General features: G+C 42.8%; 1 protein-coding gene across 1 annotated transcript; it reads right to left on the bottom strand.

The window, feature by feature from the left end:
* Positions 1–38,950: 38,950 nt before the first annotated feature.
* On the bottom strand, positions 38,951–63,697 carry LOC134624340 (uncharacterized). Its single transcript, XM_063469324.1, has 4 exons — positions 63,493–63,697; positions 51,952–52,287; positions 39,518–39,844; positions 38,951–39,326 (listed from the first exon to the last, which is right to left on the bottom strand). Exons 1-4 carry the CDS (start codon positions 63,635–63,637, stop codon positions 39,235–39,237), a joined length of 900 nt encoding a protein of 299 aa, XP_063325394.1. The 5' UTR covers positions 63,638–63,697; the 3' UTR covers positions 38,951–39,234.
* Between the last annotated feature and the right edge of the window lie 4,360 nt (positions 63,698–68,057).

The raw sequence follows: 68,057 nt of genomic DNA, 5'->3' as shown, positions 1-68,057 counted from the left end.
AAAACAGTTCATTGGCTGATTGACCTTTTACACTTGTGCACATGGTTTAGATGAGGTTTATTCATAGATTGCAAGTTTCTGTTTTCTCTGTCTATTTGATTTAATTCTGTTTTATTTAAAAATCACAAAATCACAAAAACACTTGCCTAAAAATGTTAAAATTACAGTTTCTTCAGGTGATAATATTTCACATAAATTATTACAATGGCAGGTCGAGCAGGGTTATTCCAGCTCAGCTCATACAAAAATATCATCTTTTACTGGAAAATGATGTCATGTACAGTTTATAGTATCATCACTTTCATGTCAGTGGATAAAATGTGTTTCATGTCTTAAAAGAACAAAAGATTATCAGATTTGATGAACAGTTTGGGAAGTGTAAACTTATAAGTATTCACTCTTCTTTTCTTTGGTTTGGTCACAGAGCTCTGTTAGTGTCCATCTTTGGGTTTCTTCTTCTGGACTTTGGATCTCGGTGTTGTTGATTGAGTAGGTCTGGTTTTGAGCTTGTTAGAGGTGTTTCTGGGCTGTGTCTACGCACTGAATGTTATGTTGTTGTTTCTGGGCTGTGTTTACGCACTGAATGTTGTGTTGTTGTTTCTGGGCTGTGTCTACGCACTGAATGTTATGTTGTTGTTTCTGGGCTGTGTTTACGCACTGAATGTTGTGTTGTTGCTTCTGGGCTGTGTCTACGCACTGAATGTTATGTTGTTGTTTCTGGGCTGTGTCTACGCACTGAATGTTATTTTGTCGTTTCTGGGCTGTGTCTACGCACTGAATGTTATTTTGTCGTTTCTGGGCTGTGTCTACGCACTGAATGTTATTTTGTTGTTTCTGGGCTGTGTCTACGCGCTGGATTAAAGGGGTTTTTTTTTTGTTGCTTCGCTGAAGTCTTGTGTCTACTCGTTGCTACTCTGCTACAGTCTACGTCCACCGTTTTCAACATTTAATGTTCAATTTTTCTGTCATGGTACATACCAATAACAGGTCAAAGGTCAAGGTCATAGCAAATGTAAAAACTAGTAGAAACTTTGTATATTTATGGATCATCTTCAAACTTCACAACAATGCACCAGGGCTTTGTCAAATGCGAGCTTGGCTAAGTGTTTGACCTTATAAAATGTGTTAATAAACCGTATTATATCATGAAGGCCATGGACAGAACTGAATCACAGATTTAGGGGAATCACAGTCCATGAGCTCCAGACTGAGTCACTGACTGCATGTGATTTTCATTAGCATTAAAAATAATCCTCATATTTTAAATGATCTTAGTTTGTCCCGTGACCTTTGACCCTCTGCCTGTGTAAACCAAGTGTTTCTCCAACAAACAGGGAGCTGAGTGCACGCAGGCTAACGTGCTGATCCCAACAGACGTTTTTTCCATAAATCTGAAGCTTCAAATCAAAGAAAAACAGTGTGTAGTTGGAGCTGAACACACTGATGTGTAAATGTGTTTAGAAGCTTCAGAGCTTCGATGTTCAGTCGTGATGAACTCTGATGGATTTAGATGATCAGCATCTGCAGTTTTGCTCGTTTGATGATTATCTGATATTTATAGTATTTTATATCCCGAGGGAGTTTACTGTAGTGATTGTGATAGCTGTTTACATACCGCCGGATGCTAACGTTGGCACGGCTCTCAGCCTCTTGCTGAGAGCCTCTCACTTTGGACCCCCACCAATTTGCCTACAGGACAAATCGATCCACCGAGGACGCTATCACCATAGCGCTCCACACTGCGCTGAGTCACCTGGAGCACAGAGGAAGCTATGTAAGAATGCTCTTTCTGGACTTCAGCTCAGCATTCAATCATATCATCCCGGAGATCCTGGTCCAGAAACTGTCTCACCTGGGACTCTCCACCCCCATCTGCCTCTGGATCAAGGACTTCCTGACAAACAGACCTCAGTCTGTCAGACTCGGCCCCCACCTGTCCAGCACCATCACACTCAGCACCGGGTCTCCACAAGGATGTGTTCTGAGTCCCCTCCTGTTTACGCTCTACACATCCGACTGCTCCCCTACCCATTTCTCAAACACCATTATAAAGTTTGCGGATGACACCACTGTGGTTGGACTCATCTCAAGGGGGGATGAGTCAGACTACAGAGATGAGGTCAACAGACTGACTGAGTGGTGTTCAGTTAACAACCTCCAACTGAACACCACAAAAACTAAAGAACTCATCTTGGACTTTAGGAAGGGAAGTGCAGACCCGGCCCCACTTTACATCCACGGGAACTGTGTGGAGAGGGTAGACTCCATGAGGTTTCTGGGCGTGCAGATCTCTGATGATCTCTCCTGGACTGCAAATACCACGGCGGTGGTAAAAAAGGCCCAGCAGCGTCTCCACTTTCTAAGAGTGCTCAGGAGGAACAACCTGGAGGAGCGGCTGCTGGTGACATTCTACAGAGCCACCATAGAGAGCATCCTAACGTACGGCATAACAACATGGTATGCAGGGTGCTCAGCTGCAGACAGGAAAGCACTGCAGAGGGTCATCAACACAGCCCAGAAGATCACTGGCTGCTCTCTGCCCAGCCTGGAGGTCATTGCAAACTCTCGGTACCTCAGCAGAGCTGGCAATATCATCAAGGACTACTCTCACCCCAGCAATCAACTGTTTGAACTATTACCATCAGGCAGACGGTACAGGTCACATAAAACCAGAACAAACAGATTCAGGGATAGCTTCTTTCCCAGAGCTATCACCATTGCAAATAAGCACAAAAACAATTGAACCTGCTTAGCCATACCATACTGTCACTGCCATTATATTATGCTGCTATTCATACTGTCATACTGTCATTATATTAATGCTGCTATCCTGTAAATATCATACTTACATTTGTTTGAGTACTTATGTTTGTTTTATTGTACCTTTTATATCTTACTATTTTTTATTATATTTATTATTGCATTTTGCACCAAGGGAGTGGCACTCCAATTTCGTTGTACCCTGTACAATGACAATAAAGGCTATTCTATTCTATTCTATTCTATTCTATTCTATTTTAAAGCTGTATCTGTAAATTCAAACAGTCTTTGAATCCACTTAATAAGGAGATGATGATGATGATGTGTTCTGCTGTCAGTGCTGACATCAGCTAAATAATAAAACTGTGGACTCCTTCATGATCATCTGATTGACCCATGATCCTCACGTTCTCCTCCTGCAGGAGTTAACTTGGATTATTAACTCCTCACTGAGGTTGTGTGAGGCAGGAGTCCAGCATGCATCAGCACTGCCAAAATGATCATCATGATTATTATAATCAGAATTTAAATCAGGACTGATTTCAGTATTGATCATGATTATTGTGTGATTTTAGAGACTGAAAAGTTTTTATTGCAGTCTAATTATTATTTTATTCAGTCTGATGATAATTTGTAAAAACTCTCAGTGTGACTACACACAGAGATATTTGAACAGTTCAGAGAACACAGAGTCTCTCAGACCTCAGACTGGACTTTGGCTCAGGACCAGGAATTGTTCCCTCTGCAGGGCTGTGGCAGCTCAGCACACCAGCAGGTCGGACCCACATGTACACTGATGGAGCTCAGATCTGTAAATGTCTTACAATAAAGAGCTCAGAGGGAAAAGACAGACAGGGATGCTGATTCTTCCACTGACACAGGACAGATCTGATAATGATGACACAAAAGTTCCCAAAACAAAGAGTTTTATTCATTTTATCCGATCAAACGTTTAGAAAACATTGAAAAAAATTTCATTGAGAAACAAATAGAAAAAGATTACACACACACACACACACACACACACACACACACACACACACACACACACACACACACACACACACACAGGTTCTGTTCCAGGAAGCAGGTTTGATGAGTTTGTTAATCCTCAGATGAAGGAAACTCCAGCCTTTTGGTCTTGATGCCATGGTAACTTGAACAGGGTCAGTTACCATGGCAACAGATGACACACATCCAGAAAGCCATAACTCCTGATCTTTAGTACAAACATGTAAATAGTGTGAAGGAGAGCATGTAGGAGGAAAAAGGAATGAACAAATATGGTCTGTGGACAATCAGCAGCAGCTCAAACTGAGACCAGCAGAGGGCGCTGTCGGCTCATCTCAGTGCTTCTGTGCTTTGACCTCACCTGCTGCACCTGCTGCTGCCTAAGTGTGTCTGTGTGGACATCAGAGGGGACAGACAGTAGTTGTGTGTGTTGCTCTCAGTGCATGTTAATGCTGCTGAGCTCACAGTGAGCGTCGACTCAGGCTCACATCCACGCTCTGTCACACAGACTCAGCTCTCTGAGGAGGTCACAGACCCTCATTCACACCTGTGTCCTCAGCTCTCACTACTGCTTCTGTCTGTGGCTCAGGGGTACACCGGGTCCCCACCAATCAGAGACTGTGGATTGGCAGTCAGAGGACCTCTGTGCTAAACAGCCTGCAGCCTCCATCAGTGTGAGAGTGTGTTAGAGTGCAGCACAGCGTCTGTGTGCAAGTCTGAAACCTGCACAGGTGACAACAGGAAACTCAGAGTTACTGAACCTGCTTCCTGAGCAGATGTTACTGTGTGCACAGGTGAGAGCTAACAGCTGTATTTAAAACAGACTAAAGCACAGACAGCATGAAGAAGAGGAGCAGAGGGAAAGATGAAGGTCCATCAGGCCCAGGGTGTCCTCAGCTTCCTGTTCAGAGACAAACATGATGTCAGCTCCTCACAGTCAGCCCATCTGATCTTAATGACCTTATAGTAGAATAAGTAAAATGTGTTCACAGGAGATCACACACTCACAGATAAAAATCACAAACTGCTTCACAATAAAACCAGAAGTATAAATACAATAATAACATGAAACGATTAATTAATTAACAGCTTGTCTGTATAGAAATGCCTTCAGCTGCTTTTTAAAGACACTCAGTGGATTCAGCGTAAACACGGTGGAGGAGACGACCTTGGTGCTGCTGCCTGAAAAGCACAATCCACTCATGTTTTGAACCGAGTACGTGGGACCAACTATAACCTCTGACCTGAAGGCCTAAGTGCTCAGGATGAAGCGTGAGGTTGAAACAGGTCAGAGATGTACTGGGGAGCTTCACCATGAAGAGCTCTAAAATTTACTGGCAACCAATGAAGAGAAGCCAAAACTGGAGTAATGTTTGACCAGAATGCATCAGCATTGTGTATAATCTGAAGGCAATCCAAGGCTGACTGGTGGGAACAAGTAAAAAGACCGTTACAACAATCCAAGGGAAGGGCACATCCTCCACACTCCTCTTTGGTACACGCCACACTGCCAGAAACACACACAAAACTCCAAACTCACACTCAGGGATTCAGGGCAGAATCAGGGACAGGTCCAAGGAAATCTGCATACAAAGAAACAGGCGATTAGAATCAGTAACAACAAAGGCCAAGAGAATACGAGAGTAGAAAAGAGCCGACTGACGCAAGTAGCAATGATCCAACAAACAGAAACACTGAGCCGATGCTCTAAGTAGTGTCTGGAGGAGTCAGGTTAATGAGCAGCAGGTAGGTTATCAAACACAGGTGTCTCAGCGTAGAGAATGGACCTCAATCATTGTTACGCAAACAAAGAAAAGAAGTCAGTGTTCATCAGTCTGCTCCTGAATCTCTCCTGCTACAGCAGCAGCAAACCTCTCTGCGTTGATGATTGTTGGGTTTTCCTCTGTATGTATTATTCTAGGGTCCACCTTACAGCATGAAGCACCTTGAGGTGATTGTTGTGTTTTGGCGCTGTATAAATAAAATTGAATTGAACTGAAAACTTTACATTTGTGTGTAAATGTTACCTGCTCTCAGTGATGAATACACAACACCTGGATCAGCTGACTGCTCTGTAACACACACAGAAACACAACAGAAGAGTGTGAAGCATCATACGTGTCCTGCAGTCATGTGTAGGTTCAAACTGTCAGAGGCAGCTCACATACATGAAGCTCCAACTTCTCACTCACTGCATATAAATTCAAAGAGGAGTCCTTTCATCTCCTCCACCTGCTCTGAGCAGCCACCTGTCCCACCTGTCTGTGAAGTTTCCTCCAGTAAATGATCAGAAACAGATCAACCCTCCTTTCTGTTCTTCCACATCAGTTACTTAGGAAGTGATTGACTCATAGCTCTGTGGTCTTACCCCACAGCAACCCTGACACCAGAGCAGAAATCACCTTCCACTTCAGCCTCTCAGACTCTGGAACCCCTCCCACCCCAGATGTGAACTGTTTGTGACACCACCCTGACACGAGCTCCATCAGAACAGTTTCTTTCTCCCAGTCGTTGTAATCCTTAAGTCTCTCATCGGTCCTCATTCTGTGATATTAAACCTGTTAAACTGAGACTCGTCTCTTGCCAACAGTCCACTTTCTCATACCGACCCCCCTTCAGGTCTTGACTCAGCTGCTGGACTCCCATCCAGATGTTTGTGTTCTATGTACAGTGTCTTGACAAAGTATTTATATTCATCCTGTAAAGTGTGGTGTGAATCTGTATTCAGCCCCCATTAATCTGACTACATATTTTATTTCCTACCTTCTTCCTTAATCTGCTCTGTTTTTCTCTCTGGTGTGCTGCACATTTATTGTTATGAAAAAAAACCTGATCTAATAAAATTAACAAAATTCATTTTATACATTTGTACCTGCAGTGAGAATCCTCACGTCAGAGTAGACAACATCTGTATCAGCTTGATGTGTATCTGGAAAATACAAACACACACACTCAGGTCATGTTACAACTACAAGCAGAGGAAACACAAACAGATGATGTTTAAAGTCTGTAATCAGCTGCAGTCAGCACAGAACCTCAAACATACTGACTCATACTAAGTCACACTGACTGATACTGATTCACCTGTAATGAAGCAGACGTTTGGCAGTTTGGTGGTCTGGAGCATTCAGCTGTGTGTTAACACAACACCAACAATAAAGACAACAGTGATTTTACAGGTAAGTTTGTTAACATTGTGGGAAGGTTTTGAAGCCATTTCCAGACAAAGGTAACTGACCCCGAGGTCAAAGCAGACAGCCCTCAGAGGAAACAACAGAAACCCAAAACCTCAAGCCTCATCTCATCATTTCAGTCAGATGTTGCCAAACCTCAGTGTGATCACACTTCAGAAATAAGTCTGGTTGCTAAGCTAGCCTGCCTGTAGTCCACCTGTTTCACTCACTGAAACATCTGAAGCTTTATAAAACCAAAAGTTCTCTTAAAGGAGCAGCTGAGATCAACCAAAATGGAAACATCTGGCCTCAGACTGCAGCAGCTGGGCTCCTTGTTGTGATGAAAAATAAAAGATATCAGGTGAATGTGACAGAGGTCGTACCATTTGCTTCATTTTGCTTTTTGCAGTGGAAAAGAAGTCGAACTAGAACCAAGAGCAGAACCAGAAGAACCACAGGAACCAGGCCTGCTATGAGTGCAGTGAGAAAGGAGGTGAGACCCTGAGGAGGTGATGCAGCAGTGTCAACAGAAGAGTTCACAGGAGGAGTGGAGTCTGAGCTCCTGTGCTGAGGAGGACCTGCAGGAGAGATGATGAAGACGGTTCAGTCATTTTATCAGCAAGTCATGTCTGTAAACAGGAAGTGATGTCACTGTTCTGACCTCTGACCCTCAGAAAGCTCTGAGGAGATGGTCCAAATGCTTCAGTAGCACAAGAGTAGAGACCTTCATCAGACTGTTTAACCCATCTAATGACGAGCTCTGCTGCTGTTCCAGATCCAACAGGACGTCCATTAAAGGAGAAATAAGCACCGCTCCTCTCTCTGCAACGCATAGTGAGATCACTTCCTGTCATCACAGGAAGTGCAGGAATCTCTAGAATCGCACCTTTATCTGACAACAGAAACACAAACAGAGCAGAGTCAAGAGCTCCTCTCAGATGTGCTGCTTCCTGTCTGAATGAGCACCTCGCTGACTTCCTGTCACTGAGACGATCTGAGCAGGTCACACCTCAAAACATCCATCAGTCTGAACATATGCTGCCAAAATATTGGGACTGGGGTGGCTGTAGCTCAGGTGGTAGAGCAGGTCATCTACTGATCGAAAGGTTGGTAGTTCGATTCTTGGCTTCCCCTAGTCTGCATGCCAAATATCCTTGGGCAAGATACTAACCCTAAATTGCTCTCCGATGCCTCCATCGGAGTATGAGTGTGTGTGTGAATGTTACTTAGAAAGCACCCAGAAAAAATGTGCTTGGGTGAATGCACAAGTTGTGTACAGCGCTTTAAGTGCTCAGAAGAGTAGAAAAGCGCTCTATAAGAACCAGTCCATTTACCATTTACTATCTCACTTACAGACATGTAGCCAACATCTGGAAACACCTGCACAGAGACACTGGAACATCTCCCTGTCTGTACCTGAAACAATGATGGACACTTCATCGCTCTGCTGTCCAGATGGGTTCTCACAGAAGTAACTTCCATCAGAGGAGACGGAGCGATCCAGAACACAGGAGGAACCATGAACCCTCCCAAAGCCTGCAGCTGCTCCACAGTCCTCAGTGAGTCCTCCTCTGGTCCTCTTCACTGTCCATCCATCAGCTGTCTGTCCATCATCAACACAACTCAGAGACACAGAAGAAGATCCTCTGAAGACCTGCTGAAGGTTTGGACTGACAGACAGAGACACTGGAGGATACAGACAGACACACACACACACACACACAGAGTAAGTGTATTTGTGTTCTTGTTGGAATCTCACTGATTGTTTTCACTTCCATCAACTCACCTGCAGAAACAGTCGGTGCAGACAGCAGCAGCACACACACACCTGCAACAGGAGGACAGAGGTCACTAAAGGTCAGAGGTCATTAGTTACTAGGGACAAGTTACCCCTGGAAGGGTCATCAGAGGGAATTTGGTATTTGCATGAGCCATTCTTCTTCCAAGCTCAGGAGTGTTGGATGTTATCTTATTGTGTAGTTTGTATTTTTTATTTTAAGCTAGAAAGAGAATAATTTACCTTTCAAACTACAGCAGTTTGTCTCCTCATTAAAAAAAAAAACTTATGCTGATGAATTTTGCGGTGAACAGTGTTTGTGCTGATCTTGAGAGGACGTTTGGAGCTCCGCATTTTACGTGACTTTTACACACCAATTGCCTCGAGACTCGATGACTGTATTCTGTGACCGTATATGGTCTTATACTTCCGGGATGAGCTGCTGTGGTTACTAAATGTTTCCACTGTGAAATGATTTCACTTAGAGCCGATTATGGAAAATTTATAATCTGTCTGTGGAGGTTCTCAGTCATCCACTTTATTGACATCCAGCAACACACTCAGACAGAAACTGGTTCACCCGAAAGACAAAACTCCAAAACACTTCTGCATCTAAAGGTCAAAGGTCACTCTTTGAGGATGCCAATGTTCACATTTTGGACAGAGAGGACAGATGGTTTGAAAGAGGCAACATTTAGAATAAAATAGAATAAAAAAGATTTTTACAAACCGACGTGTTATGATCCTGTTACAGTTCTAGACTCGCGTTCACTGAGCTCTTAGAAAGATCCATTCTTTGACTAATGTTTCTAAAAGCAGTCTGCATGGCAGCTGCTGCATTTTATACACCTGTGGTCATGAGATTAAAAACACCAGATTTCACTGATTAATACTACTCAAACCCAGGCCAGCTGCTCTCAGCAATGCGATACACCGCCTATAAAGCTAAGCCTGCCCCGGGCTGCAATTAAGCACCAAAATTGGAGAAGGCATAGAGAGGGGATACACTAACATATGAAACTGGAAATGAGCGCCGTGTGTTCTATTTATTTCAACAAAGTAACTTCTGATTACCACCTTTGTAAACTGTAACTGTAAAGGAATGCAGTTACCCATATTTTGTATTTTAAATATGAAACACCGGTACATGTATTCCGTTACTCCCCAACACTGGGCAGATGATATCATGGATAAATGAGTAGATGAACGTTTGACTCACCGAGGAGCAGAGAGGCAGACGGGGACTTCATGGTGTCTGAATGGCGACTGAATGCTTTAAGTCTGAGCAGCGTAGACGTCTTCAGCTTCACCACTTCCCTGTTAACACTTTCACTGTCTGAGCAAACGCTCCACTGATGAGAAGCACACTCACACAGCGCCCGGTAAGTTCCAACAACATTTTTACTTAATAAATGAAATCCTCATTTAAAAACTGTAATGTGTAGAACTCAGGTTGTATTTGTCTAATATTACATTTGTTTCATGATTGGAAACAATAAGTGTGACAAATATGTACAAAACCAAGACATTGGTGAGGGGGCAGATTCATTTTCATGGTATAAACTGAAACATGATGCATCTAAAAAGGTAGGACCAGGAGATTTTAGTGCTGCACACAGGTTGGCAACCTTCTGACATTTATTTATTTCTATGCACATTAGGAGAAATGTGGCCCTGTGAGGGACTCTAATGTGTTCATAGTAAGAGTGTGTTATTGTAATTCATTAACTGTAAAGTGACCAGCAGACGGGCTGGAGGAATAAAGCTCGTGTCCAGTAGTTCAACTTCACATGGACAGAAACTGCTCTGGTGCTGAGAGGTTCTGACCCTGATGGACTGCAGCCTCCTGCCTGAGGGGAGCAACTCAGGAAGTTTCTTTTTGAGGGAGGTTGGGGAGGTCAGCACTAATATGTCCTACCTGCATCATGGTCCTTGAAGCCCACGTTGAGGAAGAGCAGACTGCAGGTGGTGAAGGTGGAGGTAAGGATAGTTTCTCTGATGAAGGAGTAGTTGTATCATTGACCACAGGAAGTTCATCGTTTGCTTTCGTGATGAGGGTGCTGATGATAGCGGTCACTCTGATCCTGGAGACGACTGTTCAGAAAGACTTCAGTGTCTGATGGACTCTGTGTCTCTGTAGAGCCTGAAACATACTCGTCCCTCTGGTTCTTCTACTTCTCTGTACAGTTGCATTCATTCCAACACTTTCACCAATCTGCCTCCAGGATTTCTCACATCTGTGAGTCTTTATATTCTTTATAGTCTTTATATTAAAACTCTGATTATTACTCTTCATCTTTGAAGTTCTCTCACTGATCCATTCGAAAAATGAGTCGACTGTATGGAACAGACCGATCACAATATTCAAAGACTGCAACAACCCAACGAGGTTCACCTCAAGTTACAGTGCAGGAAACAGGTCATATCTCAGCAAGCTGTGTGGTTAGCATATAGCTGTGCTATAGAGAAGAAGCAGAGGTAGAACTCCCATGAACCTTTGTAGACCGAAGGAGAGCCATTAGCTTTTATTATTTAACCTTTATTTCCACAGGTAGTCCTGCTGAGACTCAGTGTCTCATTTTTAAGATAGACCTGTATCTCTCATTAGCTCATGACCACAGGTGGAGGTGGAGACACAGACTGACAGATCGATAATGTTGCTTTCACACTCTCTCTTTACTTCACTTTAATATAATTTCCAAAAGTTTTCTACATTTTACACCTGAACACATGGTTTAGAAGATCTTTAAATTGATTGATTGATTGATTGATATACCTTTATTACTCCCACAAGGGGAAATTTCATAAGGCTGCCGACCTATTGCACGCAATGGCGGCGCCATCTTACCCTCCGACCATACATACATTACACAAAAACATCACATGGGGAAGACAGGTCAGAGAGGTATAACAATGGAAAATACACCACATGAGGAAAGATAAGGAGAAAAAATAACTCCCCCCAGACTGAGCTCCGACAGGGAGATCAGTTTGAGAACAGAAAAAAAACACCTCTGCACATAGCACATGAAAAAACTCTTAATACACCGAAGAAACACATGACAAGCAACAGGGGTCGGTAAAGGGTGAGAGACAGCCGATGTAGACAGTACATCCGGGCCTGCAACCTATGCGCTGGTCTCCTTGATCCACCGTCAGCATCGGAGGGGAATAAGCATTGAAGGCGTTTGGAGGGGGGAGGGGGGATGAGTGTAAATCTGCATGTGTATATATGTCTGTGTGTGTGTGTGTGTCTGTGTCCAGAGTTCAGCTGAGACAGTGTCCTTCGCCCTGCCAGGCTAAGTAAACAGTCTTCCAGCCAACCCAGGTGGCCTTGCATAGAATGGGAAGAACAGTCTAAACACAGTCGTTATCTCAGGGTGTTGTTGTTCAGCTCCAGCCTTGAGATTGCAGCTGGCGCCGAAGGGGTCTCCGCATGAAGTGATGGTGGTTTTAACTTTAATGCGAACAACTCAAATGAATTTCAAAGTTGTTCTAACAGTCCAACACTGGTCTCTCAATCTCCCGTTGGAGAGCCGTGAGCTTCCTAATTCTAATCTTATGTCTTCTCACTCACCTCTAGTCACTTCATATGATACCGCCAGAGCCCACATTTGACCTCTTTTATGGGCCCAGAACCATTTTTTAACCTTTATGAAATACTATTTCTCTGAAGCACCAGTGTCAGAAGTTTAATAGTTTTTCTTTGAAGGTCACAAAGACTACAAACTAATGAAGAAGCTCCACACACAGATGCAGAGACGACCCTCTCTCATCAGGCCGTGTAATGATGTGTATGCAGGTTGTGGTAGGTGGTTCAGTTCAGCTTAACGTGGGCGTTTCACAAAAGACAAAGACAGTAGCAGATGATCTAAAGAGCAAACAGAGAAGAACAAAGACAGCAATGCAGAGCTGAACTGATCTGAACACAACTGTCCTGTCCGTGTACCTGCTTTCATAACGTGTGTTTAAATGTGCATGTTAATGGTAAATGGTAAATGGCCTGTATTTATACAGCGCTTTTATGGTCCCTAAGGACCCCAAAGCGCTGTACATATCCAGTCATTCACCCATTCACACACACATTCACACACTGGTGATGGCAAGCTACGTTGTAGCCACAGCCACCCTGGGGCGCACTGACAGAGGCGAGGCTGCCGGACACTGGCGCCACCGGGCCCTCTGACCACCACCAGTAGGCAACGGGTGAAGTGTCTTGCCCAAGGACACAACGACCGAGACTGTCCGAGCCGGGGCTCGAACCGGTAACCTTCCGATTACAAGGCGAACTCCCAACTCTTGAGCCACGATCGCCCTTAATGATGCTTCAGCCTCAGCAGAAGAGACCGCAGAGACAGAGACTCAGATCTCTGACTGTGTAGTGGAAACATGAACCACAACTTTGACATCGTCAGACTGTCACAAACACTGACAGTCTGAGAGATTTAATAACATACATTATCACAGCACACTGAGGTAATCAACCACTCTTAGCTCTGTGTGTTAGCACAAGTGTTAGTCTGTGAAGAAATAATGTTATCAGGTCTGAACTTCAAACACTTGATTATCATCTATTCTTTAACCCTGCACATGCCTTTGAGGATGAGCTCCTTTATTTCCTTTGCTTTAAAGTCACAGGGCCCCCCATCCCCCAGCAGGGGCCAGACAGAGCCGGGGGGGGGGGGCACCGTCAAGCAACCTCCGTGAGTGAGCCAGTACACACCTGAGCACCCAGCCCCAAACACCAAGAACCACCAGTCTAAGTCACTCAATAATCAAACTGAAGGGGAGGCTGAAAATTTACATTTCAGACACTTTGATATGTCTTCACAGATCCAGGTCCAACACCTGTAATGGTCCCTGTGCCTGCTCAGCTGACTCGGTATGGCTCTGACATCATGACTCATGACATCAGCTCAGTGTAAAACATTTCAACAACTTCTTTAAGCTGTTTGGTAAAAAGGATCGGTCTCTTTTATCTAAAGGAGGCTTTTTTAAATCACACATGCTAATATCACCCTTAAATTTGACTGTCAATGGAAAATATTGTACTTAGTAGTCAGTATAATCTTTTAATAATATAAGTTTACTTATGGTAAAATACTGCATGTAATCATTTGTGTTTAGAAGTATGTAGTGGATTGTATATTGAAAGAATGTCTCATCCTAGGAGGTTTGTGTGCATTCCAGAGTGTTCTGGCATTCACCCCCACATCCTAGGATCATAGGAAAGGGAACACCTTCTTTTATTGTTTTACGGTAGGATAAACGTAGCTATGTCAGTTTTAGTCTAAGTGCCTTTTTTACATTACATTACCCTAACTGTTGGATTTTCCAGACCACCTAAACATCCACATTACAATTTAATGAACAAACGCACCCACTGGTGTATATAATAAAGAGCAGGACAATGGGAGAGCGGACTCTTGGAGCCCTGGCTTCGTGCGGGTGCTCTGGGAGCTCCCCTTGCTTGCAAGTGAGTTCTGCAGTGTGTGTGTCTCCACTCTCTGACTCTCAGCTGAAGAAGTGTTAATCAGAATAAATCTCTTGACATTGACCCAAAATGCACTTTGTGAAGGTGGATTCAAAAGATCAGGGTACCAACGTTCATATCTACATCACAGATATTAAATGTTTTCCCACTAGATCACAGATCTATGTCTGATGGTATTGGTGCAGTTTCTAACAGAGCTTAAACATGTTTTTCAGGTCATAATTTAATAAAAATGCTGGAACACAGTTAAAGCACCACATTTAGACCCACCTGTGTGCACTTCAAGGGCCTGACACTCTTTTCTACAGAGGCCACATCAGAGCAGTAATATACTGGTTTACAGGGTCAGAGCGAGAGGATACCATCCATTACTGTGCATGTGTGTGGTTGTTGTGGTACCTGTCCTCCTGCCAGCCTTCCTCTGAGGTTTGATGGCCACCTGACAATAAGTGACCTCAGGAGGACCTGAAGACATGAAGACATGAATGAAGTGATGCTGCTGGATCAGACACAGGAAACCTCTCAGCCCTGAGAGACCTGAATCAGCTGAACGTGTCTCTGAAACACGTCTGAAACGCTCTGGTATCCACTTGGGCTGCAACAAACGATTATTTTGATAGTCGACTAGTCACTGATTACTTTTGCGATTAGTCGACTAATCAGATTATACATCCACTGGACGTAAAACGTACAGCTTATTGCACCAGCAGCATCTGCTCTTATATAACTATCATTAGCTTACAGCTTGAAGTGTTTAAGGTATGTGCTAACTAAAAATAAAGACAAGATGATAGTTTATTAAATTTTAATGACATTTGCAGATTGTTTCGGTGGAGTTTAATAAACGCAGCCGTCTGCTCCTTGCTATCTAGAATATAACGGGACACCGGAGTATATTCTCGAGCATCTCACACTTCTGATAATCAGTTGTCTGCTTGATGTTTATTCAGCTGTGTAAAAACTATAACTTTAATCTCAGCCAAACCGATTTACTCAGGAACAAATAAAATACTGAAAAAAGCCAAACAATAACATTTTTAAGTTATCTAAGTGACTTATATATCATGGTTAACCTGAGTAGCGAAAGACGGCGGCGGGTTTGAAAACGATTTGCCGGGAGTCCGGTGTTCTCACAGGCTCTAGTGAGCCTTGAGCTCTCGGCTAGCTATCGAGCTGGTGGGTAACAGACGTCTCCGAAAACGTCGGAGCGCTATTGAAAATATGTGGTGTCTTGATAAACTGAGCAGATATTTGAGGTTTACACAGTTACATTCTCGCCTGAAAACATGTTAAACGTTTATTTTGTGACCCAGAAAGAATAATAAGAGTAATATTGAAACTAACTAGCTGCTGCCATTGTTGGAAACTGAGCAGGGCCGCGCTATGAATTCTGGGACGCAGCTTCTTCTTCTTCAGGGTTTAACGGCAGCTGGCATCCTTCTTCATGCAGTGCTGCCATCTTCTGTTTCAGTCCGTTATTACACTCTTAAATCCTACTACTTATTCCTGCGTCTTTTGGGATCTTACAAAGCTTCAAACAACGCGTCGACTATTAAATTAGTCGGCGACGATTTTGATAGTCGACGTAATCGTGACTAGTCGACTAATCGTGGCAGCCCTAGTGAGAACCATGAAACTGTTTTTGATAGAAACCCCACAAAGAACAGATCCAGACTGGGGGACAAAATGGTTTCAGGACATTTCTCAAATAAAAATGATTTTATCTTCATCTGCTGTTCTTAATAAGGCCAAAATAAAACGTGCTACATTAAAAACACATCAGTGAATGAACCTAAAGGAATCCTTCCCACCAGGTGCTCACACAGTCTGTCCCATCCTGAAGTTAATTTTAACACCCTGTTCCTGCTCCAGGAGCTGAGCTCTCAGACTCTCAGCCCATGCAGCAGGTCATGGTTACATGTCCTCTACCTTTGATCACCTCTGTGATCCTCAGAGCCACTATCTACTCTAACTAGACTCAGACATGATTATCATCTTGCATCACAGCAAGCGATTAACAGACACGCTGGCCCACAGTGTGGATTCTACGCTTTGCCTCTGCTCAGTGTGAAATGGACATGATTATTTATTCACAGCCAACCAGTCGCTACTGACAAAGGAATATAGGAAGTACAGTCCAGGTTACAGAAAATTTAAAAAAAATTACTTGAGATTTTGATGCAGCTTTTTGATTGATGTAACTAGATTGTTTATGCATACTTTCATATGTTATGTCACCTTACTGTACTTGTATGCTGCTTTATTCCTGACCTATACTGTTCTTTAGTTTGACTACTGCTTTGTTCTTATACTTGTATATGACTCTTTGTTGACATGTCAAAATAAGCGCTGTATTGTTATATTGTTTGAAAATTAAAAAAAAGTACAGTCCAGGCACCTTTTCTGTCAGGTGAGATCGAGCTGGGTGTCTGATATATACTTACATGTCCTAGAACTGTCTTTATGTTGGTCGGAAATCAAATGTCTTCTTACTGCTGATACTGCAGCTTACTGTAACTTGTGAATGCGTGTCCATTTCACACTCTGCTGTGACACTGGGTTGGTAAGGTAGCTACAACCCTCACAAAACTCATCTCAGAGACCAAAGATTAATTTAGGTGGTCTGTTTTTTAAACAAGTATCTCTTTAAGCGTAAACTGCCAGTAGCAACAGCACACATTCAGACAGAGTAGTGGATGGTGGTTTTAGTAGTGTATGTGTCACAGAGGGGCAAACACAAAAACATACAAAGGAGAGACAGAACTGAAAAAGGCGAAACAAAGTTGACACTAAACTAAAACCTAAATTGGAAAAAAGTAACACTAACTATGAAACTGCACAGGAACATGCAAAAACATAAATGTGAAAAAATCCAAACATGCAAACGAACAGTGGGAAGCAAAATCTATGTGAGCTGACATGAAGACAGACGACCCAACAGAGGACTTAAATACACAGAAGGGTACTGAGGGAAGTGGAAACACCTGGGGAGACACAGCTGACACAAATGATCATGATGCCGCTGGAAAAAGTAAGTAATCTGAGGCTGTATCCCAATCCAGCGACCGCACGCTTCAGAGTACGCGCAGTTCGCGTACTACGCACGGCACGTACTAGGAAGTACGACAAGTGCAGAAGTGAGGAGAAGGGTCTGGCTACAGCCAGGTGCTCTTGAAATTAGAGGAGATTTACGCACAGTCGTAAATTCCCACAGTCTGCTCTTTGTGCTTGTAGTGTGTGTAGTTTTGTTTTATACAGTTGTCAGTCAGGCATCTAACTAGGAAAAAAATTACACTCCAAAAGACAAAAACAACCCAGGCTTAAGCCCAGTAACCCAGGCAAGAAATTTATACTAGGGGAAAATTCCCCCCCAGCCCGTGGATATTTAGGGTGGAAGATACATGTTCATATACAGCAACATTGTTGATTATCAGCGAGTAGGAGACACACACGCTCCACTTGTTAGGTGTTTAAATGTCACAAACGAGGATAGACCTATCTCCATTCTAACTTTTTGAAAAGGTGTACTACACTTCAGCATCCAAATCCACCACTGATGATATTGAAATAGCATTGAAAGACGATCAAAACCAGTACATAATTGTAACCCAAAAGGACCTGACACGACTCAGAAGCTCACAGTTTGGTTTTTATTTTGCTACAGTGTCTGTGGCTTTTCCCTGCACCCTACAGCATTTTGCAGTGCTCACTGCTCCTGTCTGCACTGGCTCTCTGCTCCTGCAGCTCTCTCCTCCTCCTCTCCAGCCTAGCTGCTACTGAAATAGGGAAGGCATGACTAGATGATGCTCGTTGGCTGTGAAAACCAGCCTTCCCTAGCATCACTGTATATTTTGTAGCTTATTTAAATTTCCAGTACTGTTGCTTAACCCTGTAAGACCCAACCCATCAAAAAATGCCAGTTTACCTTTCGCAGCCTCGCTGTTCGTGGATTTTTTTGTCCGCAATTTTGCATGCTGCTTTTCTTTTTTTCTTTTTTTTTAACAGCGCAGTGTCCTGATTGGCTGTAGACCATTGTCAGTTTTGTGCCGTGTCTCCTGTACAGTACAGAATGCGTTCAGCTTGTTAAGTTTGACAACATCATGGAGAAGCTCACGGCTCTCCAACGGGAGATTGAGAGAACAGTGTTGGACTGTTAGAACAGCTTTGAAATTCATATGAGTTTGTTCGCACTAAAGTAAAAAACCACCATCACTTCTTGCGTATACCCCTTCGGCGCCAGCTGCAGTCTCAAGGCTGCAGCTGAACAAAAACACCCTGATAACGACTGTGTTTAGACTGTTCTTCCCATTCTATGCAAGGCCACCTGGTTTGGCTGGAAGACTGTTTACTTAACCTGGCAGGGCGAAGGACACTGTCTCAGCTGAACTCTGGACACACACACACACACGCACATGCACACAGACATACACATGCAGATGTACACTCATCCCCCCTCCCCCCTCCAAACGCCTTCGATGCTTATTCCCCTCCGATGCTGACGGTGGATCAAGGAGACCAGCGCTTATGCTGCAGGCCCGGATGCACTGTCTACATTGGCTGTCTCTCACCCCTTACCCATCCCTGTTGCTTGTCATGTGTTTCTTTGGTGTATTAAGAGTTTTTTCATGTGCTATGTGCAGAGGTGTTTTTTTTTCTGTTCTCAAACTGATCTCCCTGTTGGAGCTCAGTCTGGGGGGAGTTATCTTTCCTCATGTGGTGCATTTTCCATTGTTATACCCCTCTGACCTGTCTTCCCCATGTGATGTTTGTGTGATGTATGTATGGTCAGAAGGGTAAGTCGGTGCTGGCAAAGGTCGGCAGCCTTAACCCAAATTTCCCTCGGGGTCAACCTTCAGGATCAATAAAGTTTTATTGAATTGAATTTACATGAATCTTAAATCACTAGCAGTGTGACTCTGAAGTGCTGCACTGTGTGTTTGTAAGTTTTCTCCCCAACAAACACACTGTCAAGGGCACCTGCTGTAGCATCCAAAAGGCAGAGGAAGATGCTGACTGTAGCACAAGTTGGACTTCTGGACATGCTAAAGGAAGGCAGAAGTTACTGTGTTTTTCGGACCATAAGACAAGCCGAATTATAAGGCACATTAAGTGAAACAAAACTGTCAGATAAGTCACTTTTCTCAACTCATTCTTCTTGCTTCCTCTACTTCCGTACCATTGATTTATTAATATTGAATTCTCTCACAGCTGCTCTATTCCCATGTTGTAGACCTGAAAACAGGGTTTGATCTTTGGTTTCATTTTATAATTCTGGACTTATTTTTCTATGACATTTTGAAATCTGAGACTGTTTAAACAAGAGAGAAAAGTGTGAAAATGTTCATGCCTGTCTGAGAAAAGTGTATATAGAGCATCACAGAATGGAGGGCTATTGGCAATGGCATCTTCTGTGGATCTGTTTGCACGGTATGCAAACTGGTAGGGGTTGAACTCTGGGGGGAGGAAGTCCTTAATCTGCTGAAGGACTAGTCTCTCGAAGCATTTCATGATTACCAGTGTGAGGGCCACAGGGTGGAAATCATTCAGGCTGGTGATGGGAGACTTCTTCGGCACTGGGATGATGGTGGCTGATTTTAGACAGGATGGGATGGCTGCCTGATCCAGTGAGAGGTTGAAGATTATGGTTAAGATGAGGGTGATCTAGTGAGCACATGCTCTTAGCACCTTGCAAGGTACTCCATCTGGACTGGCAGCCTTCCTGGGGTTCACTGCTAGGAACACGTCTGACATCGTGGTCCGTTACAGTGAGTTGAGACATGCAGGAACCAGATGAGCAGATGAGTGCTGCTGTTGCAAAGTGGGCGAAGAAGCTGTTTATTTGAAGAGTGATTGGACCTGGCTGGTCATCCAGGGTTTTTGGTTTGGGAAAACCTGAATGCTTTTGTCCACAGTCAAATTCCCAATACAGAACTTGATATAGTCCATTATTGATCCTGTGAAAGTTTCTAGGTCCTGGTGTTCAAATATGTCCCAGTCTGTCTGTGTGAAGCAGTCCTGCAGTTTGGAGAGAGCATTTTCAGGCAGGGTTTTAACCGTCTTCGTGGTGGGCCTGGCACTGCATCTGAGGGGGGTGTAGGCTGGAGAGAGCAGGAGGGAGAGGTGGTCTTACTGGCCAAGGTGGGGGAGGGGTATGGCTCTAAATGCATGCTTGATGTTGGAGTAAACATGATCTCGAGTGTGCTCTCCCCTGGTGGGACATTTAACATGCTGATAGAACTTTGTTTATGTTGGCCTTATTAAAGTCACCTGCAGTTAAGTAAGTGAGTAAAATTTAATTTATATAACACCTTTCTTGATAAAAGAAGATAAAAGTGCTTCACACAGGGATGCCAAAGTATAAAACAAAACAGACAAAAGTTAACAAAGTGCAATTCTAAAAAGATTAGTTTTTGGTTGTTTCTTAAAAGAGACTACTGAGTCCACAGATTGTGGAACTCTTTCCCCTATTTTTTTTTTTATAAAGCTCTGACTTGTATTATGAGTATGAGTCTGTGGTCTGGGAGAGAGTCCTGTAACTCTCTGTCTGCAAAATACAGAATATAATGACCAATGTTGAGCAAATAATTATATAGTTACTTCTTCAAAAAAGTAACTGAGTTTTGCAAACAACAAAGTTTTTTGCAGCTGTTTACCGTTAGAACTGTGTCCAGTACAAGCATGAAACAGGAAGTGTTGAATGAACCCAGGTGACAGGTGCGTCACAGGTTAGTGTGGCTGGACTGTGACACTGACATCCAGTCTGAGTGCAGGTAACAGGAAGTGTGTGTGTAGATGTGCTGACCACCCTCACAGAGAGGTGTGTGTGAAGAAGAAGAACAGCAACAACATAACGAAATAACGAACACGGATCAGTGCAGACACCTGTCTCGTGCTTCAGTGCTGTAGAGTCACCTGATGAGGTCACGTGAGCTTTCTCAGTCTAAAATTAAGTGTTAAAAACGACACGCAGAGATCAGATTTAAAGATTAAACATCGACCGCGTTCATTTCCCTGGAAATCAAATCTGCCCAGATCTCAGTTACCCCGAGTGACCAGTTAATCTAAACTACCTGTCTGGAAACTGTAAAGAGTAGAAAGTACAGATATTTTTAGGGATTAACAGTAAAAAGTTAGAATACTCAGTACAGACAGTAGTAAACTATATTGAAGTACAGTATTTGTACGTTACTGCCCACCTGTGGAGTAGAGCCAGTTTACTAAAACATTTTGTTCTTTGATTTTATACAGAAGCTTCCTGTGTCTCTCTGAGACTACATAAAGTTTACTTAAAGTAACTGTGACATCAGTTAGCTCCGCTCACCTGTGTGGACCTGCTCCTTTCTGCAGAGCTCAGCCTAGAGCGCCTGGCTGCAGCCACTGTGGTCAGACCCTTCTCAGCTCAGTGACTCAGCATGTCCTTTGACTTCCTGCTGACGTGTTGGCCTCTACCGCCCCCTGTGGTTCAGTGTGGTAAGCCAGCCTGACTGAACACACCATGTTTGATGTTGTCTGATGATGTTTCTTGACTTTTGTGAACAGGATGAGATCTATTTTCTCCTGTTTCAGTCAGAGAGGCTGATGGCGTTTGCACATGTGCAGAGGACAGAGGGAGGATACAGTCATGAAAGAGGTTGGTGTCCTGCTTTTTAGGATTTCTGTTCAAACATTCAAGTTTCAAGTTTTATTGTAATGTACAGATAAACAGTGTAGCCACATTTACCCATCATGAAATTCTTTGGCTTGTGCTCCTCAGCTTTACATGAATATATAGAAAGGGTGCAGTTATATTTAAGAAGAAATAATAAATATAAAATGAAAAAGAAATAAAATACTAAAGTATTAAATATTAAGACAATTTAGGACAATCGTTGGTATATACGGTTTTTGCAAAAACTTGTGCAGTGAGGATTTAAAGTGGTTAAAATGATGGTGTGGAGTCTAGTACTTGTAGTGAGTTTGTAATGCTGTGTGCAGTTCAAAAGCCTTGTGGCTTGTAGGTAGAAACCATCCCTGTGTGCAGGTCTGGATGCTCCTGAACCGCCTGCCGGATGGCAGGAGTGTGAAAAGTCTGGCTGGGATCAGAGAGGATCCGCTACATCTTCCTCATCCAGTGCTGTCTATAGAGATTCTGCATGGCTGGCAGTTCAGTCCTGGTGATGTGCTGTGCTGATCTCACCACCCTCTGCTGTACCAGGTGGTGATGCAGCCGGTCAGAATACTTACAATAATGCATCGGTAGAAGTTTGTAAGTATTCTGGAGTTTGTGCTGAATCTTCTGAGGTGCCTCCGGAAGAAGTGCTGCTGTCTTGCTGATTTTGTGATCACACAAATTTGATGATAGTGTTGGAGCTGTGTGTTGCTGTACAGTCGTGAGTGAACAAGGTCTACAGCAGGGGGCTGAGCACACATCACTGGGGGGCACCGGTGTTGAGTTTGGATGAGGTGATGCTGCCGAGCCGAACCACCTGAGGTCTGTCTGTCAGGAAGTCCAGGATCCAGCTGCACAGGGAGGAGCTGATGTTCAGGTCATAGAGGTTCATGACGAGTCTCGATGGAATGATGGCAGTAATCTGCCCCATAATCAAAGCTGTCTTAAAATTCTTACATCACATCTGTTTTCACTTTTAATAGAAACACAGTTATTTAAAAAACACATTATTTTAAAATTTAAAAAGCAGATTTTTGTAAACAAACTTGTGTCTCTTGCATAAATCACCTGTACATAAAAAGTTCAATTATTAGTGATGAATAATATGAGAAACATTCATTTAAATTGTCTTGTTTTTATAATCTGGTGGTTTTGTTAACAATCTTGTGTCACTGATATTATTATCTTCTATATGTAATTCAATTTCAATTCAATTCAATTTTATTTATATAGCGCCAAATCACAACAAAAATCGCCTCAAGGCGTTTTATATTGTACAGTAGATACAGAGAAAAACCCAACAATCATATGACCCCCTTTGAGCAAGCACTTTGGTGACAGTGGGAAGGAAAAACTCCCTTTTAACAGGAAGAAACCTCCAGCAGAACCAGGCTCAGGGAGGGGCGGCCATCTGCTGGTTGGGGTGAGAGAAGGAAGACAGGATGAAGACATGCTGTGGAAGAGAGACAGAGATTAAAAGCAAGTGTAATTCAATACAGAGAGGTCTATTAACACATAGTGAGTGAGAAAGGTGACTGAAGAAGAAATAATGCATCCTTTTGTTGGTGTTAGCGAGTGTGCAGATCAGCCATCACTGATTCAGTCACCCTGGTAAACATTCGTTCCATAATGAACAAAAAGTCTTTCGGGTCGTGGTGGAGGACTTGATGCTGAGATTCAGAAGCAGACTGATGAACTCTGAAAGAGGAGTCCTTTCATCTCTTCTACCTGCTCAGAGCAGCCATCTGTGCCACATGTTTGTAAAATTTCCTCCAGTGATTGATGACAATCAGATCAACGCTCCTTTTTGTTCCTCCACACCAGTCAGCTAGGAAGTCATTGACTCAGACACCAGAGTGGAGCTCACCTTCCATTTCAGCCTCTCAGCCTCTGGAACCACCAGAACACAAACTGTTTGAGCTCCATCAGAAGAGTTTCTTTCACCCAGCACACTAAATCTTCATCAGTGCTCTTTCTGTGTTATTAAATCTGTTAAACTGTGTCTCAGATTCACCTCTTGCTAAAAGTCTGCTTTCCCATATCAACCCCTTCAGGTCTTGGCTTTGCTGGATGCCCATCCAGATGTGCATGTTTCATGTACAGTGTCTTGAAGAAGTATTTATACCTCTTGAACTTGTAAAGTGTGGTGTGAATCTGTATTCAGCTCTCATTGCATTTTATGTTTCCTACCTTCTCCCTTTATCTGCTGTTTTTCTCTCAGGTGTGCTGCACGTCTTGATTAAATTAACGAAAAAATACGACCATCAATGTTTTGGTTCATTTGTACCTGCAGTGTGAATCCTCTCATCTGAGTAGACAACATGTGGAGCAGCATGATGTGTATCTGGAAAACACACACACAGGTCATGCCAAACTGCAAAGAGATGAAACACAAGCTGATTATGATGTTTAAAGTCTGTAATCTGCTGCAGTCAGCACAGAACCTGAAATAACAGACCGACTCATACTAAGTCACACTGAGTGACACTGAATCGCCTGTAATGAAGCAGAGGTTTTGGTGGTCTGGAGCATTCAGGTGTGTGTTAACACAGTACCAACAACCAAGACAACAGTGATTTTAGAGACACACCATTTGCTTCATTTTTCTTTTTGCAGTGGAAAAGAAGTTGAACTAGAACCAAGAGCAGAACCAGAAGAACCACAGGAACCAGGCCTGCTATGAGTGCAGTGAGAAAGGAGGTGAGACCCTGAGGAGGTGATGAAGCAGTGTCAACAGAAGAGTTCACAGGAGGAGTGGAGTCTGAGCTCCTGTGCTGAGGAGGACCTGCAGGAGAGATGGTGAAGACGGTTCAGTCATTTTATCAGGAGATCATGTCTGTAAACAGGAAGTGATGTCACTGTTCTGACCTCTGACCCTCAGAAAGCTCTGAGGAGATGATCCAAATGCTTCAGTAGCACACGAGTAGAGACCTTCATCAGACTGTTTAACCCTTCTGATGACGAGCTCTGCTGCTGTTCCAGATCCAACAGGACGTCCATTAAAGGAGAAATAAGCAGCAGCTGTGTCACCGCTCCTCTCTCTGCAACGCAGAGTGAGATCACTTCCTGTCCTCACAGGAAGTGCAGGAATCTCCAGGATCACACCTTTATCTGACCAACAGAGACACATAAAGAGTCATGAGCTCCTCTCAGACGAGCTGCTTCCTGTTTGAACGAGCACCTCACTGACTTCCTGTCACAGCGACAGTCTGAGCTGCTACAGAAATCAGTGACTCTAAAAACACAAATGAAGAACCAAACAGAATATTTAAATAAAAACTTTACAAATGACATGACTGCTAAAAGACTTAAAAACCCTAGGTCAAACTGCTCAAGGCCATGACAAAGATAGACTAACAATCACAAAATTAGGGAAGCATTTCCAACTAATGAAGAAGCCAAAATTTTTTACTGGCTCATGTAATGAGAGAGAAGAGTCTGATGGTGCACAACATTGTGGGGATGAGGACTTTGAAGATCCATCTTCTAGTAGCTCATCGATCCCCAAATCTTACACTGAGTCCTTTAACCGATACAAGATTTGGATCTATCAAAGGAAGTGTCTGATTTTGTGGGTCTGGCCTCAGTCAGAAAATCTTCTGGCTCCAGGAAGTTCAGACCTGACGTCTCTACAATGAGTCATCTAGATGTAAAGGATGTTGTCTTTCTGACTATGTTCTCCTCTGTTTTCTCTTTAGAGTACCAGCTGGAGATGGTGGAGGTGACACAGGGGAACGAGTTTGTCCTGCTGCCCTTTAAAATCAAAGAAGGCTTCACCCAGGATGTCAAAGTGGAGTGGAAACACAAAAACAAGATGGTCCATGAGTATCAGATTGGTAAAGACCAGTGTCACTTAAAGGGCCAGGATCAGAAACAGCGCACTGAGATGAAGAAAGACCCACTGAACACTAAAGACCTCAGTCTGACCCTGAAAGACCTCCACCTCACTGACAGTGGAGTCTACACCTGCACCGTCTACAACAAGGATGGACACATGCTGCTACGGAAATCAGTGACTCTCAGTGTCAGAGGTGAGTGTTACAGCTGTTTGTCCACTGTCCAAAATAGGTATAGATTTATAAGTAACAAAAAAGAATTTAGAGACTAAAACTAAGAGTTCACGTAATAAAAGTTAAACAAAAACTAAACATTGACATGGTGAAGAGAGGATTATCAGTAGACGTTGTGAAAGACAGGGATACACTGTTGGATCAAATAAAACAGCAGACTTGGCAAACAAGTACGAAGAAGAAACGTGGAGACACGATCCAAAAGCAGGGTTTCAAGGAGCGTCTCCAGGTATTTAGGCACCAAGATGACTGTGGATAACCAGGCTGCTTGTGACGGAGCATCATATTAGAGGTAAACTCAAGAGTACAGAGACTTAAGAGGAACTGATACTACGAACTTTATTTTGATAAAGATGTTTTAGTTATATGTTTTGGTAATTCCATAAAGAGGGCATATAAAAGTACATTAAAGTCGAGCCATTTACATGCATAGTAAGCTGGACCCTACAGACCACTGGGCTTTCAGCCTGTGTGCCGAAGAGGGCACTCTTCCACAATGTTTTTTTTTTTCTATAATGTTGGTTTTTTTTTTGTTTTCTTTTTTTTCCATAGGGGTGTACTTTTCGATTTCTGGTTATGTTCAGAGATTAAAATCGTATAAGGTAGTACAATAATGCCTTGTAAGGAAACTAAAGTAGTGTCATTTAATGTAAATGGCTTGGGGAATTGTATTAAAAGAAGCAAATTAATGTCAAATATAAAAAGAGAAGGAATAGACGTTGCCTTTCTACAGGAATCTCACTTACCACAGTTTGAGCATGAAAAACTTAGGAAATGGAAATTTAACCAGTATTCTTCTTCTTGTCCTCAGAGTTCCAAAAGGGGTGTGGTATTTTTAATTTCGAGTAGGTTAAATTTTGAATGCATTCAAGAAATAGGCGTGTGCTAGTAAAGGGGTATCTGGAGGGTATACTGACTACTCTTTTAAATGTATATGCTCCCCCAGGATCAGAGTTAAAATGTTTTAAACAGGTCTTTGAAATGATTGCTGTAGAGGCACAAGGTCTTCTAATTTTGGGAGGATATTGGAACGCTTGTCTCAATCCGTCTTTAGACTCATCAAACCCACACGCCCTGGGATTAAATAAAATAACCAAAAATATTGAATTCATTTTAAAGGATTTAGGGCTTATAGATGTCTGGAGAGAGTTAAACCCCATAAAAAAGGACTACACCTTTCACTGTCAGGGTCCTGGGTCTGAGCGACCCAGGATCCCTGGGCAGTCATGGACTTGTATTATTATGTGTATAGGTGATACTATGCTGCTGTTCGGTGTCCACATTTCTGTATAGGCAGGTATGTGTGTGTGTGTGTGTGTGTGTGTGTGTGTGTGTGTGTGTGTGTTTATATATATATGTGTTTGGCTGTAAGATGATGTCAAGCACCTGCAGGCCTGGTGGGTGTGGCCCTGCTGGCGGACTGGCCACACCTGCTGCTGATCAGGGCTCGTCGGGGGAGCTACTTAGGAGAGTCTTGGAGCTCCCACCGACGCGGGATCATTGCGTGAGACTCCACGTTAGTCATCCAGTTGAGCTTAGTTAGTGTGTGTGTATGCCCGCGGTTGTATGTGTCCTGACGGACTTCTATTGTGTCCCCAGGAGAAGTGTGGAGCGCCAGACAGCAGACAGCACGAGGAGTGCTGAGACACGATCTGTTCACGGAGAGACACAACACGGGAGTCAGGGGAAAGTACGGGGATTTATTGTTGTTATTTCCACACACTGTAAATAAACGCACTGCTTGTACATAGAGCACCGCGACTGGGTCCATCATTCCCCACATCCCCACGGTCTGCCATGCCAAACCGTGACATTCTCTCTCACCCACATTCATTTTATGCTAGATTGGACTATTTCTTTAAGTTTCAAAAAGACTTTAACAGTGTGGTCAATTGCAGGATAGGAGTGATGGATTTATCAGATCATGCCCCACTGTATCTGGAAGTAGTGCAAGGAAACGAAAGAAGATACATCTTGGAGATTAAATACAAGTATTCTATGTCCGTTGAAAGAGCAAATTAGCCAAGATATAATACATCATGTAGCTGAAAATGATAATGAAGAAGTTTCTCTGAGTATTTTATGGGATGCCCTAAAAGCGGTTATACGAGGAAAACTTAAAGGCTACAGCACCAACTTAAAAAAGAAGAGAAATGAGCACTTAAGAAAACTCCAGGCGCAACTACAATATCTTGAAGATGCCCATAAAATAAGCGCAGATATAAATTTGAATTTAGAAATACAAAAGAAAAAAATGAAATTAATGAGATTTTTTCATGTGAAATACAAAAAAATATGGCTTTTTAACAGCAAAGATACTATGAGGTAGGAGGCAAAGGAAAAACTCCCTTTTAACAGGAAGAAACCTCCGGCAGAACCAGGCTCAGGGAGGGGCGGGGCCATCTGCTGCGACCGGTTGGGGTGAAAGAAGGAAAACAGGATGAAAGACATGCTGTGGAAGAGAGACAGAGATTAATAACAGATATGATTCGATGCAGAGAGGTCTATTAACACATAGTGAGTGAGAAAGGTGACTGGAAAGGAAAAACTCAATGCATCATGGGAATCCCCGGCAGCCTACGTCTATTGCAGCATAACTAAGGGAGGATTCAGGGTCACCTGGTCCAGCCCTAACTATATGCTTTAGCAAAAAGGAAAGTTTTAAGCCTAATCTTAAAAGTAGAGATAGTGTCTGTCTCCCGAATCCAAACTGGAAGCTGGTTCCACAGAAGAGGGGCCTGAAAACTGAAGGCTCTCCCTCCCATTCTACTTTTAAATACTCTAGGAACAACAAGTAAGCCTGCAGAGCGAGAGCGAAGTGCTCTAATAGGGTGATATGGCACTACAAGGTCATTAAGATAAGATGGGGCCTGATTATTTAAGACCTTGTATGTGAGGAGCAGGATTTTGAATTCAATTCTGGATTTAACAGGAAGCCAATGAAGGGAAGCCAAAACAGGAGAAATATGCTCTCTCTTTCTAGTCCCTGTCAGGACTCTTGCTGCAGCAGTTTGGATCAGCTGAGTTTTTAGGACATCCTGATAATAATGAATTACAGTAGTCCAGCCTGGAAGTAATAAATGCATGAACTAGTTTTTCAGCGTCACTCTGAGACAGGATATTTCTAATTTTAGAGATGTTGCGCAAATGGAAGAAAGCAGTCTTACATATTTGTTTAATATGTGCCTTGAAGGACATGTCCTGGTCAAAAATGACTCCAAGGTTTCTCACAGTGTTACTGGAGGCCAAGGTAATGCCATCCAGAGTAAGAATCTGCTTAGATACCATATTTCTAAGATTTTCAGGGCCGAGTACAATAACCTCAGTTTTATCTGAATTAAGAAGCAGAAAGTTAGCGGCCATCCAGGTCTTTATGTCTTTAAGACATTCCTGCAGTTTATCTGGTGTGTGTTACCTGGCTTCATGCATAGATAGAGCTGCGTGTCATCTGCATAGCAGTGAAAATTTATGCTATGTCTTCTAATGATGCTGCCTAAGGGAAGCATGTATAATGTAAACAGAATTGGTCCTAGCACTGAACCCTGTGGAACTCCATAATTGACCTTAGTGGGTGAAGAGGACTCTCCATTTACATGTACAAATTGGAGTCTATTAGATAGATATGATACAAACCACTGCAGCACAGTACCTGTAATACCTACAGCATGTTCTAATCGCTCTAATAGGATATTATGGTCAACAGTATCGAACGCAGCACTGAGGTCTATCAGGACAAGCACAGAGATGAGTCCACTGTCAGAGGCCATAAGAAGATCATTTGTAACCTTCACTAAAGCTGTTTCTGTGCTGTGATGAGCTCTGAAACCTGACTGAAACTCTTCAAATAAGCCATTCCTCTGCAGATGATCTGTTAGCTGTTTGACAACTACTCTTTCAAGGATTTTTGATATGAAAGGAAGGTTGGAGATTGGCCTATAATTAGCTAAGACAGCTGGGTCTAGAGATGCTTTTTGAGTAAAGGTTTAACTACAGCCACCTTGAAGGCCTGTGGTACATAGCCGATTATTAGAGATAGGTTGATCATATTTAAGATTGAAGAATTAATTAATGGCAGGACTTCTTTGAGCAGTTTTGTAGGAATGGGGCCTAAAAGACACGTTGATGGTTTGGAGGAAGTAATTACTGAAGTTAACTCAGAAAGATCAATAGGAGAAAAAGAGTCTAAATGAATATCAATGGTACTAAAAGTAGCTGTAGATAATATTACATCTGTGACATGATTATGGGTAATTTTTTCTCTAATGATTAGTTTTATTTGTGAAGAAGTTCATGAAGTCATTACTAGTTAACGTTAAAGGGATGGTTGGCTCAGTAGAGCTCTGACTTTTTGTCAGCCTGGCTACAGTGCTGAAGAGAAACCTGGGGTTGTTCTTATTTTCTTCAATCAGTGATGAATAGTAAGATGTTCTGGCTTTGCGGAGGGCTTTCTTATAAAGCAACAAACTATTTCTCCAGGCTAAATGATGATCCTCTAAATTTGTGACACGCCATTTCCTCTCCAGCTTACGAGTTATCTGCTTTAGGCTACGTGTTTGAGAATTATACCACGGAGTCAGATACTTCTGATTTGAGGCCTTAGTTTTCACAGGAGCTACAGTATCCAGAGTCAAACGTAGTGAGGAGGTAAAATTATTAACAAGATGATCAACCTCTGTTGGAATAGCGTTCAGGTAGCTGCTCTGCTCTATGTTGGTACAGGGCATTGAAGATGACAACAGTGGGTGGATTATATTCTTAAACTTAATTACAGAGCTTTCAGAAAGACATCTAATGTGATAAGGAGAGGGTTTTCAGGAAATAATGTTCAGTTTCTATGCCATATATTAAAACAAGATCTAGAGTGTGATTAAAGTGGTGACTGGGTTCTTTTACATTTTGAGAGAAGCCAATTGAGTCTAATAACAGATTAAATGCAATGTTGAGGCTGTCATTTTTAGCATCTACATGAATGTTAAAATCACCCACAATAACTAGTTTTACTCATCTCTTTGGAACAATCCAGCTATTCAAACAGAGAAAAAAATGGTGTTTTGCAAACTGTAGCAGTCTTGTGGCATAAATGTTATTAGTGACTTATTTAAAGATGGGGAATTTATGTCCTATATAGATCTTGTCCAAACATACAAATTGGAAGAGAAGGAAAATTTTGGGAGATATTTGCAATTTAGACACTGTGTGACGTCGAAGTTCAGTAGGGGACATGGAAATCTTGTTTTACACTTTATAAATATGCCTTGGGAGTGCCACACAGCATCATGCTTTTATAAGTTGGTAAATGAAAATAGAAGTAGGGAGTGTTCGAATATTAAAACTTTGTGGCAGTAAGATTTAAATGCACCAATTTCAAATGAAAAATGGATGGGGATGGGGATCTTGGCGGAAAATGGGATTTATGTTAAGGAGGCGAGGAGCAAAGGTATACAACATAAAATTCCGTATGAAGCTTATGCCTGACAACGTTTTTTGGAAATGCAAAATTGAGGTGGGGACTTTCCTCCATTGTTTTTGGGAATGTTCCCTTATTGCTCCTTTTTGGAAGGAAGTCGTCACACTTCTAAAAGGTTGGTCAGGATCAGAAGTGCCCTTAACTCCTGAATTGTGTTTGTTAGGAGACTATCAAACACAATTCTTATGGTTTTTATGGTTGTTATGCTTGGACTGGTAACTTCATCAAAGATTATCCTCAGGCACTGGAAGACCGCAGTACATCCTGAGTTGAAAGACTGGATCAGAGCAATGGCAGAGACTGCTTCCTACGAGTCCATGCTAAATAAACTTAAAAATGATGCAGAGGACAAAGATAAACATTGGGACTACTTTTGGAATTATCTGAAGCAAACAGGAAATCACGACCATAATACCATAATGTGAAGGATTATTGACTGTGACTACTGGTCACTTTTTATTGCCCGTTTCTGTGTTTCTTCTTTTGGAACCTACTGTTAGTTTCTATTTCCTTTTCTCAGACTTTTAAGGGGAGGGGGGAGGGGTGCACAAAAAAATGACAGCACTAATAAGCACAAACTTTAGACAAAGGTTCACTTTAAATGGAAAAACTTTAAAAACCGTAAACTTTCAACTTTAATCTCCCCTCAAACACATTTGAGGGGAGTTATTATTTCATCAGTATGAGCCTTCAAACATCAAAGTGATTTGAGCCTAAACAGAAACACATGAAAGGAAATCCTGTTCATTTATTAATCACATAAAAAGAGACCAAAGAGTCAAACTGTGAGTCACAGTCAGGGCTTAAAGTGGGCCATGTTTTTATTTGATATGTTTTTGGGACAACACCTGAATGACTGGAGGTGTCTCTAAGTTGTGTTAGCGCTACTTTAGCATCTAGCTAGCCCTGCTGAAGAGGAGCGAAGAATGAAGGGAGTAATGGTACAAACACACTGTATGAGCACAATAAAAATTGAGCACTATGTATGAGTGTCGGTCGTTGCCACACTCTTCTTTTATTTGAATGTGTGAGTAGAATAAAACAAAAATTAGAATAGAATGTGCTTAGGTTTGCTTAGATAATAAGGTATGGCTGCAGATCAGAAGAACAGGAAATGATAAGTGTGTGTTTTGTTAGGATGATGTTGTCAACCCCTGTTTAAAGGACAATTGTAGAATTTTGTTTTCAAAGCATTTCATGTGACCTTAAAGCTCTCAAGAATGAGATTAAGTTGCTAAACCCTGACCTCTGGCATCCCAAATCAGTTGGTTTAGCTATAAACTTTGGTGTGTAACTGTATAGTGTGAGGAATTTATTGACAGTTGTTCTCTGCCTGTCATAAAATGAGGAGTAAGAGCTTCCTCAGCCCGATAAATAGGAAGCCACAGTTACGAGCCTGGGGGAGAGCAAACCCCCGAAGACTGAACAGTAGAATTAGTGGAAAGTTACTGAAGAGGGGGGGACACAGGGCTGCTTACTCTATATAGGTGTGTGTATGAGGAGTGCTCCTCAGATCCACTTGGTGCTTGGTGCATGTCTTGGGATCTCCCAATGTGCATTGGTAATAAAGCTTTGATGAAAAATACTCCAGCCTCATCTGACCCTTTTCTCCAGCTGGGATATCAAATGGATCGGTGAGGTCGAGAAGAAGTGAATCTCTGTCACAGTCTGCCCCTGCCAGACTGTATGTGTTGTAAAAAAGGACTCAAGTGCAGACCAAAACTATGAAACGTGACGTGGATTAACAGAAGACGAGCAGTTTATTAAGGGCTGGCAAAGAAGTATAAAACAAAAGGCAAAGGTGAAACTAAACAATAAACTAAACTGGGTGAACTAAGATATAAGCATGGAAAAAACTAGTGATGGCTCGCTTGAAGCTGACGCTCCGGTGGGTGTGTCAAAAAAATCAACACACTGTTTCAGAAGCACTGTGTCGAAGCTTGATTCATTTGGCCAGAGTCACGTGATCAGTGACGTCCGAAGCTTCATTTAGAACCTAACTGCTTCAGTATCTGATTCAATGGTTTATAAGCAGGTGAATCATTCGCGGGATTTGTGGAGTGTTTTGATGGTGACAAATAACAAACCACTGATATTTATATTGAGAGATTTGAAGCCAGCGAGGGATAGAGGAAGTTCTGTTGTGTCGGAGTATTTTGAGTTGATTTTGGTCAGTCGGGTGGGTTTTCCAGCTTTGTGTTCTGGCTGTTTGCTTTTGTTTTGTGCGTGTGTATTTTATCTGGAAACGGGAAAAACTTAAAATGTCAAAAATCTGCTTTTCATAATATAAATATCATTAAATAACTTTAGAAAGACTTCCATTTGACTCATAACATTTAATGTTATAAAAAGATTTTTTTTTTTTTTTTTTTTTTTTTTTTTTTTTAATTCTTCCCCTGTCCCGTTTGGATCTTTAGCCATCAGAATTGTTGTCTTAAGGCCAAGAGAGATGCCAAGCGGATTTACTTTACCAACTGGATCATCATGGCCTTGCCATATTGATCCATTTGATTGACCTTTATTATAATTATGTATTTATTTTATTTTCAGTTGTTACAGTCGGGACAGACATGACTGGGAGATAGGACAGGGAGAAAGAAAGAAAGAAAGAGAGGGAGAGAAAGAAAAATTGAGGGGAGAAGAGATGGCGAGAAAGGGGAGAAGAAAGAAAGAAAACAAACAAAACACCTGGATCACCTGTATGGAGAGAAAAAACAGAAGAGACAACAAACAAACAAACAAACAAACAAACAAACAAAAAACAGCTACATAATAAATACAGCACCATCACAATAAACTAGCTAGCAGTAGATAACAGTAGATACTAAATATTAAATGTTGTTGTGCAGCACGCAAGATAGATAGCGCACAATGTGCTTTGAGGTAGCAGCCAAGAAAGGTGTAGTTTGTGTCTGTGAACACCCGTGTATACACCTGTGTGGATAAGCATGCTTGTATTCCAAAGGTTTCTCCATGTAACGATCTGCTAGGGAGTGTGGGGAGCCATAGCCCCATCCCCCAGGGCATGAAGCAGCTATGTAGGAGATCCAGGCCCCAGACATCCAGAGGCCCCAGAGTATGAGGACCCAAGGAGGACCACCAAAGGGGGGGAACCGTGCCACCCTCCTGGGAAGAGCTGAGTAGACCCCCAAACGAGATGTCACCCAGCAGCCACAGAGCAGAGGCCGGAGGGGGTTGCAGTGGCGTGCCCGCGGGCTCTGCCGGCAGCCGGCTGCGCCAGAGAGGACCGAGCTTCAGGCCCAGAGGCCAGAGGCCTGAGGGCACCCCACCCCCCGGAAGGGGCCCAGCCGGGCCACAGGCGCCAGGCCCCGCCAATCGGCCACCAGGAGTGAGCCGGTACATACATGAGTGCCCAGCCCCAGTCGACAAGAACCACCAGCACACCAACGTCTGAGGGCATCAGCCACCGGCAGGGAGTGTGGTGAGGGGAGATAGGCCTCCGTACTTTGGAGGGCCTGAGATGTTCCCAGAGAGGTAGAGTCTAAGGCCCAACCTGACATATAGACACAGACAAACAGACGCACGCAGACTCAAACGTGTATTCCCACCCCCATATATACAACCAAATACTCGGTACTTACCCAACATGTAGACAGACACAAATAGACCCTGCACAGACAATCACACTCCCCAAACATACTCTGTATCCCAGGTCCAGGTACCCCCGCCCCCAGAGGGGCAAGCCGCACCCAGACCCAGGAGGTGTAACGCTTCTCTCTGGGGTGGAGGCAAGCGGACCGCCCTCCCATCTGCAGTAGCAGGGAGGCCCCGCATCCCAGACCCCAATCCGACGGCCAGCACCTCCTCCCAGCCCTGACGGCCAACAGAACCGGGGTGAGTGAAGACCCCAAACCTCCCTCCGCCCGCTCATATGTAGTGTTGCTGTGTGCTGTTCTAAAGTGCATTTAAAACACAGGAGGGCATGGTGCTTCCTGCCAGAGAGCAGCACGGCTCCTCCCGAAAACCCTCAGTGTCTATATGCATTAAAATTGAGGGTAGGGCACCAGCGCCAGAGGTGGGTTGGAATACACCGACCATCCTCTGGATGCTGTAAAACGTGCCCACCCCCAAGGCCCTATATGTATGTGTTATGTGAGAGTGTGAGTAATGTGAATGTCTAGGTTGCAGAATAAAATTGAGGCACAGGTGGCCAGAAGGGGACAGAGGGGGGGGGAGTGCCTCCCCTGCACCCTGGTGACACATCTGCACCCCAAGCCCTGTGTGTGTGGGTGGGTGTGGTAGAGCGGGAAGAGGGAGGCAGCTGAGGATGGGGAGGGAAGAAAGGGAGGGGCAAGTGGCCCCTCCTTGGGGCCAGCTCCCCCGCTGACCCCAGTAAGCACCCCCAACTCTGGAACCCACCAGGGCAAGGGGGCCCAGGCCCATCCGGATCGGGGCCCACAGCAGCAGCACCACCCAGCCCCGCAGAGTCCGGGGCAGCCCACCCGACTCCACCGCAGAGAAAACTGCACCCACCCCATCATCCAATCATCTCCCAAACTACACAAGACAATAGACACCCAGGTTGAGTTCATTCTCTACCTCTCCTATATCTCTCCCCCACCTGCAAAGTGAGCTCCTGTAGAGAGGAGACCACCTGCAAAGATGTAACAGCCTCCCCACCAGTTAGAGAGTCCCCCAGTTGGGCTGATGCACCAGAGGTCCCCCGCACTGGGGCTGAGCCCCCCTGCACCCACCCGCCCACAGCCCCGGCGACACAACAGCCAGGACCCAAGCCCCCAAGGCCCCGCCAGCACCCCAGACCGGGGGCGGAGCACCCCCAGACCCCCAAGCCTCCACGCCCGTCCCGGACCCACCCGGGGGCAACCAGGCCACCAGGCCAGTAACCAACGTCCGCCAGTACAGACCCTCCCCCATCTCCGCTGTACGCAGCCACAAGGATAACACCATCTAGGAGCCATCAGAGCCCCTAACCAGGTCGTGGCCACATCCCCCGGGTTAGGCCCTCCAGGGAAAACATCCCTAGGGACTCCCCAGACGCCCTAAGGCCGTCCCTACCCCCATATCAACCACAATAGCGAAGGCAGGACCAAACCATGACCCCCCACCCCCACTAGGTGATGAAGCCGATCAAAGGAGCCCAAAGGGATTGATCAAATGTGGTGGCAGAGGCTGTATCAAGACTAATGTGATCTATTAGATGGTTTTTATATTGATTAGAATTAAGATTATTTTTATTTTTCCAGTTAAGGAGGACCGTTTTCTTGGCAATGCATAGGGCTGTAAAAACAATGTGGGCTGTGTTTATTTCTGCAGTGACCTCATCCAAGTTGCTCAGCAAGCATATTAAAGGGGAGGCTGGAATGTTGCATTTCAGACACTTTGATAAGTCTTCACATATCTCACGATATATTTTATTTTTAAAATAATCTTAAAATGTTAGTTTACAAAATGTGCAGCAATCTAATTTATTGCTTCTCTTTAGCTGATAGTTTGTGGGGCCCAGTTAGACTGTATAACTGCATCTCTACCAGTTTCTCTGCACTCCAGCTTCTTCTGTGCCATTTGAAGGGATTTTCCTTATGGAAGGAGAAATTATTTCCACGAAAAGGAACAGGTTCAGCCATCGCACAGTGAAACAAATTGTCTTCTTAAATAAAAATGAAAAAGGGTTACCTTAAATGCATCATGCTTTTAATTTGCAAGTTCATAAGCATTTTCCCTTTCCATTTCACAATCAATTCTGCCCCCAGGTCAAAAATATGTATAGGAAAATTTCCCTAATATAATATTATTTATAAATATACCCGTCTAGCGATTAATTGTATAAGTACATGGAGGCAGGACCTCACAGCAGAAGCATACTCCATAATATGTTGTACATTATTATTTGTATATTATATGTAACGTGGTATTTTTCAATTATTGTATTTACCAACATCAAGAAGTCACAAGCAAAAAAAGACCAAACCATGGTGCATGTTTAAAAAGGAAAGTTTACTGGTCAAAATTATTTATTAAACAAATAAACCACATTTTTTTTAACCACCAAAAAATACACGTTCAAAGCAACACAACAACGGCCCAATATCAGACAGAATTCCACTCTGTAGAGTGGGCTATCATTATGAAGCAGTTGGTTTTATTTTGTGGATTCAAGCTGCTCTTCATATTTTTGGCCACCAGATGTCACCAGAGAGGACTGTGTTGAAAAGCTTCGAGTAATGAGCCATATTTCAATACAAGCTTCAGTGCTTCAGAAAGCTTCATTTGGCCATCACTAGAAGAAACCTTACACATGGAGACATGGAGACATGGAAAAAACCTGGACGTGACATGACGTGAACACAGCAGACGACCTGACAAGAAATGACTGAAGACACACGGACTAAATACACAGGAGGATAATGAGGGAAGTGGGAACACATGGGGAAACAGCTGACACACATGAACATAACGACGTCACAAGGGGAGAGTAAGGGCGTTTCTCAATATGCGTACTTGTGCGTACTTGCGTTCTCGTGTACTCGTGATACGTCATCAGTCGGAGACCAAGTACTGTTCCAATTCGAAGTACGCATCAAGCCGAGAACGCGATAAAGTCCCGGATGTGTTCTCGCTCCGCCCGTTTTATCGAGCATGCATCGGTGTGGACTTGGTACAGCTAAATATCCCAGAATGCATTTCGTCCAGAACAGCGGACTCCCGGCACATCGTTTTCAACCCCCCCCCGCCCGCGGTCTTTTCACTACTCAGGTTAAAGAAACTCCAGCAGCTGTCTATAGTATTGTGTGTCCACTAAAATAAAAATAAAAGCGTTCTAACATCTCACCTGCTTCTTTTTATTAAGGTATGTACACGTATGTACATGTACACTATTTTTATTAATAGAGGTTTCACTACTGAGGTTAAAAATGATATACAAGTCACTTAGATCACTTCCAAATGTTAATGTTTGGTTTATTTCAGTGTTTTATTTGTTCCTGAGTAAACTGGTTTGGCTGTGATTAAAGTTAAGCTTCATAACATGTTACTCACAGTTACATTAAGAGGGGACGGCAGTAAAAACTCCGGACCTGTGACATCATCACGTACGCTGGTGTTCCAATTGTACAAATCACGAGTCCGTGCTCGCGTTCTCGGCGAGTACGTACTCGCCGAGAACGCGAGTACGTACTCACGTACTTGAGAATTGAGAAACGGCCTAAAACTAAACACATTGAACATAGGAACACAGGACCTCTTCAAAATGAAACAGGAAACATAATGAGATGCAGACATGACAACGTGAACTTGACAACACAAGACACACAGACATGAAACACATGAAGGGCAAGGGAGACTTAACAGGGGTTGAAAACACAAGGGGAAACTAATAAACAAATGAACTTAGATAACTTAATGAACTTAAACAAACCATAAACATCAAAATAAACTAAAACTCAAAATGCTGGGTCAAAAGACCCAGGATCATGACAATCTCATCAAATGTAACAGAAAAACATGACTAGAATTTCCACAAACGTGTTTACAGGCTGACTTTAATGCGTTTCTACACATGCTTGTCCTCTAGTCATGTGATCATGTGGTTTGTAGGAACGCTCCTCTTCCTCAGAGGATCCACCTGTGCTTCCTCTCCTCTCTCCTCCGCCTGTTACAGTGAGGGAACCTCCTCCATGATGGAGGAGCTGCTGGAAAGTGCTGAGAGTTTCCTCCAGAGTGAGACCTCTGTCACAGTTCAGAGGATCTACGGCAGCAGAGACCTTCATGGACACTAAAAGTCTCAAACACACAACAACAACATCACACTGACTCCACTCTGACATCACTGATCAATAATCAAAGAACACACAGATCAAACTGATTGATCAGCCATCAGAGGAGTCGGATCAATGGAGCTGCTCCTGTTCCTGATGTCCCCTGTTTGATCCTGGACCTGAACTCTCCCTGCAGAGGAGACACAAGACAGTCAGACACACACACACAAGACAGATATCAGAGGTGAAATGTCACCTGACTCTATTTTTACCAGAATTCATTAGAAACGTTTTAAGCTATTGTGTTTACAAACAGTGTAATATGACAACATAACCTCCTTTCCAGAGGTGATAATCAAATAGACAGACAGATAAACAGACCTTTGACTTTTAGCTGCACTGATTTGTATCTTATCCAGACATTGTTCATGTCAACTGCACACACATATTCTCCACTGTCTCTCTCTGTGGGGTGTTTCAGGGTCAGACTGAGGTCTCCAGTTTTCAGCAGGTCTTTGTTCATCTTCGTTCGGTTTCTGTAAACCTGGTGCTGTTCTTCAGGCTGGTCAGAGCCGTTCTTATACACGTGGACCTTCCTGTATGGTTCATAGTGTACCCACTCCACTTTAGCATCTTCAGGAAGGTTTTGTGTGGTTTTGAAGGGCAGCTGGACAGACTCCGCCCCCTCCTCCACCTCCACCTGACAGACTGAGAGGACAACAAACACAACATGAGCTGTACAAAGTGTGATTGGTGCTCACAGAGCAGCATCATGTGACTCTTGTTCTGCACTAAATGAAGCGATGGAGTGGCGCCTCCTTCAGGCAGAGAAACAGCTCATGGAGAGAAATAATTATTAGAGCAAAAACAAGAGTGGAGCTGCAAATAAGGCCGAGAGGAACGCTGCAGAAAACTGTTCATGTGTGAATTCATAACTTCATAGATTTATATAATTTCTACAATGGCGGATAGAGACAAAATACTGTTGCTGTTAATCTGACTATCTGCAGCTTTTACACGCACGCAGTTACTGTCCCTCTATTTAGAAAGACAAGCGTCAGCGTGAACTTCACACGTGGCTTCTACATTCAAAACAGACTCTGTCCCAAACTAAATCCTGATGTTGGTTTACAGCATACATAAATTTACTTTGAAAAAAAATGAAATTTATGTATGCTGTTTGCATTTTGTTCATTCTTAAGCTGTGAGTCTACACCAACCAAAATACTGTCTTTAGTTATTAACATTTGAAATGATGAAGGCACTTGAAAGCAATACAATTATCTGCCTTTTCAGAAAAACAAAAACTTTTCAGTCTTTTTAGTCTTTCCCTCCCAGGCTTCTAGACTTCTGATTGCACAACATTTCGTTTATAGCGTTTACATGTTTTACATGTTTTTTCAAAACTGCACGTGTGGACGGGATTTAAAAAAAAAACAAAAAAAAACAAAACGAAAACAGAAAGTCTTCGTTTTCAAAAATACCTGTGTACCTGTGGATGTAGCCTTAGAAATCAGATGTCCTTGCAGAGCCTTAACTCCATCCTGTACATCTGATTTCGACTGAAGCTGTGTGGTGAGGCTCGCTATGTCCATTTTGATTGTTAATGGATAAAAATGTTCTTCTTTTACTGTTACTTTTTGTGGATCACAAGGTTTAAAACTACTTAAAAAGACACACACACAAAGTAACCCCGCTAGAGCGCCTATTTTGGGTCACTTTTGCCGGTCCCAAGTCCAGATAAAGGAGGGTTGGAATTGTGACATTAAAAAAAATAATATTTGCTAAAATAAATTTAATTTGTAGTTCTAAATATATTCTAAATGCTTTTAGGGTGTTTTCTTTACTCACTTTATGTCTCGTCCACAGTGTTATTTCTCTCTCCTACAGCGCCTGTTACAACATAGGTAGGACCTAATATGCAAATTAGGCAATGACGTCATTTAGCGACTTCTAGTGACTTTTAGGACAGCCAATGGCAATTTTCCTTACTGAGGAATTGGCAACACTGCGCTCGCCTTCAGATCTGGCAGAAGCGAGAGAGGAAAACACACTACCTGTATTCCATCTTGTCATTTACCTGTTTTTTCAGGTTAGTAAGTAATAAGGCCACACATGTGGTCCACATAATTTACATACCAAGTATGGGTAAAACCCGACCAGCAGTTTGTTTTGGTGGGATCCGTTTTTATTTATTTTGCTCTTTGAAATGTGTTACGGTTAAGAGAGTAGCAGCTAGCTTAGCTCTCCGCATGCTGGAGTAGCCTTCAGCTTTGTCTTCTTCTAAACTTAAGGCACCCTCTTGTAACAACAGTACGCCACGGCTCCTGTATATTTGAGTTAGTGTGTTTGCAGAGACAGTTTGATGTGTTGCCACTGTAATTGTAATAATAACTCTAATCGCTCTGCAATGTTGATGTGGAGATTTCCACTACACAGATATGCCATTAGTATATGATACAGTGCTGGAATGTTTGTTTTATCAAACTATGTGTGGGGAAAAAAAGAGTGTGATTTGTAGCTCATAGTAACAAATAACAGATATGGCTGTTTAGATATTTGTTTATATTATTTAAGATTAAAGAGGTTAAGAAGTTTTTGCAACCTATTGTGGTGTGTCTGGTCATCATGAAGACACTCGTACTCTTAGTGGCTACTGTTGCACTCCTGGTGAGTTTATTAATACTCACCCGAAAGAGGAAAGATGAACAACACCACCTGCAGACAAGATGGATGCATGACAACTCACATCTCCGTGATATGACACAAGACCACAATCATCCATGGATGAACAACGCATGGTATAGATATATACATGACAGCACACCCAGAAAAGACTGCTATGTTTGCTCCTACATGCCCCCAACGACACAATACGCCACCCTGTATGCGAAGGGAATGGACATAATTCAAGCAAAGTGTGCCGCGAGCTACGCCAGCCTTGGGTATCAATTCCAGGGAATCGTGGTCAACCATGAGGAACCTCTCCAGATAGGACTGCGAAATGGCACATGTGACGAATGGTTCTGGGTTGACCTGAAAGTGAAGCACAGAAGTAAGGCTAAATCATTCCCAGTCTTTCTTGAAAACAATGGGAATTTGAGCCACAGCCTATGCTACCGCCAAGAGAACGGATCCACACCAATGGGAAACACCACCAACTGCAAAGCAGTACAGACACAAGCTCCTGGAGGGCCCGTGAAAAGCAACAACATCTCAAATGGCACCTTCTGGGTGCAAGGGATGGCCTGGATCTGTGGCCAGCAGGCCTATTTTATCCTTCCTGGGAATTGGACAGGTCAGTGCGCTCCCATTTTCATATCAGACCACACTTTCAAGATAACCATGGACGCCACGTCAACTTCAACATCAACAACAAGGAAAAGACGAAGCACCCCGAACCTCAAGCAGCATGATTCTGTGTGGGGTTCCGATGTCCCAGAGGAATTCAAACTTTGGACTGACAGACAGAAAGTTATTCACGCACTCTTCCCATGGGTGGGGGTAGGAAAACACGCTTTAAGGATAGAGACTCTGAACTATCGCTTTGGACTTTTTCTGAATGCTTCATGTAAAATCGACGAGGAACAGGATCAGGAAATTGACGCCCTGCGCATTGCAGTAATGCAACACAGGGTAGCATTGGACATGATTCTCGCCGAGAAAGGTGGACTATGTATCCTTTTTAACAACACATGTTGCACATACATCCCAGATAATGTGCACTCACCGAACATGACTGATGCTCTGGAAACACTCAGACAACTTCGAGATGCACAACAACGAGACTATGCCACAAACACAGAAGACTGGCTTACGTGGCTTTTAAGCGGCTCTTGGAAGTCCCTGCTAATTAAAGGACTTGTTTTTGTTGGTGTTTTCCTGCTGTTGTTGTGTCTGTTCACTTCATGTGTCATACCTTGTCTGAAGAGCATGGTATCACAAATGGTAACTGCTTCAATTCATGCTTACATCACCCTATCACCAACTGATGAAGATGGTAATGAGATAGACACTTGGATATAACATACTCACAAAAACCCACTATTTTATGATGTCTTGGCTAAAAATGTCTACAAGTGGCCATAGACTGATGCACTGTTAGTGGTTGCTATGTACATATATAGAAGGAAAGATCAAACAACAGGTGGGAATGTCAAAAGATTTCAGGATTTTGGCATTTTTATTATCATTTTATTTTATTATTTTATCTTTTGCTCTTTATGTTTATGTTTGCTCTTTCAGTAGGTCCCACTTTGTGCAGACTCTTAAATGGGGAAGTTACACTCTGTACTCCAGTCTGCACGCAGCAGCTATTTTATCTCTTCCTGTATCATTTCCTGTATGTGCTTTCAATAAAAGACTACTTCTTTATGCTGCAAGGGAGAGTCTCTCTGAGATTCCCCGTGTACACGTTAACCTGTCTGAGCGTTTTATTCTGACCTGAGTTGCATAGCAGGAAAACTCCTGACAGTAGTCATGGCAGACCATGACAGGAAGAGCCTGGTATGGGACATCAGGAAGAGCCTACTGTCTCTGTCATCCAGTGAACTTTTCCAGATTGTTTTTGCCGTAGGCCCTGTTCCAGGCAAAGTTGCTGCAGAGCTTTCCAGTGGAGACGCTGATGAATGTTTTGAGTGCATCCACGCCTTTATGTACAGTAAGGACCTGCTAGATGCTGAGGATAGGGACATGGGAGAACTGCTAGCCCTAAAAGATAATGTCGATGACGTTGTTCAGTCTCAAATTAGTGTAATCTTACCTGCTAAGTCGAGTGTAAATACAAAGCCAAATTCCCCACTTATCACTGATGCCACAAATGTAACCACTCCTGTAACAACAAACGCCAAACTAATCACCTGGACAACTAATGAACTCAGCTATGATGTTTCACCAGAGTATGTCCAAAAGATGCTGTTAGACTATGAGGATTTGAGCCAAAAGCTTTTTAGGCTGATGCACATTCCCACAACACGGCGCTGGCACTGCTGGCAGCCTTAACCCAATTTCCCTCAGGATGAATAAAGTATGATCAAATCAAATCAAACAAGCCACAGCACAACCTACATCAACACTTTCAGTCCCACCAAACGGGGTCCCACCTCACTCTGTGACACAGACAGACATTTCCAGACACAGAGGACTTGAACAAGTAGTGTCATTAAAGGATCTGTCCTACAGTCATCGCCGTAAATTTAAAGTTCAAGGAGGCCAAATTGGAGATCACTCATCTGACATTAGTTTTAACAATGTTTGCAGACAGATAGAGGAGGGGATGAAAGATAATTTCACTGAGTCTGAGATCGTGAGGGGTGTGCTAAGGATAATAAAACCAAGAGATTTCAAGGACACCCTGGTAAATAAAGAAGACATGACTGTAGTTGAGCTCAGGGGATTCCTTCAGTCACACTTAGGAGAGAGAAATAGCACAGAACTATTTCAAGAACTAATGTGTGCCAAACAAAATGAGTATGAAACCACTCAAGAGTTCCTCTACCGTGTTAATGGACTGAAGCAAAGAAAACTGTTTGGGTCAAGACAGCCAGGGACTGACATTAGGTATAGCCCAGACACAGTACAAGGTGTCTTCTTACACACAGTGTATCAGGGAATAGGACACAAGCACAATGATATTCGCAGGAAGCTGAAACTTTTACTTTCAGACAACACAGCTACAGATGAGATAATCCTAAAGCATGTTATGAGAGTAACAAGCGATGAGAGCGAATGACAAAGGCATCTGGGGTCGACACAATGCTCAAAACAAGCTGCTGCACATACTCTACAGGTTAAGGGAGAACATGTGAAGGAGGCAAATGCAAAGAAAGAGACGGCAGAGCACATAGCTAAATCAGATAAAGTACAGAAACTCCCAGAGAAAACAGATGTCCTCACCAAATTGGTAGGCACGCTCGCAGAGAAAGTGGAGAGAAGCCAGTCATACAGCTGTCTACCCCCTAAGTCACAAGCAACCAGAAGAGGAAGCCGTTATGGATGTCCAAAGTGTTTGCAGGAGGGGTTACAAGATTGTAAACACCGCTTCTCTTGTGGCAACCTGGGACACAGAGCTGTGTGTTGCCTAAAAAACCCTAGGCATCAGGGAAACATGAACCAGTTGCTGTGGGGGGACAAACAGTAACTGGAGTTCTTCCCAAGTCTCAATGCACAGAGTAGCTGAAACAGACAGCAGCCACAACATAACGGGGAACAATAAGTTCAAAACAACTATTGAAACAGCCGCTGTTAACAAAAAGCATAGCTGTGAGAGAACTACTGCTAACCTCCTGAAAGACATGACACCTACCAATGAATCTGTTGCCAAATTAATTGGTAGGAAAACTTTGACTAGGTGTATACTCAATGGCCTCGCAGTCAGTGCTCTCCTGGAGGATGGGAGGATAAAAAGACACTGGAAGTGTAAGCAGTCAATGGTGGACTAATCCTCTTTGATGGCTGGGTGATCATAACCATGAACTTACCAGGAAATGAGGACCCAGCCTTATCAATCAGTATACCCTTCCTGGTTAGCTCATTGCCCTTAGAAATGCCACTTTTGGGATTCAATGTGGTTGAAGTAGTGATTCAGGGAAAACCAGATAGGCTAGTTTCCACTAAGTCACTTATTAGGTGGGGCAATGTCCATCCCTGATGACACAGCACAGACCATTGTCCATTTTGTACAGACTAAAAAAACTGTTTCTGCTCAGGGGAGCTTGAGAACAGGTCCAAAAGACAAAGTCATCCCAGCTGGCAGCGTAACCTGGGTAAAGTGTAGAGTACCACCAAAATTTGACCCTGGTGACCCCCTATTTTTGTTTGAACCTGAGGAAAATTACCCACAGTTACAACAGCTAGATGTGGGTGAGGGCCTCTTAGAAGTTCAAATGGGCAAAACTCCACATTTAATCTTGCCTTTGGGGAACCAGACAAAACATGACATTATTCTACCTCGAAAAGTTTTGATTGGCAGTATTCAGCCTATCAAAAAAATTGTTGAGACTGACTAGGGCTGGGCCATATCATACCGTTCACGGTAATACCGGTATAATGTTGGGCAACGATAAGAAAATGAAATATCGCGATAGAATATGGGTAAAACGCGCATGCGCAGTGCCTATGTTTACATACGCACATGGCGGAAAAAGCATGGCGGCGATGGAGAATGAGAAGGGCAAAAGTGGATCGTTGAATGAAACGGATGAACCAGAATTGGTTTGTAAAAATGCTGCAACTTCAGTGGTGTGGAACTGGTTTAGCTTTCGTCCGTCAGATACACAACGAAGCACTATTTTTGGTAGAGCATGCTAGTGGGCCGTCGTTATTACCGTGTTTTTTGGAAAATACAGCACACTTAAAATCAATCCTTTGATTTTTCTGAAAATCGACAGTGCCCTTAAAATCCTGTGCGCATTATGTATGAATTCTGGTTGTGTTTACTGACCTCGACATGATTTTATTTGGTACACGGCGATCAAAAATCTGTCAAATGTTTTAGTACGACTTTGCTAAGCTACGAACCCGCACCGCTTGATGGATTGTCGGAGCATTAAGGCTATCGTAGGCAGGAGCCTCGCGGAGTGATACGTACTGTGCTTCAACATAATCTTACCGTATTGTGTGTGTATAACCTCTTTTTAAGTTTTGTGGATATTATACATGGTTATGCTGAGGATATGTCGGCCAATTTCCACTGGAAATGCCTTTTGGTTAAACTGTCAGCAAGGAATTTGCATCTGCACTGTTAAATTTTTATATAACTTTAATGCACATAAAAAACAGCTGCTTGTTTAAGTGAACATTCATTGATGGGTTTGTTTGGTTTTTTTGCACTAATAAAGTTGTGGAGTTGTAAAGTATTTTGTCTAGTGTCAATTATATCATCAGTTATATCGTTATTGCAAATTTTCAAATGTATATCGTGATAAATATTTTTGGTCATATCGCCCTGCTCTAAGACTGACTCACTCCCAAACAGAGACGTAGAGATTCAGAGTCCCACAGTTGAATATAAAAAAAATATCAAAAAAAAAATTGCACAGTGAAAAGGGTACTAAAGCTCAGTTGTTCCCGCCCTCTTTTGTCCTCCTGTTTCCCCTCCCTCTCCCCTCCAGAGAGGAGTTAAACAGTTTGATGGCGTGTGGGACAAAGGAGTTTTTAAGTCTGTTGGTCCTTGACTTTGGGAGAAGCAACCTGTCGCTGAATAGACTTCTCTGGTTGTTTATGGCCATATGCAGAGGATGCCCTGCATTGTCCATAATGTCCAGCAATGTCCTTTTCTCTGCCACTGTCATCAGAGTATCCAGCTTCATACCAACCACGGAGCCAGCCTTCTGATTGGTTTTTCCAGCCTGGATGAGTCCTTCTTTGTTCTGTGAAAAAGTTCCTTACCAGACTCCTGTACTCCTCTTCCTGATCATCCCAGATACACCCCATGATGGCCGTGTTGTCTGCAAACTTCTGAATATGGCATGATTCAGAGTTATAGTAGAAGTCAGAGGTGTACAGGGTGACGAGAAGAGGGGACAGCACAGTTCCCTGTGGTGCTCCTGTGCTGCTGACCACAGTGTCAGATGTGATGTCCTTCAGTCTGACGTACTGTGGTGTGTCGGTGAGGTAGTTGGAGGTCCAAGTGACCAGGCAGGGGTCCACCTGCATCCTGTTCAGTTTCTCCTGGAGCAGACAGGGCTGGATTGTATTAAAGGCACTTGAAAAGTCAAGAAACAGGATCCTGACCGTGCCTTTTTCCTTATCCAGGTGTGAGTGGGCTCTGTGTAGGAGGTACAGAATGACATCCTCCACTCCGACATCCACCTTGTAGGCGAACTATAGTGGGTCCTGGGCATGTTGTACCTGTGGTCGGAGGAGGTTGAGAAAGAGCCACTCTAGAGTCTTCATAAAATGTGACGTCAGTGCCACCGGTCGGAAGTCATTCAGCTCATTGGGCCGGCTCTTTTTGGGGACCAGGACAATGTAGGATGTCTTCCAGAGGGCGGGCACTGTCCCCAGTCGCAGACTGAGATTGAAGATTCTCTGTAGCGGCTCCCCAAGTTCAGCAGCACACGCCTTTAGCATCCTAGGACACACCTTGTCTGGGCCTGCTGCCTTCCTGGGGCGAAGCTTCCTCAGTTGTCTCCTGACCTGATGTTACGCTGTTGCATCACGATCAGGGTCGTGATGCAATTTTTTGACTTTTCTCTACAGGGGAGACTCATACATCTAATCTGCTCACAATCACTCAACTCACTTCAACAACATGCTGACTCAGTCATTTCTGCACGTTTCCTCATGTTACAGCCCTGACTTCAGTTCAGCTGAGGAGGAGATGAGGGAGGAGAGAGCAGTGGTGGAGGAGGCAGGAACAGTTAGCATCAGAGGCTTTGAGCCATCATGGACTCCCACTCCGACTCCTTCCATCCAGCCCTGTGTTGATCAGCAGCTCCAAAGGACTGCCTCCCACCCAACTTTGACCCCCACCAGTATGCCTATAAGACAAACAGGTCCACTGAGGATGCAATTTCCACCGCCCACTGCTGTGCTCTGCATCACCTGGAGAATCCTGGGACTTCAGTAAGGATGCTCTTCATTGATTTCAGCTCGGCTTTCAATACCATCATACCCAAGCTGGTAAACTTGGATCTCCCCCCTCCACATGTGCATGGATCAAAAACTTCCTCAGACCGTTCACAATCAGTCAAGGTTGGCAACCAAAGATCATCCACCCTGTCACTCAGCACTGACTCACCACAGGGATGTGTGCTGAGTCCACTCCTATACACCATCTACACCAGTGACTGCACCCCCACGCATCCCTGCAACATCATCATCAAATTTGCAGACGACACCACTCTGATGGGCTTCATCACCAACAATAACGATACCGCCTACAGACATGAGGTCCAGCGAATGACAGAATGGTGTGACTACAATAACCTCATCATAAAAGCAGGAAAACCAAAGAAGTGGTCATGGACTTCCGCAAGACAAGAACTGACCCCCCTCCCCTATCCATAAAAGGTGACTATGTGGAGAGTGTGCCCTCCTTTAAGTTCCTCGGCACCCTCCTGGGTCTGGGTGCAGTTTCCCCCTCTGGGGGCGAGGGTACCTGGACCTGGGGTATAGAGTATGTTTGGGGAGTATGATTGTGTGAACAATGTCCATTTGTGTCTGTCTTTACGTTGGGTGAGTGCTGAGTATTTGTATATGTGTGCATGAGGGTGGGAATGTACATTTGTGTCTTTGTGTGCCTGTTTGTCTGTGTCTATATGTCAGGTCATCCCTGTCTGGTACACTGGTTGCACAACAACCGACAAGAAGAGACTACAGAGGGTCATCAGAACTGCAGAGGAGGTGATCGGCCGTCCACTCTCCTCCCTGGACTCAATTGCCAGCTCAAGATGTCTCTCCAGAGCCAGGGTAATTATAAAAAGACCACTTCCACCCTAACCACCAACTCTTCAACATCCTTGTCTCTGGAAAAAGGTTCAGATCCATCAGGTGCAAAAACCAATAGACTAAAAAACAGCTTCTTCCCGTGGGCTGTCAGAACTCTTAATGCAAACTAAGAGTGTGAACAGACTTCTCCAATACAACTACTCTGTCGCTGCTACCGATTAACTACGTTGCTGCCATCTCAGGCCACATAAAACCAGAGTTATGATAAAAATATCTGCAATGTTTGGTTTTCTTCCTGAATACTATCGTTGTTTATATTTACTGCGGGAAGAAACGGTAAAAACGGCGTTTTATAAGGAAAACGATCGAAAGCAAAAACAACCCCCCCACCCCCCTCTCTCTTTTGTATTCGTCCAAAAAAGCACCAATCAAAAAATGATATAGCAACGTGGCATCTAGTTGTTAAGAAACGGGGGGAAGTTTTAGGAGTGACGGCGGTGTTTTGAGATGTGAGAGATTTGAGACGTTTAGCACAAATCTTGTGTAGTTAGTGTGTAGTGTAGTCAATAGTTTTGTTGGTGTGTCAGAACAATGAGGCGACTGCTGAATGTTACAGGTGTTACAGGAGTGATACATCTCCTGTTGACAGGCCTGCAGGTATCAGGCTGTTGTTCTCCTTTATCTCATAGTGGGCAGAAATTAATTTTTGGAGTGGCACAAATAATTTGTGTGGCATCAGATTTGATGCAGAACAGCTGATTGTTCTGTAAATAGTTTGAAATGTTTTTAAATAAACGCCTTGGCTGCATTAAAAAAAATAGCTCCAAAAACCTTTGTTTGCCAAACTGAGTTATTTTTTTGAAGAAGTAACTATATAATTAATTGCCCAACATTGGTCATTATATGCTGTATTTTGCAGACAGAGAGTTACAGACTCTCTCCCAGACCACAGACTCATAATACAAGTCAGAGCTTTAAATTAAAAAAAAAGAAAGAAAGTTGTGTTTTCAAAATTGGAGTTCAAGTTATTTTTACTTCCAATAGTGTTAACATACTACACAGGTCATGACTAGATTTCTTTTTACATTTTCATTGTAAGTGGGCTAAAGCAGTTAATTAAAAGTAGTCTAACATAAATGTAAATGCTGTAATTTGATTATTTTAATAAACCATGTAACTTGGATGGATTCGATGCTGGCGTGACCACAGTGCACACGTCTGATGTCGCTCACAGTGGTCCAAGGGATCGCTCAGGGAGTTTGTGTGTTCGCTCAGACACATGAAACATTAGAGGGAACATTGCTGACAGGGCTGGAGATGAACTGGATTCTGATTTCAGTCACAGTTTTGGCTTTCAGTCGTCATCAAAACACTTTGTTTCATTCATGTTACTCTGAAGTTTTCCTTTCTTCTCATTGACGTGTTATGAACCAATCACAGCCCTTTCCTTTACAGCGCTCTGCTTTCACCCCTCCCTAAAAGCCCAAATTCACTCTCAGTTTAGTTCAGCTGGAGCCAAGATGACACAGAGAGCCTTTGGTCCATGAGATCTATCTAGGAGACATCAGTAATATCAGGTTTGTGTAAGCCGTCCTGTAGAACGCTTACATACAGCTGCTTCTGTCTCTGAGTATCTCTCAGCTTCAGCTGGGACTCCACCCAAGTGTTGGTTGGTTGTTGGCACAGGTGTAGAGCTGCTGCAGTGATTCACAGCTGCTTTCATCCAGTTTAAATACAGACATGAAAATCCTCCAAATATCAATCTAGAAATTGAAATATTTGGAGGACTGTGGGACATGTGAGGCTGACATTAATATGTCTTAAAGTGGGAGATGAAGAAATGATTCCAGGGCCCAAATCATTGAAACAAACATCAATCCACACTTCACTTTGTTTCATGTCTCTAAAGTGGGAATATTTCAGTGTGATGAACAAACGGCCTCCAACAAATAAAGCTGATTTTCCTTTCCTCTGTAGCTTCAAGCTGTTTCTCTTTACAAGGAGAGCTACAAACCTTTTCATCCAGCCACAAAGACCCCATGGGCTCCTCTGGGTCATCACACTCATCTGTTTCACTTCACAATAAAAGCCTCATATTTATGGCTGCTCCATCCTGACATTTGACAACATCTAAATGACTGGATCAAAGTGTTTGAATGATCTCAGCAGTTTTAAAACTATTGATATTTGTACATTTAAATTGATTTGGACTAAACTAATAAAATTATTGATTTGATCCAAACTCAAATCAGCCAGAGGCTTTTATTTTGAAGTTAGGATCATTTCAACTCCATTTTTAATAGTCTTCTTAGTCTATTCATTTAAATGCACAGTTGCTCTGCTGCTGAATGAGCTGAAAATAGATTAAAGCTCTTAGAGAATCAACTCCTACATGACTTCTGACCTGTATCTACAGCACTGACCTCTGACTTTCAGCTCCACTTGTTTCATCATCACGAGGTTTCCCTCCCTGCTGTAGACGGTGCAGGTGTAGATGTAGTTATCTTTCTCTGTGGGGTATTTCAGGGTCAGACTGAGGTCTCCAGTTTTCAGCAGGTCTTTGTTCATCTTCGTTCGGTCTCTGTAAACCTGGTGCTGTTCTTCAATCTGGTCAGAGCCGTTCTTATACACGTGGACCTTCCTGTCGTTTAACTCGTAATTGTCCTTCCACTCCACTTTAGCATCTTCAGGCAGGTGAGGTGTGGTTTTGAAGGGCAGCTGGACAGACTCCACCCCTGAATCCACCTCCACCTGGGGGACTGAGAGGACAACAAAGCACAACATGAGCTTGGATGGAGACATTTGTGTTGACTCTAACAGGCTGAATGCTGCTGCTTCACTGGGAGCTCACTGTTAGATAGAAAGTGGTCAGTGTGAAGAGGAGACGCAGCAGAAAGATGAAGACTGACAGGAAGAAAGCAGTGAACAGACTGTTGGAGCTGCTGTTAGTGGGACAGGACTTTATTCAGTCTGTGAGGACCAGATTTGACTTGATGAAGCAGAGAAACACAGTCTGAGTGTTTCTGTCACACTCACTTCATCACACAGCTCAGTTTGACAACATTTGGAAGAATTTGATAGAAGCCTTCCTTTAGTAAAAGCACCAATAAAACACCATGAAAACACCTCACTACACACAAAACTGCAGTACTGGCAAATTGGACATAAAGTATGAAAAGTCAAAGTACTTATTGTGCAGAAAAATGTTCCCATCAGTGTCTATGGATCAATATTACTGCTGCACATGTTTAAGGCTGAGCTCATTTCAAATCCTTTCTATTGTGTTGAATGTGCAGTAATGCATCATATTCTATAAAATCACATGTTTGTAGTGGCTGTCCTGTGAGGACCACGTATTAAAGTTCAAAGTATTTGAACTGATCCAACTTTATTAACACAGACAAAGATTTGTGGATCAGCGGCTGTTTGCTGCTATAGATATAATCCAGCTGATGTGGGAGAACTACATGTGACACTTTGATGCAGCCATGAGTCTGACTGATTTCTTTCCATTTTCAAAGGTTGATGCATCAGTTAAAGTCCTTAAAAAGCTCAGAAATAAAGAGAAAGGTTGGTTAAAGCAAAGAGAGGCACTGGCAGCATTTAAGACACTAAACAAGAGAAACAGATCAGAGAACATCAGACTGAATAAGTGGAATAAAGTGAAACAGGAAGTTAGCTGTGTGCCGGTCTCCAGGACATCCTGTTCTTCTCCTTTAAAGAGCTTCTGAAACATTTATTTTTTGTCAGTATTAATGATATAATGAGTGTTATAAGTTCATCCAGCCCCTCTTTATCACAGAGATTTGTTACACTGTGATTATTGCTGAGCTGCTGTTATCAAATTTAGTGTGCATGTGGTAAATTATTATCATCATGTTGGTTATTTTGATTCTGTGCTCAGTATAAAAAAAATGTTCATAAGTCAATGAAAAAACATTTGTGTCTATTTTTAGTTTTAAAAACAAAGTTGATCATTTGACCAAAGATGAAGTAAAAGCTGTGAACTTTACTTCTGTGTCTGATGTTTATTGAAGCTGTCAGCTGTCTGTCAAAGTGGACAAAGGGACGAACAATAAGGACAGAACAGTAAAAAAGCTCCTTCATGACAAGCAGAGACATTCAAGGAGAGAAATCTTCACTTCAGAGCTTCTCAACATATCTGCTGCTGCTGACGCTTGGCTCACTGCAGCATCGAGAGAAGGACGACACAAAGAAATAACACAGCTGTCCGCTCTAGAGACCAGGTCAGTGAACTCATCACCATGTAGTGGATCAGCGTGTTAAAGTGGAGGCAGCTCATGGATGAGCTAATTATGCTGCAATGAATTCAGAGATGATGATGATGATTGGAAAGGCTCACACAGAGGTCAAACATACCTCCCAGTATGAAGAGGAGGTGCAGCAGCTGTGGATGAAGCCAGCGTCCTTGAAGCTGCGGCAGAGGAGTTTAACCAGAACAGAAAACCATGTTTGAGGAGGACTCTGGAGGACACAGCAGTGTGTAGAGCAGCAGCTACAACCAGCAGAGTGCTGCACCAGATATAGAGCCTACAGAGTCAGCTGTTCACCAGCTAACACCTGTGACTCCACCCAGATGAAGCTTTAGCACCACACCTGTAGAAGCTGCCTGTTTACACTGAGGAATCAGAGCATTTCAAGGACAGGACCACCTCAAGAACCAAAGACTGATTTATCCCCACTCAGCACCTCACCCACAGCATAAAGGAGCAGTCTTCCAATCATGCCATTACTCAACAGCCACTAGATGGCAGTGCTCAACTGGCTGATATTACATTTGGCACGAGGGGATCTCATTAATGTGTCTCACAAAGTTTGACGACTGCCCTGAAAATGATTGAGAACAGAAATCGTCCGTTCAGAAAGAATCAGTGAACTGAAACTCTGTCCTAAGTGGCTGAAACAGGACTCAGCACCAGATGTGAGAAGAATAAAGACGGCACAGGTCAGTCATCCTGAAGTTTGATTGAGTAACGTCTGGGACTGGTGTTTTGGCTCTCCAGTGATAATTTAGAGATCTCTCTTTGACAGACTCACAAACTTGTAAAGGTCAAAGATCCTGTGAAGCTGAGAGAGCTCCGCGACCTTCTGACACAGGTGAAAGCAGCTAAATCAGAAGGTTGTCTCACCCACAACATCCAGGAAAAGTGTCTCACTCAGGGTTTGAAGTATAAGCTCGAATAGCGTGTTAGAAAATGGAACATGTCCTGATGTCTTTGACTTGTTGAGTTCTTGTTCAGTGTATCAATAAGATCCAGGTTAACGTCCATGTTTCTGAGGTTTACAATCAGTCTCCTTGATATTTCTGACAGTATAATAAACATGTTGTATAGTTTCATCTTCTCCACAGTTCTCTCATTTCCCTGCATCTCTTCCTATTATTAATACTGTTCTGTTTAAACCAGTGAGTCCAAATCTGACTCCTCATATGACCTCCTCTCCTCTCTTCTACTCCTTCCTGTGCTCCTCATTTCTCCTCCTTTCCTTTGAATTTTCTAAACCATCATCCTCTCTTTTCTTCCACCCACTGCTTTTTCACCTGTCTGCATACCTGTAAACTGACCAAAGATGAACCCGAATCTGAACACATTTATTTATTTAACCTTTATTTAACCAGGATGATCCCACTGAGATTAAAAACCTCTTTTTCAAGGGAGACCTGGCCAAGATAGGCAGCAGCACGTATCTCACAGTTACAGAAATTACAAAATAAACACAGGCAGCAACAACACACACATGCAAAAAAAATAAAAATAAAAATAAATAATTAAATACAAATAAAATTCAATTAAAATGACAAGCAATCTAATTGAAACAGTTGCATGTTATGGCCTCAAGGATTCTTAGTTTTGATTTAAAAGCACTGAATGAATTCAGTCATTTTCCATTCGTTCTGCAGTTCGTTCCAAGCAGAGGGTGCTAAATGGACAAAAGCTCTTTTGCCAAGTTCAGTTCAGGCAAATGGAACAGAAAGCAACAAGTAACCTTGCGGACGAAGAGAATACCAACCAACATGTTTCAATGCAGGCAGGGAACATATGTAGGAAGGCAGCAATCCAATTATTGCCTTATAAATAAAACCGTATAGATGAGAGTTCCTCCAACTAAGCAGGCTATCCTAGCTGAGAGGATAACTCACAATGGTCAGTCTGAAATTTACGGTTAGTGATGAACCTCAGAGAAGCATGATACACAGTATCAACCAATCGAAGACATTGAGCCGAAGCATTCATATACAGAATATCTCCATAATCCAGCACAGGTAAAAATGTTGCAGCAACAAGCCGCTTCTTTGTATTAAAAGAGAAACAACTTATTTTGAAAATACAAACTCAGTTTTAACTTTGGTTTCTTCACGAGTTTCTTTACATGTGGTTTGAAGGTGAGCGAGTCATCAGTCAAGATACCCATATATTCATACGTGTGAACTAGAGATGGCACGATACCACTTTTTTATGTCCGATACCGATATAAATTTGGATATCTCCCGATACCGATATGAATCCGATATAGTGTGTTTTTTAATCAATAAAACTGTTTTTTAAATATCTTGCTGCATTGTGTATAAGTTCATACTCAAGTTTAAATAAACAACAACACTAAAGCTATTCTGTTATACCTGTATGTAAAAAACACACTGCACCCAAAATATTTCATAGTTCAGCAATACTGATCAATCTAATAAACTTAAACCTACTCCATCCTTCCTATTCTGGTATTTTGAAGAGTACTTAGCAGAAATATTAAGCAACCTAACTAATAGGGTTGCAAACTCCCAGCAAAATAAAATAGGGAACCACCCCCCACCCTCCACCTCATGATGCTTAATCGATGTAATCAACTTTAATTTGATGCAGGGTGAAAAAAAATGCACAGAAATAAATTATTTTTCTACAATAATTAAATAGATTCAACATCTTTCTTCTACAGAATTGCAGACTGCACAGATGGTACCATCCCAAAGGAAAAAGTACTATAGCTTACTAGGGTATATTAGACTTAACAGTTACTATATAGAGTAATGGACTTCTATACATTTTACATCAGATTAAAACTTTGGGTGTAAGATTCAGATAATTATTTATTAAAAGCGAGACATTTTAAATGAGAATAAGAAAGATAAGTATGTCTTTGTGCCCCCTTTTCCCTGTTCATGCCCTATCGGCCCCCCTGGCTAAACTTTGCTAGATCCGCCCCTGCACAGTTACCAGCCATCAGCTACGCAGAAAAGGATCCTGGTGTAGAAAGTAATATTAAATAAATTCTAACAACAGCTTATCAAGTTTAAACGTGCTGCTGTTGTTCCGCCGCTGGTTTCCTCTTTCTGGTGCAAAGTGGGCCAAAAACAAAGAAGAGAGACGGAGTCGCGACAGAAAAGCCGATCAGCTGATCATTGATCAGTTTCAAGATTGAAGTAGCAACAGAAGAGGGAGGGAGAGGTTGTTAAGCTTAACATGGGAATGCTTTACAAACATTCAGAGATGAACTTACACACTTGCTTTACTTCTCTCTGGGATAACTTCCTCGGAGATGAAATGCTGGTTTGGTAGCGAGGCTACAAATACACACAGTCGCTCTATCACGTGAGCACACTGCTCCGACGTGCTATGGTTATGAGCCGAGTTACGCCGTGTCGCAAGTTTTGTGAGGTGCTTTTTTGATATTTAATGGATCGGATTACATTTTTTATTTCTCGCCGATATCCGATCCAGTAATTTACGTCAGTATCGGACCGATACCGATACGTAATATCGGATCGGTCCATCTCTAGTGTGAACCACACATCACTCATTTTAATGGTCTCATGTCTTCAGTCATCTCTCCTGTGTACACTGATACCATAATTGATCCTTTTCCTACTTTAACATGAAACTCTGGAATAATGAATGCTGTGTTTTGATTGGCTGTGTTCTTTGATCCATCTGTACAGATTTGAACATAACTGTATGATCAGTGTTTGTGCTGTGTGTGACTTTAAAGTAAAAGCTCAGGAAGATCCATGGCTGTACTGCTGGTACCAACACTGTCTGACTGAGAGATTTTAACTTCAGCTGTTTTCTGTTTCTTCTGACAAACCACACACTGACAAACTTCAATTGATCTGTCCTTCCCAACTGTTGTTCATAATATCTGAGTTTGATTTCATCTCCAAATTTTCATTATTTCATGTTTTAAACATGAAGCTGGATCCATCGTACTTCTCCTTCTCCTAAACCCACTCTGATATTTACACTCTGGTATCTTTTATTTTCCATATAGTTTGTTAATCTGTCGTTAAGCATCGTCTCCATTATGTTGCAGATGTTGGATGTTAAAGCCATTGGTCTGTCATTTCCTGGTTTTCATTTTGGTACAATCACTGCTTCCTTCCAGCTCTGTGGAAGTTTTCCACCCTCCCAAACTCTGTGATATGATTCTAATAAAGTGTCTTTGGAGACTATTTATCCTGATATAACAAACCTGATCTTTTCCTGGTGCTGATAGTTTGGATTTGTGCCTGATTTTATTCTGTCTTTGTAAACAGTGTATTTAATAAATCATGTGAGTCTTCTACTCGCTGCAATAACTCCTGATTTTCTATAACTGTGTCTTCTTCACTAATATTATCTGAACTATATCTGTCTTTCACTGCTGTGACTTCTCTTCACCAGCCTCCACTGTCACTGCTCCACCCTCCCCTACACCCGAGCTACAGACCACCACAGATCTTTATCACATTCTTTGTTTGTGACCTTCCCTTCTTTCTTCTTCATCGCCTGCTTTGCTGTTTCTAAAACAGTGTTACAAACAGATCAACTTCAATCATCAACACTCACATCAGTTTGTACATTTCCTGCTCACTAACAAGTCTGAATGTCTTCCAGTGAGCAGTACTGAAACACCACCTCATCATCCCCCTGTATCACTCCTCTACACTCAGCTCTGTCTGATCATTACAGGAGTGAGATCACTTCCTGCAGGAGTGTCTGTGACTTCCTGCCATCAACAAACATCTGACAGCCAATCTGAGACCACCCTGAGATCAGCTGCTGACTCTGTCCCTGCTCTAATATCTACTCCTATACAGCTTCTTTAACTTCATTCATTCTTCACTGACTGCTCTGCTCACTGTGACCATTAAAATCCCCACACCACATTATTTTCACTGCACTGGTTTCATCCACTGGTTCTGATGACAGTCTGCTACATGGGCTGTAAAAGCTGAGCTTAAACTGTCCCAGTTTAAAATAATCAGCCCGTTCTCTCTCCTGGTCCTCCCCCAGTCTCTTATTAACATGATACGTCTCTGAGAGCAAACACGTCACTGCTGCCTTCACAGTTTATTTCATTTTCTCTCATGTTTCCAATGGTCTGAACACTTTATTATACATGCAATGAGTAGAGTAATCTTAACCCCTTGTGAGAGCTGTATGTGGTTCATGTATCTGTCCTACATCTGATGCTGACACTGGACAAATCTTTCATTGCTTACCAACGTCACCTCTTGCATTAAGTAACATGCAAGAAAACAGTCCACCTTAAAAGCTGCTGCTAGCTGCTGCTTTCACACGTTAATGAGTGAAAATAACAGGCAGCAGGTCAAAGGTCATCACAATGAGGAAGGCCTTTACTTCATTCACATGAACTGTGTTTTCTCTTCCACACACTGACCTTTAACCTTTGACCTCACCTGCTGAAGAGAACTTTTCTTCTTCTTCTGCTTGACAGAAGAATCAAACAGTGATGTCCCAATAATCCATCAGTCTGTTTTGGCCCTGCTCTCTTAAACTTACTGCACTACACTCTTTACGGAAACATATCATTTCTTGTGTGCATTTTAAATTAAAAGCACTCTAACATGTCAGTGGACACAAAACCTTCATTTCTGAGGGTCCGCGTGGTCACAGTGATGTAAATGTCATCAGACGGTGAGCGCGAGGGGCTGTGCGCAGGTCCGCTTTTCCCTTTTTGTTACCGGGTGGATTTCAAGTGGACTCCAAAGAAGTCTAACAGGAAGGACTCCTCTGCCGTGGAGTCTCAAGCTGTCCATGTCCACAGCAGAGTAGAATCAAGGCTTTAACCAGGCCTTTATTGTGAAACACTGAATTTGTGGAAAAGTCAGCCTGAATATCTCCAACTGTGACGTTTCCTCTGAAGCAGCAGAATTCAAAATGTACTACGTGTTATTTCGTGAGAGAAGAAGTCAAGGAGAGAGATGGCATCACAGTCAGAGAGAGAGTGGACAACTATCCCACAGGAAAGAATGAAAGAGAGAAGACACATCCAGTGAGGAGAGAGATGGTAGCAATATGTAGCAGCTGATGAAGATGGTCAGACAGACGGGCTGGGCACACAGAGGACTTTATGATCTGTTCTTAAATTCAGTCCAACATGGATCATTTCTGCTCAGAGTCCAATCATCTCTGGAAACTTGCCACTGTGCTTACATGGCACACGGTGCGCTGGGCTACTTCAACAAATAGCACTACACCTCTGGTTGTCAGCTTCATCTCTCCATCGCTCTCCCCGTGGCTACAGTACAAGTGAGCTGACACATCCATCAGTGGAGACTGTGGGCCAGTAAGGAGCAGCAGCTGCCTGCAACATGGGCTTTACATTGAAAACAGCCACAAGTCTGGGCCTAACCACGCCTTTGGACTTCTTCATTTCAATGAGATTTACATTTCAGGGAGTTCCCCTGGAAAAAGAGCCATTTTGAAAGCTGTTTGCTGACTTCATCAATAATCTGCTTCAATCATCCAGATGAGAATCCTGAGAATGGAGCAGCCCTGATAGCAGCTCATAGGATCACAGTGTTTTTCATTCAGCTGATTGATTTCACAGGTTAGGAGGTGAACAATCTAACTGTGCTCCTCCTTCCACCTTTGGACCACTCATTTAGTGACAGCCAGGATTTGACAATCAGCTGTGACACAGGAAAACATGAGGTGGGAAACTCTGAAGATTTGCTTTTCTCTACAGGGGAGGCTCGCACATCTAATCTGCTCACAATCACTCAACTCACTTCAACAACATGCTGACTCAGTCATTTCTAGGGCTGCACGATTTTGCATAAAATGAGAATCACGATTTTTTTGCTTAGAATTGAGATCACGATTCTCTCACGATTTTCTTTTCCAGTATAAATATTTATTGCACTTATTAACTGCACATCAACTTCGTAACAGTTGAGACTGAACATAAAAACAATAAATGAACATAAAAACAACAAATGTCTCACATTTTGTCGTTGCCGCAAAATGTTGTACTGCTTGTAATTCCGTCTCCACCGTTGCTCGACACTGCATGTATAGAGCAGGTAGTGCAACAATAGAAAAATAGTTACTGGACGGCACTGTGTAGCGTTTGGCTAGGGTGTTGATCATTTTCCTAAATCCCTCGTTTTGCACAGTGTTGATGGGAGCCATATCTTTAGCCAGGTGATAAGTGATAGCCTCCGTAATTTCTTTATGCTTTGCGCTTGTTTTCATGCAGATTATGTCCCGGATCAAAATGCGGTACAATCGTCATCTTTTTTTCTTTTTTTTTTAATCGTTGTCATTTGGAAATGAGATCGCACATAAGTATGAATTGAGATCGCGATTTTCTAACGATTAATTGTGCAGCCCTAGTCATTTCTGCACGTTTCCTCATGTTACAGCCCTGACTTCAGTTCAGCTGAGGAGGAGATGAGGGAGGAGAGAGCAGTGGTGGAGGAGGCAGATAAGGAAGAAGAGGAGGAGAAGATCCAAAGAGGAGGCAGGGGGAGAGGCTCAGGAACAGTTAGGATCAGAGACTTTGAGCCATCATGGACTCCCACTCCTTCCATCCAGCCCTGTGTGGATCAGCAGCTCCAAAATGTCTGCTCACTCATGTTCTTACTGTCTGTGCTCTTCTTTCATTTCACTCATTATATATGAACTGCTTCTAAATCACACTGGATATGGATTTTCTGTCCATCCACACTAATTCTCTTCATTCTCACCTGATTGTTTGGATGCTCTTTGGTAGCACATTCAAAATCCTCACAGTGACTTCTATTGCCACACTGACTGGACAAATACAAAGTTGAAGGCTTCATGTGTTTGGCACAAATAATACTTTGGTAGGTCTGAATTGTGTTTTGAACCATCTCTCAGGACCAAAGTCTTTTTGCTTCATTCAAAAAGAGCTGAAGGCTTTTTACCTCACAGTTTGTCCTTTGATATTATTGGATGATGGACTATGGAAAACACAAATGTGCACTTCTTAATGGCTCATATGTGCTGTGAAAGAGCTCTTTGTCATCTTGAAGCCTTTTCAATAGTTTTTCTTTGGCTGTTTGTAAAGTTTTCTGTGTGAACTCTCAGGAATCTGGAGCAGTCTAATAGAAGTCTACTGGGGTATAGAGGGAGGAGCTTCTGTCAGACTCTTTCTGATGAGGAACTGAAGCCGCTCTCATGGTCTCATCAAATCCATCAGACTCTGCTGAGAAAAACAGTCATGTGACCTCTCAGAACAAACAGCCTGTTAGTTTCCTGCTGCCTCCATCACTCACTTTCATTCACTCTCAATCACACTAACATGTTAAAGCAGCGCTATAGCTCACCTGGCTGAGCAGGTGGGCTGAAGGCGGGGTTGGTAGGGTTGAGTATTGCAGCCTTGATGCGATCAAATCGAAGGAAAATGATGATGGAGGCAAAAATATCCTTAAGATTTTGGTAACTTTATTCTACGTGTAGACACGATACAAACTTTCCTCATGGTTGCCATTTCTGTTGTGCACCCTATCACTCAGTCAGGGGCTTGATGACGCAACATACATGCCCTTGCAGTGAAACACCCCTTTGTGGTGACAACTAAAATACTGTCGCTCAGTTAAACAACAGTAACCATAATGCAGTTCAACACATTCTACAACACAATGAATACCTTAACACTGGGCTTACTACAGGTGCCTGTGTGTCCCTCACTCTCTCCCCACTTTCCTGTCTACTCTCTGCACCTATATAATTAAAGGCAAAAATGCCTCCAATAGAAATCTTTGCAAACACAAAGTCCCACAGCAGCCCCTTGTTCTCCGGCTAAAATGAGAGTTTTTGTCAGTGGAGTCTGGTGGCTTTAACCACACAAACATTACAGCTGCGCTCAAATATCACAAAGAGCTGTGACAGCAGAGAAACACATGAAAATCCTCCAAATATCATCTAGAAATAGAAATCTGTCCACTGTGGGACATGTGAGGCTGACATTAATATGTCTTAAAGTGGGAGATGAAGAAATGATTCCAGGGCCCAAATCATTGAGACAAACATCAATCCACACTTCACTTTGTTTCATGTCTCTAAAGTGGGAATATTTCAGTGTGATGAACAAACGGCCTCCAACAAATAAAGCTGATTTTCTTTTCCTGTCTTTTCTCCAGCGGCCTCAGCTTCTTCCTCTTTCCCCTGTCTTCTTCTGCAGACGCTCCTCTGTAGCTTCAAGCTGTTTCTCTTTACAAGGAGAGCTACAAACCTTTGCATCCAGCCACAAAGACCCCATGGGCTCCACTGGGTCATCACACATCATTTTCACTTCACAATAAAAGCCTCATATTTATGGCTGCTCCACCCTGACATTTGACAACATCCAAATGACTGGATCAAAGTGTTTGAATGATCTCAGCAGCTTTAAAACTATTGCTATTTATACATTTAAATTGATTTGGACTAAACTAACAAAACTATTCATTTGATCCACACTCAAATCATACCAGAGGCTTTTATTTTGAAGTTAGGATCATTTCAACTCCATTTTTAATGGTCTTCTTAGTCTGTTCATTTAAACACACAGTTGCTCCGCCTGACATTTTTGGCCGTAAGATCAAAATATCAAAGAATTTATTTTATTTGAACAAACTGATAATAGGTTCAAACTGAAAGCTTTTAGAGAATCAACTCCTACATGACCTCTGACCTTTGACCTGTATCTACAGCACTGACCTCTGACTTTCAGCTCCACTTGTTTCATCATCACGAGGTTTCCCTCCCTGCTGTAGACGGTGCAGGTGTAGATGTAGTTATCTTTCTCTGTGGGGTATTTCAGGGTCAGACTGAGGTCTCCAGTTTTCAGCAGGTCTTTGTTCATCTTCGTTCGGTCTCTGTAAACCTGGTGCTGTTCTTCAATCTGGTCAGAGCCGTTCTTATACACGTGGACCTTAAAACTATCACTGTCCTTCCACTCCACTTTAGCGTCTTCAGGCAGGTGAGGTGTGGTTTTGAAGGGCAGCTGGACAGACTCCACCCCTGAATCCACCTCCACCTGGGGGACTGAGAGGACAACAAAGCACAACATGAGCTTGGATGGAGACATTTGTGTTGACTCTAACAGGCTGAATGCTGCTGCTTCACTGGGAGCTCACTGTTAGATAGAAAGTGGTCAGTGTGAAGAGGAGACGCAGCAGAAAGATGAAGACTGACAGGAAGAAAGCAGTGAACAGACTGTTGGAGCTGCTGTTAGTGGGACAGGACTTTATTCAGTCTGTGAGGACCAGATTTGACTTGATGAAGCAGAGAAACACAGTCTGAGTGTTTCTGTCACACTCACTTCATCACACAGCTCAGTTTGACAACATTTGGAAGAATTTGATAGAAGCCTTCCTTTAGTAAAAGCACCAATAAAACACCATGAAAACACCTCACTACACACAAAACTGCAGTACTGGCAAATTGGACATAAAGTATTTTACTGAGATTTGAACTGACTTAGCTTAGCCTGTGTTTTAGCCACATGCTAAACAAACACATGTTCAGAAACTAGAAGATGTTACCTTTCAGATGAAGTCTCACACATGAACTTTGCTCCTACAGTTCATCTGCTGAAGCTTTTACATTTGGGTGGAAATCAAATAAAAACCAAAACAGCTACAAACATCAGACATGCTAACACTGTAACATTATTGGATGGAGCCCACTGAGACTGAACCACCATCATGAGTCTGACCTCTGACCTGTATCTACAGCACTGACCTCTCACTTTCAGCTCCACTTGTTTCTCCATCAGGATGTTTCCCTCCCTGCTGTAGGCGGTGCAGGTGTAGGTGGAGTTGTCTCCATCTGTGGGGTGTTTCAGGGTCAGACTGAGGTCTCCAGGTTCCAGTAAGTTTCTCTTCATCTTTGTTCGGTTCTTGTATTTATCGTCCTGTTCTTCAGGCTGGTCAGAGCTGGTCTCATACACGTGGACCGTCCTGTTTTTTTTGTCCTTCCACTCCACTTTAGCATCTTTAGGCAGGCAAACTGTGGTTTTGCAGATCAGCTGGACAGACTCCACCCCTGAATCCACCTCCACCCAGGGGACTGAGAGGACAACAAAGCACAACATGAGCTGTAGTGAAGGTTACTAATGTTCTCCTTATAACCTGGTCATAACCTCCTTATGACCCTATGATCATGTGGTCGCCCCATGGTCGGAAAGCCCGGGTTTCAAATCTACCGAACGGCTACCCTGAGGTACCCCTGAACAAGGTACCATCTCCACACACTGCTCCCCATGTTGCCCACTGCTTTACTGAGTGAATAGGTTAAATGCAGAAAACTAATTTCTTGTGGACAAATTTCCTACGGGATTAATAAAGTATACAGAGGACTTATTTCTGTGCTTGGACCTCAGTGTAGACCACAACATTTTACTAAAAGGACAAGAGCACACCAGAGTTATTAAAGGAAATTCACTGCAGTGGTTTGAATCATATTTATCTGATAGATTCTAATTTGTTCATGTAAATTAGTTTTCTTCAAGTAAGTTTTATTTATACAGCGCCAACAACAACAGTTGCCTCATGGCGCGTTTATATTGTAAGATAGACCCTGCAATTATAAAAACAAAAATTATTTATTGATTTCCACTATTGTCATGCAGATGATACCCATTTGTTAAATCAGTTACAGGCGTGTCTTAAAGACATAAAAGTCCAGATGCCCTCCTGCTTCTAAATTTATCACATCGATCTGGGACGTGTATATAAAAATAAATCATATTGTTTAACTAACACGCCCATATTGGTGTTTTTTGCAAATAACTTTGTGATCGCTGCAGTCAGACAATTGAAGCTCCCAAAATCTCCAAATTCTCAAATAGTTTTTAAATAAGATTTTAAGAATTTCTGTGAGCAAACTTTCTTTCACAATTTATGGGAATACCACTCTAATAGGATCCACCTCATTACTGATGTAGACCTGACAGTGAAAACATTATATACCGTATTTTTCGTATCATAAGGCACACCGGATTATAAGGTGCACTGTAAATGAACAGGTCGGTTTTCATATATAAGGCGCAGCTGATTATAAGGCACATTAAACTCCTTATAATTTTTGCTATGTAACTTTGCACTGTCCACTTTCTGCTGTAACAAAACAAATTTCCCACGTGTGGGACGAATAAAGGTCATCTTATCTTATCTTAATGACTAACCTCGTATTGTGGGTGGATTATCGCTGTTGTTCTCCTGACTGAAGTTTGGTCCGTTTACAGCATCTTTCCATGTGATTGCATTTGTCACAAACCATCGGGAACTTTTATCGAGTGGAAAAAAGTTAGCGTTAATCCTCCAGCTTTACTGTGTTTATGTTATGCTAACATAGCTGTGTTGCTAGCAATCACGTAGCACAGCATTATATACCAGCTAGTCCAACTTCAGTAACCCTACACAAATTACTGTTGTGTAGTTTTCTGTCTTCATTTATGTTGGAAGTGATAGAAGAGCTGTACATTTTATTTTTTTTCCAGAAATCTCTCAGTCAGAGTGAAACCAGCGAGCTTACTTCCTGCTAACTTCTAACTCCGTAAAATTTAATAAATTCTGTTTTTATCGATGCCTGGATGTTAAATTTAATTGGTACATCTGGTTGAGCAGCAACACTGATCATTTTATTAAAGATGAAAGAATTTAGATAGTTTTTAACTCTCAGTGTTCGTTTGACTTTGGGACCTGAAGCCGATGGAGTTTTGGGCCTACTGTGTTATGCTTTTTGTCAGGCTAACATAGCTGTGTTGCTAGCGATCACGTAGCACACCAATATATACCAGCTAACCCAACTTCAATAACCCTACAAACGTCACTGCTGTGCAGTTTTATGTTTTCATTTATGCTATAAGTGATAGCAGAGCTGTACATTTTATCTTTTTCCAGAAATTTGTCAGCCAGAACATGGTATATCATGTTTAGGTAACTAGCGAAACCAGCGAGCTAACTTCGTACTAACTTCCTGCTAACTTCTAACTCCGTTAAATTTAATACATTTTGTTTTCATGGATGCCTGGATGTTAAACTTAATTGTTACACCTGGTAAAACAGCAACGCTGATGATTTTATTAAAGAAAGAATGAAAGAAAGAATTTAGATAGTTTTTAACTCTCAGTGTGCCTCAGTGTTCGTTTGACTTTAGGACCTGAAGCCAAAGGAGTTATGGATCCAGATCACTATGAGTCCGCAAGGCTCCTGACTACAGCCGTAATGCTCCGACAATCCATCAAGCTTCGTAGCTTACCAAAGTCCTACTATAACATTTTTTGTCAGATTTTTGAGTGCCGTGTACCACATAAAATCAGTTCAAGGTCAGTAAGCACAACCAGAATTCATACATAAGGCGCACCGGATTATAAGACGCACTGACGATTTTTGAGAAAATTAAAGGATTTTAAGTGTGCCTTATAGTGCGGAAAATACGGTAAATATGAATCTAAATATCATATAAATAAAATATAGCAATATAAATAAACATGCCCCCATACAAGAATAAACTACAGAAACAATGCTTGGTTTTCTTTTCCACTGTCCAGTCTCCTCATTCAAAAGGATGCTGTATGAGGTCAGGCCAGATAAACTAAATCTGAAGCAATTTGGCTTTAGACAGCTCAGAAGTCATTCAGGTCAAGTCATTCAAACTCCTTAATTAAAAAGGCAAAATCAGAATTATATCTTTCAAAAACTGCTAAACATCATATCATCATTGCTTCTTCCGGCGCCGCTCCGAGCTGGCAGCCAGTATCAGCAGCTCCTACCTGACCGTCCTTTTCTTCTCTTTAATATATGTTTCTTTTTGTTTTTGTGTTTATTGTTTTTTATTTTTCTATTGTGGACTGCTGTCCGCTACAATGGAGCTCAGAATTCTATGGACAATGGTGTTCTTTATTACATTTTTTACGGCGTCTTTGTCCGGAGAGCGCGTGGAGGTCCGACCTCCCATTGTTTACAGCAGGGATCAGCTGTTAGCCCTCGGAGCCTCTGTTGCCATGCCTACCGCCGAGCAAACAAACATCCCCCGCGAGGTGAGGAGGAAGAGACGCGGTACTCGGGCCGGGATCGGGCGTCGCAGTAAAGTTCGGAGGTATCGGCCAGCGATTCCATCTATTATTATGGGGAATGTGAGATCTCTCCCCAATAAAGCAGACAAGCTGGCAGCTCTTACCCGACATCAGAGGAGCTACAGGGAGTGCAGCCTGATGTGCTTCACAGAGTCGTGGCTAACTGCGCTAACTCCGGACTCACACGTAAACATGGATGGTT

The sequence above is a fragment of the Pelmatolapia mariae genome, linkage group LG3_W, assembly GCF_036321145.2.
Source record: "Pelmatolapia mariae isolate MD_Pm_ZW linkage group LG3_W, Pm_UMD_F_2, whole genome shotgun sequence".
NCBI classification, from domain to species: Eukaryota; Metazoa; Chordata; class Actinopteri; order Cichliformes; family Cichlidae; genus Pelmatolapia; species Pelmatolapia mariae.
Note: the sequence above shows the minus strand (reverse complement) of the source record. Positions and strands in the feature narration are given on the sequence as shown.

Excerpts from the sequence above, each read along its gene's own strand:
- LOC134624340 (XM_063469324.1), bottom strand. The coding sequence starts at position 63,637 with ATGAACAAAGACCTGCTGAAAACTGGAGACCTCAGTCTGACCCTGAAA. Across the intron at positions 39,845-51,951 it reads AGTGGAGCTGAAAGTCAGAG|TCTGTCAGGTGGAGGTGGAG; the intron begins GTCAGTGCTGTA and ends TTGTCCTCTCAG. Across the intron at positions 39,327-39,517 it reads AGTGCAGCTAAAAGTCAAAG|GGAGAGTTCAGGTCCAGGAT; the intron begins GTCTGTTTATCT and ends TCTCCTCTGCAG.